General features: G+C 41.1%; 1 protein-coding gene and 1 pseudogene across 1 annotated transcript; one reads left to right on the forward strand and one right to left on the reverse strand.

Moving 5' to 3' along the window:
* The first annotated feature begins 1723 nt into the window (after nt 1-1723).
* tgfb2 (transforming growth factor, beta 2) lies at nt 1724-47061 on the forward strand. Its single transcript, XM_018680725.2, has 7 exons — nt 1724-3092; nt 37773-37936; nt 41617-41749; nt 41837-41947; nt 42735-42915; nt 43807-43960; nt 44063-47061. The coding sequence occupies exons 1-7, from the start codon at nt 2747-2749 to the stop codon at nt 44219-44221; spliced, it is 1248 nt and encodes a 415-aa protein (XP_018536241.1). The 5' UTR covers nt 1724-2746; the 3' UTR covers nt 44222-47061.
* Nucleotides 47062-71396: 24335 nt separating this feature from the next.
* Nucleotides 71397-72089, reverse strand: part of LOC127143346 (uncharacterized) — a 726-nt pseudogene continuing 33 nt past the window's right edge.

Genomic DNA, 72089 nt, shown 5'->3' on the forward strand with positions numbered 1-72089 from the left:
AAACCAGCTGATCCTGCTGCTCTGTTGACTCCCCTCTAGTGAACTGATGGACAGCAGCCTCCTGCTCTGGCAGTGATGTGGTGCTGACACTTCCGCTGACTCCTCTCTCTCTCTCATTTGGGGCTTCCTTTGCCTGGCCCTTGCCAGAGGTATAACCCATAAAGATGTTTGTGCAGGATGTTGATGGATGCTCCTCTGTCATGACAGCACTTTGGCTTGCCTCTCTGACAAGTGGCCTTATATTGTGGTCCTGTAGACACATTAGCACACACCAAGCCTCCAACTCTGACCTTCGGATTAAACTGTAACTGTCACATGAAAAATCAAAGCTGAACAATCCAGTTCAATGTTAAACAAGGCTTCACTAGAAGGGCCTGCAAGAATATAATGGCTGATCTAATCCTAACATATGGTCGCATTAGCCTTTTGTTCAGTTTTAATAGTTGTCTTTGAAAATTGTGTATGTATGTAATCTGTATGTTCTACACAGCTCCTGTATGTGGAACAGGTGTTGGAAGGGACATTCAGTCTGAGACACTCCACACACCCCTTGCCTTGCCTCACATCTGTCAGTGTGGGTAGGCTACTGATTTAGTGACACCATCTGGTTTGCAGCAGCCTTTGAGTGCAGACAGTCGGAGTGGCTGTCAGGCCTGATGAATGGCTGGCTTTGGTCAGGCAGAGCATGGGGGGCTGGCACCAGGTTTTGGCAAATAATGATAAAAGTTGGATTTCCTGAGGGATGTGAATGTACATCAAACTGGCACACAGCAGGCTCAGTGTGTGTGGAGGAGAACAGAGGAGACCACATGGTGGGCCTGGTAACATCTGACGCCATCCAATCAGCTGACAGGTGAACAGGGCAGACATCCTGATCCGTAGATTTCACTGATTTGCCACTGCGGCACAGTGTGGACCTGTGTCAAATACCCTGTTCCTCTTCATAGACCATGTCAGGTCTGCCTGGGAGGTCCGATTGTGCTCCACATGTTACAGCCAATCAGCATTCATCCAGATGTTCAACACCCAATATGCTACAGACACTATGAAATTTTCAGTTGAAGGGCTTTCATGATCAAAACCTTTTTTAAAGGACATGATTCTCTTAGAAGAAATGTCTGTGGGAGGAAATTTCGACCCCTTGTTTTTAAATCTGAATAGTTAAAAAGGTAGAGTGAATGGTAAAGGCTGGATAACCCAGGAAGTGGGTGACTGTTTTGGGACCCCAGAATTCCAGAGGCCCTTGAAAACTCCAGGATTTCTGTTCACCACCTCGCAACCGAAGTTCCTAATAAACCTTTAGAATCACAATACTTTATTGATCCCTTGTGGAAAATTTTTGAAACTGTTATTGTTATGTCAGTAACCTCACAAACTTGCAGTAGCAGTATCCCTTTCTATTTAGCCTGTAACAGAACACATATTTCTAATTATAAAAACTGAATCCACAGATAAATAAGCTCACATTAAAATAAAGAGCTTTACAGTGGGCAGAACGACCAACTAAAAATCAATAACAAATAGATTCTTCAGTGTTCTGTATTTTACCTGCATCATGAGGGAATTCTGTATAATGGGATCATTACAGTGACGTGGTTGACAACAGGGTCTGAATTTTATTTGAAGAGGTGAACTTGTGTCTAATGGAAGTCCAACATTAAGGATGATTCTTAGACGGTGTCTGACTGGCTTTAGGACCCTGCGTCACGACGCGCCTAAGGCCAATGGGCCATTATCCGTTGCAGCGCTGTCCCAATGGGCACAGTGAACACTCGTATTTACAATAAATCGTCTCTTAACGTGGAATTGAGGGGGTCCCCTGCTCCGACAGTGATGACCACAACCACGGTTTGAAGCGGACGGAGGGGGGAGCACGTGGTAACTTTAGTCCCCTATAAATCTCCTACAGGCGGCCACTGCGATGTCTGCTTGGCACGCGTAAAAGACGAGCCGTTCCCCCTACTAGATGGGGTGAGGGAAGAAGCGTAAAAGCGCTCTGTAGCCACACCAAAGACAAACTGAGCTGTTGTTTCACCTGAACACTTTCAAAGGAAGACGTTTTTATGCTAAAATCACAGCTTTGTGGGGATTTCTTATTTCTGCCGGAAGCCTGAACGCTATAGCTGAAGCTGGAAATTCGCACCTTGCCTCGCCACTGAAAGCCAGGACCGCGGTTACGGTTTTGTAATTTTTAAACAACTTTTTGATCTGTGTGGAGAAAAGAAGCAATGACTCGCACATCAAGACGCTGACGCTACACAGGCAGATACCTCGGAGCCCGGTGAATGTTGGAAAGCTGCGAGCCGAGCGCTCTGATGCGGTGGTGTGCTCAGCTCCGCAGGCTACACGGCTGTGCGTCCGGCTGACCAGAACCCCTCAGCTGCTTTCAATCCTCCCGTTTTCATTCAGATACTTCAGTTCCGCGCGTCCAGCTCCGTTAACACTCCGCAGCACCTTTACGCGCTCTCGCTGTGCGCTCAGCGAGGAACAGATCCGCTCGACCCCCGAATAAGGGGTCTACTTTTCTCTAGACACAGTTGAATGGCGTTTCAGGTCCACTTTGTACAAACTGGGGAATCAGAACCATACGGTTTTCCCAGCCACTTGGCTAGTGTGCGTAAATGCTCTCCACTTTGATTTTTGCCGAAGAAATGCGTCTGCCTGGTGAGATTTAAATCGCCTCGGTAGCCGAATTATTGAATCAGATTTTTTGTTTGTTTTTTGAGATTTGAAGACACTGGAGAAGATGAACCTGTGTATCGTCAGTCTTTTCCTCACTTTGGATTTAGCCACCGTGGCGCTCAGTTTGTCCACATGCAGCACGCTGGACATGGATCAGTTCAAGAAGAAGCGCATCGAGGCCATCCGGGGGCAGATCCTGAGCAAACTAAAGCTCACTAGCCCTCCGGAGGACTTCCCCGAGCCCGAGGAGGTGTCTCGGGACATTGTCGCCATATACAACAGCACCCGGGACCTGCTGCAGGAGAAGGCGAACGAGCGGGCGGCGACGTGCGAGCGGCAGCGGAGCGAGGAGGAGTATTACGCCAAAGAGGTGCACAAGATTGACATGCAGCCCTTCTACCCGTCAGAGAGTAAGTGTGTGTGTGTGTGTGTGTGTGTGTGTGTGTGTGTGTGCGTGCGTGCGTGCATATATGCCTCCCACTGATAGCACTTGAGTGTGAAGTGTAAACATCGTAAAAGTCTCAAATAGCATTTGTGCGTGGTCACATGGGCTTGCGATTGTTTTGGAAAACCCGTCCCATCATGCTCTGCTGCAGCTGAACTGTAGCTCTCTGACAACAACTTCTCCTCCCCCGGCAGAGTCCGAAGCCATCAACAGAGCCCAGTAAACCCAGTTTAACAATTCCCTGACCCCTCTAATACCCCCCACCCCCCACCAACTGTAATGGCAACACGACCTCCACTGTACAAAAATAAGGTGCGTAATGGGAGCTTTCCCTTTACCATGACAAGCTTAATCTGGGTCCCCAGAAAGTTTTGCTGGGGCCCTACGCCCACACATAGACACAGAGAGCTCCTTGTTCGCTTCACCTTTTCGCTTCACTTGACTTATCTATGTTGTTGTTTTTTATATGAATATGAAACAGAGCTCAGTGATTTTACTACCCTCTGGTGGTGTCGTGTACACAGTGTTCATTTTGTCAATGAAAACTATGATTAAAAATATTCGAAAACAAGGCCGTCACTTGGTGGTAGTGGGGTCATAAAGGCTCAGGTAAAACAAAACAAAAAAAAAAACAAAAAAAAACCACACAACAACATATGCGATTTTAGACAATGTAATGGTGGAGGGGGCAGTATTATATTACACAACAGAGCATGAAAAGGGCACAACCTAGGCGAACGTACATCTACCACACAGGAAACACTCATCTATATTCATCACATCCACAAAAACAACATGTCAGTGGACAGTGCTACTGTCACATCTACTGTAGAAAGCACCAGCTGTCATTCAGCACAGTGATGACAGTATCCAGTAGGGATAACGTTAACAACGTTAGCTTAGCTAAAGATAATAAATCAACCTGAACCTCGGGTGTTAAGTTGAACTGCCTTGTTGATTCAGTGCTGCTACTTTTTCAGTGTTAAAGCAAAAGGGTTCACAAGAGTTCAGGACTCAAATCAACCAATCATGACTCACTCTAAGTGTAAGGTTTAATGTCCATATGTAAGAAGACTGTTACGTTTTCCGTTGTAATGACCTTGAGCTGTAGATGGGGGTCAACTACTTTCTCTAGACTAATCTAGCCCAGCTTGTTGCTGGATACTATCCACAGCGGTCTGGTCCTGGTGGCCTGATGGTGTTAATAAACAGGAACTTTGTCTTTTGCAGCAGCAAACACAAAACGTCTGATTAGGGCTGCATGATATTAGAAAAACTTGCTATATGTGATATTATTGTTCAATATTGCGATAACGACATGACTTGTAATTAACAAAAACCTCAGTATACAGTGTTAATGTCTTTCTGCTTTGAAATGAATTGAACAGTGAGTAGGCTTTGCTGACACTGAAAAAATGAAATGCATTACAGGGGATGACTTTAAGTTATATCCTTTCAAGATCACTGGCCCCTCCACTGTAACCACTGGCCTGGGAACATTACTTTTAATTTGGCTAATACCAATAAAAAAATTGAAACTCTTAATGAAGAAAATGGTTCTTTTGCTGCTCTCTGCCTCTTTGCACACAACTTGTGTGAGGCACTGTTCTCATGGGGGTCAAAGCCTGTGCAGCACTCTGCTATCTGACCCTTGAAGAGTGGAAAATCCCAACAATAAACAAGTGCTTATGAGAATAATTATTATGCACTTTCTGCTTGCCTACCACTGTAAGCAGACAGCATGTTTGGTAAACTGTTAGCCCACCCAGCATTGTGATTGTGTTACCATAGCTACAGTACTATCAGACTGATGTGCACGTCAGAAAAGATAACATGCCATTCCTACACTGTGTTAGCATTTTGCTGTGACACCTTGCTAGCAAAACAACACATTAGCTGGCATATGCCGGCCTTTGGCTGGTATCATGTGTTGTTGACTGGCAGGTGAAAACATCACCGGCCAAAATGTCAAATTAATAGTGTGTTGTGTGACATATAAAATATGTTGACAACTGAAAGGATAACTTATTTTGGACTTACTTTGATGCAGACAAGTGCATCGTTTGTTTTTGTTGCAGCAGCTACTGACGGTGTCTGGGTTCACTGTTGATCAATACTACACCGATCCCAAAGACATTACTTCTGATGCTGTTATCCTGTAACCTGAGCTTATCTGGACATTACTGTATATGCAGATTATATGCCAGTATCTTTCCATGTTGATTAGGTTAAAATTGCTGGGTTTGGGCAGTGACCTGAATAGAATAGGCACTAAAATTCCTGATGTGACAGTAAAAATGGCTGGCTTCTGGTCTCAGGCTATTAGTCATCCACCCACCCACCACCTCCTAATAAGCCAAAAATCACCCTCTAAAATGAAAACAAAGTGAAGCATCCTCTGAAATATGTCACAAGGATGTGGGAATTATTGCCACATCATCTGCATGCACACCTGGACTTTGGTGTATGAACTGCCCGTTGTGAAGTTGTGTTATATGTGAGTAGATTGAAGAAAATGGACTATTAGAACTACCTATGACAAATCTTTCTCAAAGTGTTCTCCTTTGTTAGTCAGCATTTCCTGTTTAACAAAATATGCTTTTAAAAAGTGACAGGCACATAGCCCTAACTTCTCCAGTTTAAATGACATATATGGTTGACAATATTTTTCTTATGATGAAAATGAGATATAAAGTAACCCCTGAAAACAAAAACTATGACAAAATGTTTTTCAACAATGGATAAGAACTTAACAATAATGTGAAACACAGACAAATGCAGAAATGAACTAATTTCTAGTTTTAAAGCTTATTCAGTGGCGTGGATGCATCTGTGGCATCTGTGACCCTGTAGCTCCTGATTAGTAAAACCTGTTTAGATTAATAAATTTATCTGTCTATCCTGCTGCACCACAGTTAACAAGACAACTAACAGTAATGTTCTCTCATGTTAGTGGTTCTCTGAAGAAACAGATTTATGGACTAAATTCATCTTCAACCACTGAGAATTAGACAAGAGGCAGCAACAAAATAGCTTGGTATACTGAAAACATGCAGGCAGCTAACAACAGTTTTAACCAGGTAAGCTCACATGATGTTATTCAGGGCTGTGGGTGTGGATATAAGTTTGATGTTACAATCAGATCAGATACCTGTCATGTTGCTATCAAGGAAGGAGTATATTCCAGGATTAATGTTGACAGTAAACCATCTAAAAGAGAAATATCAGAGAAATATCACTATATTAATATATTAAGGTTTTAGCCAAACCCACACAGTGAACAGTGTGAACAGGTGAGTGACTCAGGCTCTGAGTGAGTCTGAGCTCTACAGATTAGCTAATTTAGCATTAGCTAAATGATAAACATAGAAGTTGAAAGCTGGAAACAATAGCTGAAGTATTAATTTGAATAGCAAAACTGCAGAAAAAGATGAACCCTCTATGGCATAAATTGTAATTTTTTGGAGAAAAAAATAAATCACCGCAATTTTTGGGAGCTTGAGGGTCTCAGTTAATATATCAATCATAAAATTCAAGGCAACAACGTTCCACAAGGGTACTAAAATGTCATGGTTTTCTGTATATAGACATGTAGTGGAATGAGGAGAAAACAAACAATTTATGCAAAAGATTCATTCTTATTTTAACAAACATCAAGTTAATTAATATACATATAAGCATTTAAGCTAGTCTGTATATGCATTTGTATGTGTGTTTGTGCATCTGAATGTGATTTTGTTGGGAATTGTTTCAATCCCAGTGTCTCTCTTTTTGCAAAAGCACATTGATGACTATTCTGTGTGGAACCTCAGGAAGCAGTTGTTGGTGGTTGTGAAACAGAGGTGGATATCACATTTCCAGCACTTGACTATACAGGACCATTTAGTCCTCTTCACCTTCCCAACACACACACACCCACTAACATGCACACACATTGTCACCTACACACGTACATATGCACACACACATAGACACACACACACACACACATATCACATATGGCACTTGACTGGCTGACCCTTAACCTCTGACCTCCTAACTGTCCCTGAAACCCGACTCTGGGGTCCACTCTCATCACTTTCATCAAGCTTACTGTCCTCACTGTTGGAAGGAATGACCCAAACTGCTTCATCATGTTCCTTCCTCCCATAAATAAATTTTAAATATTAGTGCATGGTTTGAGTATGAGGTTAATTATACACCCCATCATTCAAAGCTCTCAAAACGTTAACATAGCGGTTCTCAATCCTGGTCTTGGGGACCCCCTGTCCCTGCTCCAACAAACCTGATTCATATGATCAGCTGGGTATTATTTGCTGCAGGTGCTTGTTAACAAGCTGATCATTTGAATCATGAGGTTAAAAAGTTAAACATTTTGATAGCTGAATGGTTTGACACTGGGGTAATCAGTAAAATATCACATTAGTTCATGGACCAGAGGAGCCAGGGATCAAATTGCCAACCTTCTGATCAGGAAGCACCTGTTCTACTGGGTGAGCCACTTAAGCCCACACTACTGAGACCATGGAAAATGAGCTTATATATGGATTTCTCCAGTACATGGACTTGAAAATAAAGCTTTTTTGTTGAGATGTTAGTATTTTCTGGTACTGTTTGAGTAGCTGACCATGAAAATATACAGCATGTGTCCACACTCCAAACACAACAGGAGATATAGAGAGTTAAAGATTTGGGAAGCAGAGAAGAGACAGAACAGACTCTAGCTAGTCATGTGACACATTAATAAATCCTCCAAGAAGCTGTAACAACCTTCACTAAAATGCCACAATTCTCCTAAACTAAACATTTTTAGCAGATGAAAAGGTACAACATTAAAAAATCAAAAGTCTTGGGAAAATTTTAAGCCAAAAATGGAGTCTGTGGCTGCACGTATGCCAGACTGGTAAGCATGCAAAGTTGAGTTGGTTTGAGGAAAGTTGAGCTGAGCTGCCATAGGATCCCATTCATTTTTTAATTGATAATAAATAATATAAAATTGCCTGTAAATAGCAGAGTGAATTAGATATCTCTTAGATTTCTGCCACCACCGCACTCTTTGGAACTACCCAATAATAATCTGTAAACAGCTGGCAGTGAGATCTGTGGATTATCCAGAATAACAGGGGCACTGATTAATCCTTTCAGGCAAATTTATCCTCCCTTACTCCCCTCAGGTGATCAAATTCCATACTGAAAGCTCTTGCTCATCTGAAAGTCTGCGGTGTAACATCACCATATGGCTGCAGATAGAACTCAGTACACTAGCATCCCAGCTGTTAACAGTAAACTGGACGAACTGGCCCACAATGTGTTGCTCTCTTCTGTAGAGCAAATTTAGAACACAAGCACCAGTCTGTCTCTTTTCTCTTTCTAATATATTTTCATGTGTCAGCAGCTGCAGGATGCTGCTTTTAACAGTAGGAAGGAGTGAAGCAAACACACCAAGACTGGACCGTCTCATGTCAGAATGGTGGCATCATGACACTTATGGCTACCACAGTATGTTTGGTTTTCCCAGAAGGCACTTTCAGCACTGGTTGATGGTACAATGTTGCAATAAACTTTGACGTTACTAGAATTTGTCTGTGTGTAAAACTGGTGGACAACCATCCATCCATCCGTCCATTATTTATACCACTTATCCTTAAGGGTTGTGAGGGGGCTGGAGCCTATCAGAGCTGACATTGGGTGAAAGATTGGGTAGATCCTGGACAGATCACCAGTTGGTGGAGTACACCTTTATTTATTTACATCATTGTCAGCCCTAAAAGATAAGTAAAGTGTATTGCAGGAGTTTGCCAATACACACTGGAGTTTGCACAACAAAGTTCAGCCTGGTGGATTCCCAGCATTCCCACAGACTGAAGTATAGTGCATGCTGCCACTACAGAGGATGTGCTAGAAGAAACTGACAGTGTGAGGTGTGTTGATTAGCTACAGTTTCCCTAATTCATTAGAAACAACAGTTTGTGAACATTTGCAGAGATGCCGTGTGTAAGAATCCTTCAAGCAGAAGGCTCTCTGCTGACAGCTTCATTGGAGCTGTTCTGTATCTGACCCTGACCTTTGATGTAGATGTATTTCTCCCTCATTAGATCAAAAAAACATCAGAGGAAAGGCATGGCTGTAGAAAACTAAATAATCATAACAAATGAAACTGCAGAGCCATTAACCCCAATATGGTTTTCCCCTTCACATCAGAAATGTGAGCACACCAACTGAAGCAAAAATAAATTAGCATGACGCTTTGTATGCCCTGAGGTGTATTTTGCATTAAATGTTATCCTTGGCCCTGCCTTCTGTGTAAATACCTTAAATATGAATAGATCGGGCCTGATGCCAAGTGCAGTCAGGAAAGCATTCACAGGGTATAAATAATATTGAGTCAACATGCAGGGAGGAAAGAGGCCAGAACTGATTCACATTCATGTGAACTGGTGACACTGGCCAGGTCCTCACATCTGGAGACAGATGCAGACAGGAGAGAGATCAAGCAGTTAACCCTTCAGCTGATAGGCTCTGTTTACTTAGTCTCTTTGACTGGACATGTGAGTTGCTGTGAAAAGTGAATAACACACACACACACACACGGTATCAGCCTTATTAGGTTGGGCGCCAGGAAGTCCTCTGAGGCAGCAATGTGTGGCACAACGGCCCGGGAAGCCTTACAAAAATGCTGGGCAGCAGGGTGGGAAGGGTGAGGGGGTGACAGGGTGAGGTGGTGAGGGGGTGTATAGGGAAGGAGTTGGAGACACTGTCCCAGGTCTCATAGCCATCTATTTAAACCCAGTTAGCTGTGTGGCATTGTGTGTATACCTTGCCTGCCACTTGCTCCATGGAAAATTCCAGCAAGAGAAATGCTCTGTTGCTGGGCTTTGGACGGGTGGAAGGAAGACCCCTCCAGACATCCACCAACTCCCCCACCCTGATCCTGTTCCCTCCCACCCTACTTCTTTGTCAGTCTTTTGGCATTTATCTGTAGCCATGGTTGCTTTGAACTTTTGAGTTCTGTTCTAGAGAAAGTTAAAGGGGAATTCAACCAATTTTACACACACATCATGTCTAGTCGGCCTGTGGAAACAGCTGTATAATATCCTCTGATGATGTCAGAGTGATGTCATCATGCTATGTCAGTTGGGAGATTTTGAAAATCATGGGTGTTTACCAGGCAGACTAAGATAATATACAAGACTAACAAAGGCAATGTGAACATTTAATTTTTTTAGATGAAGTTGTGATGCTCTGACTGTTTATACAACAGAGAGTCAGTGGACGAGTTGTTACACTTTTTTTTAGCTGCCTCACAGTTCATACACAGAGTGACAGGCTGTAAACTTTACAACCAGATCTTGTCTTAAAATGACCAAACCACAAAACTAACTGTTAGAGTTAGATACTTGATGAAAACAGAGGGCAGGTTCTACCTGCTGAGAGCTGTATGCTAGTTGCGAGAACGGATATAGCTAAAGCTGAAACTACGGTGATATGATGAGTTAAAAGTGGCTGACAGTCCCAACAGGCTGGCAAGAGACTGAGCTGTGATATATTTTGTAGTGGCAGCCCGCTGCGGGAAAGTATCATTCAGGAACCAGTATCGAAGTCAAGGTATTGGTTTCGGTATTGGTACCGGTATCGAAAATTTTTGAACGATACCCAGCCCTAGCTGTGTCTGTCTCTTTCAGCTCTCTGTGTGCCTGTCAGTCTCCTGTCATTCCCCCTCAGTGTATCAGCATTTGAAAAATCATCACCAATGTAAAGTTGCTGCAAAGAAGGCAAGAGAACGTAGTGCTACTGTTTGTTCTGTGAGAATTGATCTATGGTTCATTACTTGTATGTTTATACCATTTATTGTTAGAATAAATACATTTTGGATTAATGTTTCAATGATATCTTAAATGGTAATCCACCATCACATATTTTTTAGTGAATCCTGGACTGAAGCTTGACTTTCAAAATTATATTACAAATCAAATCACAATATCTGTTGGAAAAAAACGCAATTAGATTTTTTCCTCCAGATCATTTGCTGTTCTCTGTCTGCGGGTGTGTGTTTGACTCTCCACAGCGTGGTCAGTGTGTGTCACTCACATTAGTTGAAAATAGCTGTTTATCAGTTTGCAAGAAGCATCAAATTGTTAATGCAGTTAAACCGTACTCAGAGAGAGTTTTCAGTCTGTACAATCAATGTGTGAATGCGTTGAACTGTAAGACCCTGCACAACCTGCTGCCTGTGTGTGTGTTTGTGATAGGTGATGGTGGACACAGTGTTTCCCTGTTTCTGTGTCTGTAGTGGAGCTGAGTGGACTGTATGTCTCTGGAGTGTTATAGAGTTCGAGCTTTGCCACAGCAGGCTGTGAACACACTGACCCCACTGTGTCACACTAGACGTCTACACAATACTGTCTGCACAAGTCACCAGTTTTCTATTCATACTGACAGTGTATTTTATTTAGTGTATTTTTATTTATAATAAGAAAGACAGCAGACGTTTAGTGACTTGCAGGAGTTTGAATGGAACAGCTCACGGTTTGTGGTCAGGCTGCTTCATATTTAGTAACCCAGTCTGATATGGGAGTTACTGAGTGACACAAAGTATATATATATATATATATATATATACACACACATATATTATATATATTTTTTTAAACCTGAACACACTCCCCCTCAGTCACTGATAAAACCTGCTCTTTCACAGCCAGTGTTTGTCTTTAATGATGTAGCATCTGATTTACTCCGCTGTTTGCTTTGGAGGTGCCCTGGAAACATGCACACACACACACACACACACACACACACACACACACACACATGCACCCATTACAGCACAGATCCAGCATCGGTTCATCTGACAGTGACACAGTGCCCACTGCTATAAATCTCCTGTCAGAGGACTAATAAGCTTGGCCAACATTTCAAACAGCATTTAAAGAGCTGTTTGCTGTTTGTTACAGGGCTTGAACATGGTGAACCAAAGATTTACTGCTTATTTACAAAGTAAATGTGGACCACATGTTGCTCTCTGCTTTTATTTAGTGAGCTGAATTCAAGGGCAGTAATTAGCCTCCCATCAGGTAACAATTCACCACATGAAGCAGTTTTTAACAGCATTTGTGTTGGCAAAATCACATTCAAAACATTATGCAAGATCTTTCTAAGAGTTCAACATAAAGCAAATGAAGGGAAAAGGAATAATAGATGTACTTGAACAATGAAGAGACTTAGAGCTAGTAATCTCATAGCAGAGTGAAGTGTTATTTGTTCAGGTATTAGCAGTATGAAGAGACATTCCTGTGGTGTGTAATTTGCCAAAGGAAGCAGGACAGAAAGTGCTGTTTGTTGCTGGTTTCAGATCAGCCTCTAATCAGGCCTTTAAAGACTGTGCAGGAAGGATGTGTCAGTTTAATAGGAAGCAGAAAGACTGAGAGGAGTAGCCCAGTTTATATGGAGAGTTAATGGCATGTGTGTCCAGCAGTGGCAGACTGTGAGCACTGGACTAAAGCCCTCTGTCCTGCCTCCACCCCGAGCAAAAAACATGACTGGATAAATCAGGGATACAGTGATCCCACGTTTTCCCTCCCAGCACTGATTCTGATTCCTCAGCTCAGATTTTCTGTTGATGCTGTTCTGTTTGAGTTGATGCCATTGCCCCCTTTTCCCCAGCTTCAAATCTGTACACTATTATTTTCATGTCAACAGCCCACTGTGACTGAACGTAACTGTGACAATTCAGTTCAATTCAATTCAATTCAGTTGCATAGCTATGCATGTGTTGCAGTTGTGTTGTTGTTTTATGTGGTGTATGAAATGTGCTGCAAAAAATCAAACTTGACTGGACTTAAAGTTGTTGTCTGAGTTGAGCTGGTTTTATTGTGTGTGGTGCGTCAGAGGACAACTGACACAGTATATACGCATATTTAACAGTATTACCAACAAGCTAGCTACATGACCTCCTCTGTCTTCACTCACAGCAGCCCCACCAGACCCTGAAGACTTCTACCTGCTGGCAGATATCAGTATTTTATTTCTGAAAGGGTTTAGTTTATTTTTCATATCTCCATGTGTAGTATCTTTGAATTGTAAGAGCAAAAATGACTCACGTCTTTCCACAGAAAATAGAGGATGTGTGTGTTTTGAAGTGAAAGTGAAGGTATAGACATGTGGCTCTTTGTTATTTTGGCCTTCTAGCACTTGTTTTTGTGTATTGTGATGTGTAGAGCCCAGTCTGTGTGTTGTTTAGCCTGTGTGATGGATGGTGTTAGTCAGAGTGAAACCTCTGGCTAATCTCTTCTGCACTTCTCTAAATAAACCCAGTCGTGCCGCGGCTGTTGGTTTGTGGAGGGAGGCTTGTAAAAACAGCCAAACACATGAACACAAACACACACAGAGATCAGGCACTGTTCAGCTTTGAGAGGAGGTCCAGACCTGACTGATAAACCAAGATACATAGGGTTTTCATAATTTCTATCAGTGTACCTGTAGCAGTATGTAACTGCCATGAACCTCTCTACAGCTAATGTTCACATCATTGCCCCATGTGCTGCTTTACCATGACCAAACCAAACTCTTGATATGTATGAGAGAAACTTGTTTTAGCAGTGGTAAAGGCTCAGGACTAAGATATATTCACTGAATGCGATCAAAGCTCTTGGATTACTTGCTGATACTGTGGTTCCCAAAAAGCTTAACATACAATCAACGAAAAGAAGACAGTGTATGAGTAAAACCAGAGTGATGTGCTTGCTTGCTCTCTCACTCTCTGTATATACTGTAAATGCCAGGAATCTAGCAGCAGGGCTGGGGGTAGGTAGTATCCTGTCACGGCTTTATGAAGGTTCAGCAGAGGCCAGAATCTCTCTGTGATTGATGTAAGATTTAATGATGCTAGTGTAGAAGTTTAAAAGAAATTTTGATGTATCAGCTGAGTCAGTGTAAGAGAGTGATATGTGTGGCAGACATCAGTGTCTGCTCTTGGGTTCTTAGCTTCAGTCTGTAGATCTGAATAAGTTGTGGTCACTGGTAGAGGACAGATTGTAGAAGGACAGATGTGCAGTTTGGTGCCAACACTGTATATTTATAGTGTGAGTCGTGACCCCAGGAGCCGAACCCTCAACCCTGCCAGGGTTAATGCTTTGCTGTAGCTGTACAGGCCCATGTATTTGTACCATCATACGGATTCCTCTTCTGTGTCCTGATTTCTTTAAGAAGCTCCTCCTGAGAGAAAAGCCTATGACAGCTCACCTGAAGTTTAAATGACTTCAGACATTCTCCTGTGTGGTGAGACAACATCCAGCTGAACCTGGGTCTTGCCTCTGTCTGTACTTTTATCATTGTCATTGTCAAGAAAAACCACATGGCAGTCTCAACAGCTTTTAAACCTCTATTCACAGGTGACATCAGTGCATTTTAAAACACCATCAGAAAACAGAAGGCCACAAAGGAAAAAAAAAAAAGGCTTTGTTTTATGAATTCTGTCATCAGTGTTTGTTAGAGGATTGTGTGTCTAAAAGACTTTTTATCAGCACACTCTAAATAATGTCCTAAATATTTCTCAAGAACCTGTAATACTTTGATTAGATCCTGTAAAGACCTTCAGTGTTTTCAGGGTGGTGTTAATATTAGTCAATGTAGGTCATGTAGAGCACACTGAAACCAGGTTACCAATCAACATATGACCCAACTCATTTACTGTAGCAAATCCTGTGTATAGTTGTAGGACATGCATAAACATTACAGTGTTCACACAGAACGTATCTGCAAAAGTGATGAGACCAGATCTGTTTACCTTTTCAGTATTTGAATAAAACCAACATCTCTCTCCAGCAGTGCACACTGTAAGACATTCATATTATTACACCATATGTTTTTTTACATTAAAAAGTGAAACATGAACAAACATGAAAAGTGATGACAGTATTTGTGAAGACTGAAAAAAGAGCTGAGAGAGAAGTTCAAACCCTGTCTAATCTCCACACAGCTGACCAGTGACTGAATCAGTGGCTGTGATTGAAAGGTTTTTTTTCCCAAAAAGGAACTTAGTTTGAAATCATCCTGAGGCCTTAAGGTTGGTCCATGACTGGCCAGATTGCTGTTAAATTTGGAAGCATACTGAAGCCTTAGCAAAGTGTTGAGTGTGTATTCAGTCCAGTTCTTTCTTCACATTTTGTACCATTTCCATCATATCCAAGCAGACTGGAACACAGTGTCCTCTGCTCTCTGGGAGCTGAAGCTCTCTCTGAGCCTCCTGTTTTCTTCAGCTTATGTCATTGTCACTATGATGGATCCTGTAGCTTTTAGAACAGTAATAGAACTTGCAGTCATAGTGTTATTGCTGCGTTGCTGAAAACAGACTGCATGGTAACTGACCATCATTTTTCATTTCTGTGAAGTGCCAGCATTCAGCTGTGATGACTGCAGTCCAGGCTTGTTGTTTTTGTCTCTGAATCTTAATCAGGATTCTCCACATTCAGTTGAAATCCTCTTTTCCCGTGATAGAGTGGTCAGAGAGAGAGAAAGCAGCTGCAGGGAGAGCTGAAAACTTTAAGACCTCAGGGTATTTGCCTGAGTGACGGACCTCACCACAGGGTTGTTGTTGAGAGCCCGCTTTCTGCTCACTTACGCAAGACCTGGCCGCTGCTGCCATTTGAACTGCTCAGCCACTGTGGCCAAACAGCATTGCGTAACAGAAGGGAGAGAAAGAAAGCGATTGAGTGAGAGAGTTAAAAGAATAACAAGTTCTCCTCCAGCACTTTCTGTATTGTTTACAGCAACGGCACAAGTCCTGCGTAAAATGATAGTCTTAACAGGAGTGTAGAAGGAAGGGGAGGAGGATGTTTGGTGCTCGGGCTGAGGCTAGACTGTGGCACGGCTCACACGCTGGTTGGGAGTTTAGACGGTGTTTGTGACTGCTCAATCTCAGGTTATGCAACAGGCTGCTGGAGCTGTGGACACGACTGTGTGTGTCATTCACTGAGTGATGAGGCAACGTTTGTCTGCCCTGCTGCCATTCTGCATGTGCACACTCCACTGTGTGTGTGTGTGTTTGTGTGTATGTGTGTCTGCCATGATTTCTAATAGCCTTGTTGCCATATAGCAACAGTGGTCATGAGTCATTCCAGCTAGCCTGTGACAGTTTTGATGGTGCAGGGAGAGGCCAAGTTTAGCGTCAGTCCAAATGAGTACCAAACTTTGACAGTGGGCTGTTACAGTCAGTCATGAGCTCATATCAGAAAGATCATTCAGTATAGATTTACAAAATAGTGCAGGAAGCAGCTTTAGATTTTTAGATTTTTAATATCAGCAGCTGTTCTTCATGGCTGTAGATACTAGGTACCTCATTATTCAAAGTATATGACAATCTTTACAATCTAATCTATAGAAAATGAAGCAGTAGTATATAGACTCCTAGAGAAAGACTGTGACTCCATGTGTTGCTGACTTCAGTTGCTCTCTGCAGAGCACACTGACATACAAATTCAAACATTTACCAAAAAATTCTGGCTTTGTGTCTCTTTTTCTAATTCTTCATAAAACCAGCTCAAAACATATTTGCAATTGGTTTTGTTGAGCCTGTGCACTGGACAGCTGAGTAAAAAGCTTGTAAACACGAAGGAAACTTAAAAAATGAGTAGTTGCATTATTGTTATATACTGCTCCTGAATTAATGTGTACTATCATCTGTAAATAGGTTTCACATGAGGTATACAGTCATCTTAACAGAGGTGGGAGTCAGTGAAGTCATACAAAGTTCAAACCAAGTAGACTCAAGTTGAGTATTTTATCAGTGTTAGTCAAGTCAAGTCTCAAGTCCTCATATTTGCGACTGGAGTCTGTGTTGGTGCAGGTTATCTGAGCAGATGGCAGGCGCTCCAAACTATGGTCCCCTGTGTGCACATGCTTTATGTAATCTACATCACTTCGTTTCACTGTGTGTGTGTGTGTGTGTGTGTGTGTGTGCGCTTCTTTAAAGTCTTGTGTTTGCCTTGTGTATGTGTGTTTATCTGTTGCTGGGAATTGGGCCTGTGGAGACTGACAGGCTGTGGTGGATGGGCCTTCAAAGTGCTGGGTATTTTTAGTTCCCAGGGATTATGTGTGGAGTTGTTTTCAATTTTCTATTGGCAGGTGAGCGGCTGGGTGGAGGCGTCTGCAGGGAACCAGACAGGCGAGAGCTCACATTCCCTCTTTGCAGAGCCTTTTCTTTTCCTCTCCCACTCTTAGTCTCTCTTCTTATTCTCAGACTTTTCTTTTATTCTCTTGCTCCCTACGCCTCCCTTCCCTCCTCCCTTCCCCCATTCCTCGTGTTGTTTCCTTCATTTCCTCCTGGCTGCTGTGTGTCTGTAGCCGTCTGCTCCTATCTCCTGCACTCTTTATCATTCTTTCATTCCTCTTCCTCTGCTTTGTCACCGTCACTCTGTCCATTTTTTCAATTTTCTTTTCCAGAAATCACCTGTATACGACGAGGATGAACTGTGAAAACATTTACTAGACAGTTTATCTTATTATTGGTGTTTCCATGCTGAGTATTCTTTATCATCTCATTGCTGCCAATGGCCTTATTTCCACTGGAAAGGATGAGGATACATTTTGAAATGCCATTTCTGTCACCTTCACTTCAATTGTCTGACATTTATTATCTCTCTGAAATTTGCCTTTTTACTGCCCAGCTGTCAAACAGCAGATGGGAGAAAAGAGTAGCTGAACAAAATGTTGACAGCTTGTTTGATGTAACTGAAATGATTATTTGCTGCTTAGAACAGAGAGCGGATCAAGCAGCAGCAAGTGGTGTGGCAAGTGACTTGAGGACTCTTTTTGACCTCATTTCCGCCTCTCAGGCTGCATTCAGTCTGCAGGTTGCTAGTGCTGGATGGAGCCTGAAGGAACACCTGCAGACACTGAAGGGTAGAAAATGATTAAGCTCTATTTTTAGTTACAGTTAATATTCTCCTCAGTCAATGCTGGTGTCAGTGGTAATTCACTCTCCTTGTTTCATTCATACTGGATCAGCAGGACACACTTTGATAGTCACCTCAGGATGCATTGCTTTTTTCATTTTACATGCTCCCACTTGGCAACATCCTCTGCACACTGAATGCAAATGTCTATGCTTATCCCAATGATATGATTTATATGGAGATCCTGACTGCTCTAAATCTGGATCACTGTTTAGCTACAGTTTGATCTTGGCTGTGTGAGAACCTCCTGCACCAAATAAAGATCAGACAGAAACACTGATCTTTGGGCCTCTCTCAGTCATGATGTCAGTGTAATTATTCCAGTAGTCAGAAATTTGGGTGAAGTTTAACACTTAACTACTTTGTGCACCATGGGTGGGGTGCGTAGAGTGGGCAAAGATTCAGGGCAGCACGGTGGTGCAGTGGTTAGCATTGTTGTGTCAAGCCCCATTTCACCTGGGGCTTTTCTGTGTGGAGTTTACATATTCTCCCTGTTCTTTGTGGGTTCTCTCCAGGTTCTCCAGCTTCCTCCCACAGTCCAAAGACATGCTGGTTAATTGGTGACTCTAAATTGTCCGTACGTATGAATGTGAATGTGAATGGTTGCTTGTCTCTATATGTCAGCCCTGTAATAGACTGGTGATCTGTCCAGGATGTGCCCTGCCTCTCAAACCCTGTCAGCTGGGATTGGCTCCAGTTCCCCTGTGACCTTCAGAATATAGGCAGTATAGATAATGGATGGATGGATGTTGAAATCACTTGTTGGTTTGAGACACTTTGTAGTTAAAATATTGACGATGTTGAGGGGGAGGGAGAGTGTGTGAGAACCCTTAAAGACACAAATGATTGATTCACTCATAGTCCATCCATTGGACTCATCCATATGTTTGTGTCAGTTTGTGGATAGTTCATAACTAGCTACTCAAACTGATATTGTTGTAATTAGCCCTCTAAATAGCATAATTTATCATTCTTCAGGTACATTACCACTACCCTCAGGACTGAAGTAGGACTGACCTTTGATAGCATGGGAAATTAAGGAAAGGGATGCAGTCAGATTTGGCAGAGACAGAGACATGTTAAACATCTGCATGTTTATATGGATATAAAACATTTGAAATGAAAAACAAAAGTAGTCTAAAATCCTGTGATCAGAATTCTTGATAGAAAAAAATGTGACCATATAACATAGATTCTGTCCTCAGTTGATCCGGGTCAGACAACAAACTGCTACTGTGCCTATAAAACTCATCCTGACCTAGCGGAAGTCTTCAGACCTTCCCCATGTATAGTCAGATGACAGGACACAGACTCATTATTCCAGAGAGTAAAAAGCACAACAGTTTCATACTATATCATTTTCTGTGGAATAAATTATCATCTTCAATAGGACAACTCTTTATTTTTCTCTCATAAACAAACACTGGAAAACAATGTGTTTCATTATCTTACAGTTAAATTGATTAATTGAATTAATTGCCACCAGCTTAATTTTGTGACCTTGTTGTTCTGTATTTCAGATTTTATGTACTTTGCATTATTCAATTTCATAGATTTTTGTTCTCTAAATAAAACAAGTTTCTTACATTCTTCTCTTCCCCTGTGCATGTCTCAGAGAAGTTAGAAATAAGTAGGTCAAATAGTTTTCCCTCAAGTCAGTCCCAGCATTTCAACCCTGTAGACCAGTATTTAGTCCCTGTTTCCATTCTCAAATGGTAAAAGTGATTCTGAGGTAGTAAACAGTTGCATCCGGTAATAAATCTGAGTTTGGGGGATTTTGCACAAACAGAAATAATCACTGCACCATGCCTACCCCCAGAAAAAAAGCAATATCTCTTCATAAAAACAATGTAATGTAATGTTTTATTAAATCTACATGTTTTGCAGTAAAAGTCTCCATGGTAACTGAAATGTTTAAAATAGTGTAATAATAGCATGTGTGTGTGAGCAGAGAGAGATGATAATGATGATGATGTCTGAGCCAGAACCCACTACCAGTGCTCAGGAGACACATGTGCACATGTGGATTTCTTCATGCCAATACATCTGCAAAAGCAGTCACAGCTGAATTCCTAACAGCCCGGGATCACAGCATAATTATTTCACAGCAAATGTTTTCATTTATGTATTCCCACACTTTGAATCTGTTATTATTAAGCTCATGGACAGAGCTGAACAATATGGCTGCCACCTGTTCAGGTCATGAAAGAGAACTAAGGTTTGGAAAATAAAATTGGAAATGGTAAAAACCCTTTCATGACTTAGAATTAGTAAAAAAGAGCTGAGCTGGACAATTGAAGCTGCCTAAATCCTCATGAACCCCTCCAAATCAAACAGCTCAGATTGTTTCTTCCTGTCTTCAAGGTCAGATGTTTGCCCACTGCAGGTGTCCTGCTCAGCCCCAGCCAATACTATAATGACCCTTTCATGTTGCAGCCTCCAACTCCCTGACAGTGTGTAAAGTAGCCCTGTAAAGTTGAGGCCAGCTGCAACTGAATCATTACATCTTTTCCTCAGAAACCATGGAGTCCGGCTCAGTGTGGATAGAGCAGAGAGTTTGGTCAGCTGCAACCTGTAACCATTTCTGCGGTTAGCTGAGGTAAGGAGGCTGCAGGGAGGGACCGTTCTGCCTAACAGCAGCTCTCATTAGGTTGTGACCTCAGTCCCACAAACCTGCTGGATTCAACAATTCTCTCAGTTCTGACCTTAAGACATGAAGTACACAACCAGAGCTGGCTGAAATGATGCACACAGATTCAGTAACGGGGCAGACCCAGGTATTAGTACATGTCAGAGGTCCTGGAACATGTTTTACATTAGATACAGTTTTCACAGGCCTCATCCAGAAGAACGACCAGGTCACTCAACCAATAGTGAAATATCATCACCCCCAACTTCTACTTCAGATCAAAGCTCACTTGCCCAAATGCATTACATGTCTGTATGATCAGAACTCGCACAGCACATCAAAGTTTTCCTGCTCCTGGGTTTGCTTCCACAAAATTATGGTTATTAAAGATTTTAGAAGCTGAAACTACACCATATTTTTAATCAAAAGAAATCTGTCTTTTATTTGAAAAATTACAAAACATCTGATATAAAATACATAATAATAACTCTAATGTGGGAAACAGCTGACAGACCGTTTTGTTGTACACCTATCAGCCATAACATTAAAACAACAGGTTAAGTGAATAACATTCGTCATCTTGTTACAATACAATGTTCTGCTGAGGAACCATAGGTCCTTCATTCATCTGGATGTTACTTTGACATGTACCACCTACCTATATATTGTCACAGACCAAGCATACTCCCCTCCAACGGCCTTGCTCAAGGGCACCTGAATGGTGGCAACAACACTCCCCAATGTCAGGGGCTTCGCCCAGCAGTTCCCACCACACCACAAAAAACTGCTCAGAAATGTCTCAAGGTCAGAGGTCAGGTCAGAGCTGTTTTGCGAGTATGAGGGGGACCTATACAATATTAGGAAGGTCCCACAGGTACTGAATCAGATTGGGATCTGGGGAGTCTGGAGCCCAGGTCAACAACTTTGGCTCTTTGTTGTGTTCCTTGAGACATTTCTGAGCAGTTTTTGTGGTGTGGTGGGAACTGCTGGGGGAGGCACCTGGGGGAGGCACCTGACACTGAGTGTTGTTGCCATTGGAGGGGACTATGCTTGGTCTGTAACAATATCTAGGTGGGTGGTTCGTGACAAAGTAATGTCCAGACAAATGTCAGGACCATGGGTTCCTCAGGAGAACATTGTGTTATAACAAGATGATCAATGTTATTCACTTCATCCACAAGTGGTCATAAGGTTAAGGCTGTGTATAGTGCTTGTTGATGATCTTTGCAGGGGGTTTTTCTACCAGAGATATCAGTTGGTCAGAGTAGCACTCACAGAACAAACAGTGACAGTTATCAGAGTTAGGGACTAAAAAAAGGATGTAAGGGGCTGTACTTTATATTCAGATGTAACTGAACATCAGGCACCCGTTTACAGACACACACAGGACTGCTCAGTGTCATGGCTGCTAAAGAAGCATTAGGGCCCAGGTAATAATCTGTGACTCACTGTTAAACCTCATTTTCCTGTTGAAAAAATCACAAAAATCACTCATTACAACTGAAGTATTAGTATCTTTAAGAGATCTTTATACTTCACACACTCTTTTTAGGTACTTTGTATTTCTATAATACTGAATAATGTTTTTTTTTTTTTTTAAATAATATGTGTATGTTCATTTACTTTGGGTTATTTGCCTTTTCACTTTCTTTCTGAGAGTCAGATGAGAAGATCAATATCAGTCAGTGTTGGAGTCAGACTGTGGTTAACCTAGCTTAGCATAATAACCTTCTCATTCATTTACTGGTTCCACTCTCAGAATACTTAATAAAGAATATGGGGACATAAACCATAAGCCACCCCTGCTGGTCTCTGACCTCACTGCACCACCAGCAGATTCTCTGGTAAGCCCACTCTGCTCGTGGTCCCCTCCTCCTCTCTCAAATGGGACTAACCCCTACCTTAACCCATAAAAACTTTGTAACAGAGATAGCCACTGACAATGAATTGTAGTTGAATGCCAAAATATATCAATCCTATAAAACAGCACTTTGTTTTAACTGTTTGTAGTATACCTGTATAGTGTGGATGAAGCTGAAGCTGCTGCTTGGATACAGATTCCTTCAACTGGTGTCTGGGGACACTCAGGGGTCTCTGGTGTCCTTCCACACATCTAGAATGATGAATAGTTTAATATACTGTAATTCTATTTACTAGAAATGACCACAATTAGAGATTATTTCAGAATGACTGCTCTAATCATAGGTTTCACTCTCACCAGTATCATCTCCCCATGTGCTGTGCAGCCTAATGCTGTTTTCACATTGCACGTCATATGGAAAAGATGTAGTAATAACAGATTAGCCAGACGTCCAGCACTCAGAGTGGTACTAACTCTGTCATTGCAGAGCAGAAGAGGTCTGTGAAGTCAGTGGTTTGTGCTGACAAAGCCACCAGTCAGAGAGTCTGTAGGCCAGGGGAGGAGAGAGCAGCCAAGCACAGCATTCTCAGCCCTCTCCCCTCAGGAAGGAAGCCTGCATTTGATGGATCCTCACACAGGTTTCCTATGAACCCTGAGGTCCTTCAGTCAGGAAAATGTTCTGAATTTTATTATTTGAAATAGAGTGGTCAGTGACAGATGGCCCTGCTTTGCCTCAGCCTTCCTATTTAAACTGTACGTGTGGGATTTCTGTCTATTATTATTCTGTGTCCACATCATGTGAAGAATTCCTAAATACATAAAACACATTAGACCTTGTGAGAAAATATCTGAAGTTAGATATTTCCTGACACAGAATTACATAGCATCTTGATGGAGCATTCAAATAGACTCTGTTGTCTTGTGTGTTATTGGAGTAAGTATCAGATGTCAACCTAAAACTAACATCTCATTCACCACCACTTTGATTGCTTATGTTAAAGAAAATGACAAAAGCAAAAGGTCAAGTCTAAACTCTGATCCAGGCACACTCAGAGTCACTACTATGACTCTGGCGCCACAGATGAGACTCATTGTTCATCATTTTCTGATACAGAAATAATAGAATTCAAATGCACATATTGTTCATTTTGACTACATACAGTAGCCAGTGTAAAGACATGTGTCACCCTCACTGAGCTGAAGTAACAGGATGTCTACACCAGGAGACAGTTTCCATTCATCCATCTGACAGAAGAGATAAACTCCAACTGAAATGATGCAGCTGATTAAACCAGCCACATAACTGGACATGCTTATGTTTCTGAACCAGCATGGAGTGATGGGATCTTATATATACACCAGAATCTACTACAGTTAGACAGGTTGGCAGAGTTCTATATTTCTTATCCTGGCTAAAAATAACCTTAACACATTTTTTCACTGATACATTTCTGGGTTTGATAGGTGCAGTGTTTCGAACTGTCATTGGATTCTTCTTTATTTTGTCATGAATATTCAGTGCCATTCAGAAATAAGTTATTCATTTTAGAGGCTTTAAAACCCCAAATGAGACATCTTTGCTGTTTTTATTTTGAATTAATGGGTAATGCTTTATTAGACTGAACAAGCCGGGGCACAAACTGTCACTATTCACATTATCAAACAACTAATCTCACGGACTAAGGACAATCACTCAGAAACTCTCTGCACTTCTTTAACTTGTGTTTTGTCCACGCAGCACATGCTTTAGTGCTTTGCCAGTGGTATGTGAGGTAATGGGAGTGATGAGTAATGAAGTGACTGATTACAGGAATGAGGGGCCCAATGTCGGCTCCATGTGACAGCTCTCATGTGACATCAGCTTTTCTCTCAGAGGGAGGAACTGCATGAAACAACAGCATCCATGTGTGTGTGTGTGTGTGTGTGTGTGTGCGCGATGGGACTCCTGTCTTAGTCCCATCAATATAATGGAGCAATGCACATGGACACACACATACACACGCACAGACCACAGCGGCGCCAGTTGTGGTGGATCATTTTCATGTCAAGTTTGGATAAATCAGTGGTAATGTGGGCTGACTCTGCTGTATACCACTGCCTGCAGGCAGTCATGGCAGTGATTTGCTTATGCCCCACACCCTCAACCAACCCCTGGAATTCCCCTGCGGATCTTGCTTTACTCGAATACCCAAGTGTATTTCAACTGGCTGCCCACTTGCTACGCTGTCTGTGAGGATTTAACTACATTTACTGAGCATTATTTGTGTGTGTGTGTGTGTGTGTGTGTGATAACTAATACACCGACTATTCAAACTCAGTGGTGGGCTGTGCATTTCACACCTAGGCCTTCCAACCTGAATTAACCCATCTCTTAACACCTCATTGTGAAGTCATGGCTATAGAAACCATCAACAATATGCGGAAACGCAGTAAAACAGAAATTTGCATCACAGACAGGCATGTCACGTAGCCAGAATAACTAAAGCAATGCTATAAAAACCCAATTAACACAATAGGTCTCCAAACACTGCAACCACAGCTGCTCCACACACATCATCTCCAGCAGAAACATCAATATTAACTAATAAATGACAGAGAAGTGAACAATAAAATATATGTAAAATGCATTTTACTCACACAAACTGCTAATTAATTGTAGACAAATTTAAAAAAAAACTGCTTCTATTGAGCAGACATTATCAGCCCTAAAGCAAATTAAAACTTATGAGAGAAATATGACTGGGCAGAGTCGACTTTCAGTCTTAGCCCCCATGGCAATAGAAATGGACTTATTGTTGGAACTGAGACACACAGATACCAGACCTCTACAACAGAGTCACTGAACTATTCATCCTCCTTCAACCATTGTGGGAAACAGCTATTAAACCTATAAGATAAGATAAGATAATCCTTTATTAGTCCCACAATGTGGAAATTTACTGACATGTTTTAGCTTGCACCGGTAACTATAGATGTGGTTTATGCTCTCTGGCCATCCAATCAAATGACATGAAAATGTTGATGTTAGTGTAGGCCTGTTAGATGGCCCCTGGTCTCACCAACTCAAAATCTGATTAGTTAAGGATCTGCAAGGTGAGTTTTATTGCCATTTATTTAGAATTACAGGGGCCTGCACTATTGATTGTGAAGGCCTCAAGGCAGATTTCTTTTAATTTGCCAACACAGGTCTGAAATCTGATTGGATAAAAGCTCTAACATAAACCGACTGTATCGGAAGCAATGCAACCAAGAGTAAAACTATGAGATAAAGAGAACAGACGAAGAGACCATTGGGAACAATTTGATACATATAGAATTAATGGAAAAAAACATATGTAAAAATAGAATTCAGTGGTTGTTTGGACCAGCAGAGAAGGCCTTGCTGGCGCTGACAGATAACCACTGCTCAAACTACAAAGAATAGACCATTAAAATCAAGGAGCAAATCAAGGAGTTAATCACAACTGATCAAGATCTGAAAATGCTGCCAGGGATTGGCTGTAACGTTACATGCGGTAGAGGCATGCATTAAAAATACTTACGTGGTTATGCCCACAGTTCACGTGTATCTGTGTTGTGAACTACTGTGTGTGTGTGTGTCAAAGCAGTTAAAAAAATGTGACCGACGTCAAAAGTGTAGCTTCATTTTAGCAAGATTGATGCCAACAGTGCGCGATGCAATATTTGCAAAAAGGATATCGTTGCTAAGGCCGGCAACACGACCAATTTGATGAAGCATTTGAACGTGCACAGAATCAATTTGAGAGCAGAAAGTTGTTCCGTGTTCAACTGCACAAAGATTTAAAGGTCCTTAGTTTGCAGCAGTGAGCATTAGACACTGACTTATCACTTGTTTGCAACAGTTCTTTGTCGTATATTTTTTGTTGTATTTGTTGTATATTTTCTTATGTTAGGAAATTGCTTTGAGTGGAAAAATGCCAAAGCTGAAAAATAAAACTCAAGATTTGTGCCATAATATGTAATATAATTTTCTTTGTTAGAATTTGTATATAAAATTGGTAATGAAAAATAGCATTGTTCAGGAACTGGTATCAAAGTCAAAGTATCATTCAGGAACCAGTATCGAAGTCAAGTATCGTATCGGTACAGATATCTAAAATTTAACGATACCCAGCCCTAAAAATGAGAGGATTTCATGTCTGTGTGTTCAGAACAGAGCTGGAGTCAGGATGTGGTTAGCCTAGCTTAGCATAAATACCGGGAGCAAGGGGAAACAGCTAACCTGACCATCCTACACCAATAAAGCTCACTGATCAACATGTCCTCTCTCATTTGTTTAAACCACTCAAAAACAAAAATTATGTTTTGTAGCTATTTCTTGACAAATAAAAGAGTTTATCTATTCATCCAGTTCTTCTCTGCAGTGTCTCTGGCTACAGTAGCAGTTAACCAGATATAGTTGTGATGCTCACTGACCATATCTGGTTTTGTTTTTGGACCATGGTACCAGACTTGGTAACTTCACTGTGACTTCAGGAAGCTGCACACAGTCACAGCACCAATGTTGTTCATCAAGAAAAGGTTTCAGCATGTAACACCCCCTAAAACCACAAAATCTCATTCCTACAGTTCCTACAGGAAATGGTGTGGGGTCATTAAAATCAACAGGGTTTATCCCCTTTAAAACGTGAACACACTCAGCTAATTTTATAGCAATTGTGAGAGCAAAGCTCAAGGAGGACTAACAGAGACTGACCTACCTGTGATTGGCTATTTCATGCTAATTAGACAGACAGATTTTAATATTTGCTGCACAGAAATTATCAGTGTAGCTCATTCACCAGGGACCATAGATATACCACATATGGCTTATGAATGGCTCATACCTTTGGTGTGCTCAGTAGCAAAACAAGCAAAGTCTAACAATGTCTGCAGCTCCATTTATGATGGCACAGCTGTACAATGGCACAGTTTCTGTAGCTTTGCAAAGCAGAATCACATCCAGTTCACCAGGGGCGATTCTAGGATCAGAGGTTTAGGGTGCTGAGCACCCAGAGAGCTGCCAGCCAGGCAAGATAAATTTCACTGTTTTTCACATTTTAACACAATTTCATTCCCACATTTGTGAAAGAAAAGCATAACACTTTTTGGGAAAGTCTGTGACTAAACCATCAAATCTGATAGAGGTTATTTAAATGCTGAGCCACAGCAAAAGAAGAATGGATGGAATCGTAAAAGAAACATATCATAATCCTAATTTATGGGGGAAGACAATTCATTTTGATACAGCAGCTCCTCAACATACACATAAACAGTATGTATGTTTCTGGAGTAAACCAGCCTCCTATAGTGAGTACCAAACATTCAAACTTATTTAGACTTATTTTTTGGACTGTTATTTTAATTGCAATGCACAACATGTGAAACACTAACAGAAATTGACTGCCTTTTTCCTTTTTGTCTGTATTATATAATACAAATACATAAATAAAAATACACTTAAAAATAGTACATAATAATAATAAAATAATAAAAGAGAGGCAACTACGCCTATGATACAATGTATGTAATCATCTTTGGATACTGGATTGTGTGTGTGTGTGTATGTGTGTGCTCATTACAGATGTTCTGCCAGCCCCACTATGAGAATGCATGAATACAGGCCAAGATACAATACAAGATATTTTTGTTGCCACCGAGCCGAAGTTAGTCGAGCCGTCTCTTATCATTCTGTGATCGATATTGGCAGATTTATGAACGATCCCTGTGATCGGTGATCGGATCAAAGTTAACAATTGCGCCATATATATCCTGGTTTAAGCCACTTACACCACTTAGGTAAAGGCAGCGTATCGCTCTGTGCAGATAGAGCGCTCAGAGCCCTGGAAAGGTGGCCCGCATGGGGTGGATCAAACCATTTTTGAGGGGGGGGGTGCTGCTGGTGTAAATATTGTGTTTCAACCAAGTACTATATGGTTTCAACGCTTTTCTAGCTTGTTAAAAAAAAGGATATACAGTAATGAAAACATAAATTCAAATTCAATTTGGGATTCAATTTTTATTAACCCAAAAATGGGCTAGAAACGCCTATGCAGTTCACGATTGGTCAGGTGTGTGGAGGTGTGAAGGAGACAGGGTTTGAACTTCTCTCTCAAGCTTTACTCTGAACTACTTCTGTTGCTTTTCATGTGAGAACCAAGAGGCAGCTGAATGCCTTTTGAGGAGAGACTGTCTGAAAGTGTGCTCTGTTATCCCCATGTGTACAATTCAGAATACACAGAGACACAGAGTTCTTAGAGAGAACAGATATAATCACTTTCTCATCAGTCATGGTTGAATGACACGTTGTACAACCTAATTTGCTTGAAGCACACTGTGGTTGTTTGATGCTGCTGTTAGCATGGAAAAAATCTGATAATAGTGCAATAGACCTGGTCAGTATATTCATGCTGGGTGAGTGAACTGAAACATGTCTCACTCTACGACCCAAAAAGATTTTCATTTCATTCACTGTCTGTGTGATTCATAATGTTCTCAGGATGAAAAGTAAGTATAAAAATATTGGTATCTTCTTTCTTGAAGGGTGATACCAATATTTTCATACTCACTTTTCATCCTGAGAACATTATGAATCACACAGACAGTGAATGAAATGAGAAAGCAGATATCAGTCCAATCCAAAGACTGAGCACTCTTTGTCAAAGTCCATCAGGACTTAGTGGATGTGTGTGTGCCTGTGTGTGTGTGTGTGTCTGCCATCCCCAGCATGTGTCAGCTTGGCTGTAGCCCTCCCCTGAACCTCTGCTCAATGCGTCCAGTGTTGTGTTGAAGCACAGCAGACTCATTCATGACACTGTGCAGCTTGTAGTTTGTGTAAACAGTCCACCTTCAGCTGGTCCTGCAGGACATGGAAGTGTGACTTTCTCTGCTGACGAATGGGAAGGAAATGAGAAAAAGCATCATTAGTCTTGGCTCATCTGCCTCAGCTGCTCACACTGCACACTGTTCTTGTCCATTGATTAGGAGCACAGGGATTAAACATGCTGATGTGGAAGTGTGATGGTTGTTTTTTTTTTTTTTAGTCAAAGGATTCCCATTGAGTAGCAGAGGTAGTTTGATCAGGTTTTGTGCTGTTTGTGAGTCTTTCCATTTCACATTTGGCAACATTTCAAGTGTTGATTAACTATTACACAATTCATTTCTTCTCTGTTGTGATGGGTTGACGTCCAAGGTCCCCAGAGGATGAATTATAATAACTTTGATCCCCTGACCACTCATCCAGCACATTTAACATTTAAATATGTCTACAAACATGCAGAGCTAATAACATTCCCATCACGCTCAACTGTCCTTTGTGTTTTTTGCAAATTATCAAATGTTAGAATGCCAAGACACTAAACTGAAATGAAACAGTACAGTAAACACTGTACCTGTTGAACATCAGCATGTTAGCAATGTCATTGTGACATGCCGTGATGTTACTCCTAATACACTGGGCACCACTTTAGCATCATATTGAACATGCAGGTGTGACGTAATCTTTGAATGAACAAAGTGTTACATTCCTTAACACCAGCAGAGTTGCCAGAAGGTGTCTGAGGTGGATGGCAGGTGTACAAAGTGCATGACTATCACACCAGAGACCAGGGTTTGAGTTCCATCTGTGGTTTAAGCAACAAAAGTGCATTGGTTTAGGTTAGGGAGAGATGGTGGCTTAATACAGTAAAAGTTCACTGTTAATTCAAAAGCAAAATGCACTCTTGTCCCCGTTTACATCAACAGAGTGCAGTCTGACTGTGGGTGACTCATGTCTCAACTTTCAACACCACAGAGAACAAAAAGTCTATTAGACAACCCTGGATGTTGAAAATTACTCTACAGGGGTACCCAGGGCATTAAAGAGCGTATTCCTCTCTCCTCTTTTTTTCAGCGAGCCAGGTAAATGATGTTAATGATGGTTGCACATCACTATTATTGAAGCTATTTGTGTTCCAGTTAGTGATGTCAGTTTATGGTTTTAGGATGTGGAGCAGTATCCACTATACTAGCAGCTCCTGGATGGAGCAAAGGTGGTGCAGCATATCAAAGAACCCATTCCTCTTTGTGGTGTTGCCAGAACCAGGTGAGTCATGGATGTGCGGCTGTGGCACGCTAGTAAACACAATACTACAGCTAAATCTAGACTATTGGAGTCATTAGAAAGGGTGGATTTTTTTCTTTTTTAAAAAATGGCCAATATATTTATCTAAATCCTAGTGCCTGTTGGTAAGTGGAAACTATAAGTATGGATTGGCTATAGACTATAAAGAGAGAGATACCCAGCCATGTTGAAACACCACAGCAGAGGTATTTCACAGGTGGCTGTGAGAATCCTGAGAGTTGGCTGGACAAACAGCCAGTAGCTGAATCAGACAGTAAATCCTTCTGTAGACTTTTTTCTTCTGCTGCAGTGTGTTTCCTCCATCTAGTCACTTACACAGATACTCCAAATCCACTCAGGATGTAACTTTTTCTCATGAAGAAAAAAGAATAATTCCCACTGGTTTGGTCAGAGCTTAAACATGTTAATGACATATGGTACGGACAGGTGACAAGAGAGCATCTGATAAATCATGTGGCCTTCACATGCACCACATCTCAGCTCAGGACTCCATATACAATCTACAGGTATTTGACCCATTCATGTTAGATTGTAGCGGCCACATGTCAGGAGAACTGAGTATGTTATAGAAATATGATTGCCCTTTCATGTGTATACTGTATGTGGTGCAGGCAAGGATAGATTAAATAGTTAGTTCATAAGTTAATGAGTTTTGAAAATATAAAACTAAATGAGTTAAGTCACCTGAAAATGAGAAAAGCTCAGTAAACCTGAAAGATTAAGTTGAAGAGACTGTGTAGTCACATGGAGAGTCATCACAGGCTCAGACAGACTTTTACATTTCTCACTATATTCACTTCTTCAGTAGATGGGAAGCCACATTGCACCAGAGTCAGTGCAAACACAACAAGCCATTTACATTAGGTTAATGAGAAAAGATGAGTTGATTCCACTAAATTCCTGTATGATTTTTTAGTGTTTCTGTGCCCATCGAGGATAAATGTCCATAATCCATTTAGTAATCCACTAGAGGACCATCATCAGATTTGGACTTTTTCTTCTGTATTAACAGTAATTGTGTTGATTACTATCTGTTTATCCATAGTGGAAACTGGAACAGGTTAATGAAGGTTAATGACTTTTTCCACGGTGCACATTGGCCAAAATGTCAACCAATATAGGCTCAACAAGAGAAACACAGGTCTAAATACGTTACAGTTTAATCAGTTGAAGCTAATGTAGATGTCAAAGCTCTGCTAAGATACTGCTCACACTATGCCATCCATGTCAGCAACTTTGTAATAAAAATATTAGTCATCACTTTTCACCTGATTGTTATGCAGTGCTGCATACGGTGGTCAACGTGCCCCCACTTTAGAAAAGCAGAGAGTTGGAAATTGGAAGTTACACTGCTAATTGTATCACTGTGTCCTTGCCACCAGACTCCTTTTTTGGTGGCTAAAATATATTTTGCTGCTGACCCTGTCCACAGCAGTACATTGCTCAGTTCTCCTGCTGCTTCTCCAAATTGGGGTGTGCCACCCACCACCTACTGTAGGCAATACACTGACTATGGGTAAGTACATCATACCACCTCACTTCAAAGAACCCAAATTATCTTTCACGGGGATGCCCCATAACTTCTATCTTAACACACAACATACAACACACAGTGCTTGTCCAGTGCAGGTGACTGATTGTTTGGTAATTTGTATAAAGTAGGGGCTGTGTTGTATTGATGTTTACTGATGCTAGAGTCACAGAGAAACATAGGAACTTGAAGAAAGCCTGATAGAACTTTGGTGTTTTAACATCTTTATTCGATTGATTTAGTGTTTCTCACCTCTCCTCAAGACTGCACTTTGTTATCCTCTGGTTTGGACTCAAGTGCCAAACCAGTCTCTTCCCATTTGGAATCCTTTTATGGTCAAAGTCCCTTGGAATGTGCCAAATGTGGTATAAATGAGGGAGGAGGTTGGGGGAGGATAATATAGTCAGGCAGTTTAGTAATGTTTTCACTATTAATTTATATAAATAGTTATTTATTGGGTAATGGATAAAAACACTGCTATAAGTTAATTACTTAACTATTATTTCCTGGAGAAGCTATGGACTATGGGAGTTGGAGCTTCTCCCAAGTTTTTTTTCTGTTCAGTCAGAAAGTGTGAGCAGGCTGTCTACTGCTAGAAGCCCAAACTAAAGATGGGGCAAAGACCGATGCCAAGTTGTTTTCTTCTTGGTTTCCCTTAACTATTTTTCCAATTGTTAAGAGGGAAGATCCAGTTATCTTTTTCTTCTGTTCCAAGCTGAACTACACTGTCTACACTGTCTATAAACTGCACTGCTGTTGAAAAGAAAAGGGGAAAATAGAGAACTTGGCCTAATGCTAACCCAAAATTAAAGGCCCCCCTCTTTTGCCTTCAAAATTATTTAACTTTTGTGTGTGTGTGTGTGTGTGTGTGTGTGTATGTGTGTGTGTGTGTGTGTACAGCTAGTGATTCAAAATAAAAGCAACAGTGGTTACGTTTTCGTTCTGTTTAATCATACTACTGCAGTTAGTGGTGAAAGTAACATTTACACAATACTAACACTGGTGTAATCAGCTACTCTATATTCTAATTTTGAAAAATGATTTATCACAAATCAAAGTAACTAGTAATACGAAATATAGGGAACTGCATTTGGAAGGTTTCCCAACACTGTCAACAAGTAACTTGATTGTAAATTAATGGTGCAGTTTTCTTTCTTCATTAGATAGTCTAGAAGTTAGCATACTTTGATCACCCAGCCAACATTAGCTAGTGTGACTAACCTTATGGTAACTGTCTAACACTACTCTTAGCATTACCAAAAATATGCAACATAGACTGACCATTAATGTTACTCTGCACTCAAGCTAACTTAGATTTGGTACTAGGGATAGACCGCCAGGCCGATATTTGGCATTGTGATGCATATCGGCATCGGCCGTTTTTTTTAATCCGCCGGCCGATAGGAGATCAATTTAAAACTGGGTTATTTTGGCTCTGATGCAGCCTCTCTGCCTGCAGTCACTACTCTGTCTCCAGCATTGTCCTGCCCACAGCACCATCTGACTGCTTACACACAGAGCCACAGCAACATCCAATCAGCAGTGAAAGCTGTGCATGCACAGTGCTCACACACAACTCTGTTTTTTGCACCACAATCTGGTGCTGCTCAGTTGGGACTATTAATTGATTTGAGACTCATATTTCTTTCAAATTTTATTTAACTTTGTTTTATTTACTTTATAAAACTTCAGGAAGCTGTTTATTTATTTATTTAAAATTTCAATTGAGAGATGCTGCTGACCCTGGGAACTCCCTGCACTTTTTGTTTTTGTTTGAACTTAAAACAAAGATAAGTGAAAGATAAAATTACATTTCAGTTATATTGAAATTTTGGAAAACTTTATTAACTATAGAAAACTTTAGGGAGCTATTTATTTGTTTAAGTTTTCATTTAACTTTACTTAAGACATGCTGCTGAGCCTGGGAGCTCCCTGCACTTTTTGTTAGAATTTTAAAACAAAGATGTCTATTGTCTAAGATAAAAAAAAACTTGCAAATCTGAAAAGCATTGGAGTTTGTATTATTCAAAATTTTGACACCAATATTTTCACTTTTGCTGCAAATGAATATTGGCTCCAAATATCGGCCTCCTTGACTACTAATAATTGGTATCGGTATTGGCCCTGAAAAAAACATAACGGTCTATCGCTTTGGGTACTACCAGCCGGTTAGAGTCATTAGAGTCATTATCTTATGGAGCTCCAGGCATGACGTGTCTCAGTTTGTTTACACCACCCCATATATATATATATATATATATATATATATATATATATATATATTATATGTACATATATATATTCAATCCCCAGCTCCTCCAGCTCCTCCAGCCTGTGCTGAAGTATCCTTGGGCAAGATATTGAACCCCACGTTGCCCCTGATGTTTGTAACATCGGTGTATGAATGTGTGTGTGAATGGGTGAATGTGACACGTAGCGTAAAGTGCTTTGAGTGGTCGATACGACTTGAAAAGTGCTATATAAGTACAAGTCCATTTGCCATATATATTTATATTTATATTTATATTTATATTTATATTTATATTTATATTTATATTTATATCTGTTGCGGGTCTCCTTGTTCTTCTGGTCTCTGAGGATAGTTCTTTGTGACGCTGACTGTGTGTTTGGACTAGTTGTCCTGCTGTGTAAATAATCTGGGACTGATCAGACACCTCCCTGATGGTACTGATAAAGGATAAAATCTACAGTTACTCTACATCTACAGTTCCTAAAACTTTTGCACAGTACTGTATATATATACAATATGTACAGTGCAACAAATTTATTAGACCACCACCCAATATTTATGTCACAGCTGCCCTAAATTAACAGCACTGGTGATTACCAAAATCATTTTCTATGTTTCTGTATGTATGTATGTTATTTCTTGATTAAGATGTCAAATTATAGTGATTTACTTGTATTCCTGAACAGAAACAATTGTTTTAGTGATTGAATGTTATGCTGGATTATATTTTGTATTCTCGCTCACTGAAAGTGAAACAGTCTGCATTAAAGCACTTCATTATGCTGGATGGTCTCTGAGACATATAGGGAAAGACATAAAGTGTTCTCACAGTGTGGTCAAGTATGCTTTGGAGTCAATTGTTGAGACTGGTACTTATAAAATGCACCAAGGAAGAGGCAGGAAACAAAAGTTAGCTGAAGCAGATGACAGACACCTCAAGATTTTAAGTACTAGAGACAGAAGGAAGACCACTGCTGATTTGCAGGCAGAGAAAAGCTGGAGATGGTATGGGGTTCCATTTGTGGAAAACAGTGTGGGCAAATTAGTTAAAATCGACTGTATCATCAACGTCTACCACAACATCTTAGTGCATCATGGAATCCCTTCTGAACTGAATCTGATTGGTCATGGGTTCATATACCAACAAGACAATGATCCCAAGCATACTTCACAGCTGTGCAGAGAGTATTTGACCAAGGAAAAGGAATCTGCAGTACTGGAACTGATGGACTGGTCAAGTCAAAGTCTGGATTTGAATCCTATTGAACAAATTTAGGGTTTAGTAGATTCAAAGAGTGATCGCACAAATGTTTCAGCTAAAGCAAGTCTGTGGGAACAGCTCGAAACTATTTGGAAGTCAATAACAAAATCTTTTATCCATCTACAGTGGCAGCAGACTGGACCTTCATCACCATGGTTGGTTAGGTTTAAGAAAAGATTGTGGTTTGGATTAAAATATGTACCTCCTTAAGGTTAGAGGACCTTTGTTGTCATGGTTACAATAATTAAAATGTGATTAAGGCTGTGGAAAATGCATAATAGAAACAGAGACTATTGGTTTCATATGGGAAACAAACATCCACCTCAGTCTCTTCCTAGTGTGGAGTTGATCTTTAAACTGCATCACCCGCTTTTTTCCTCCAGTCATTATTTCTACAGCCACTAGAGGTAACCTAAAATTAAAACCTAACTATAGGTCATAATAAGCTGCTGCACAGACGATCTTTGGGCTGTTTTTCACAGAGGACAGACTTGAATATTTTGTAATAGTAAACTTTGTTTCTCTGTGAATCTGAATTAAGAAAAGAAAGGCTCAGTGGACCACAGAGCAAATGTCCTGACCTCTGTTCAAGACTGAGCAAATGTCTGTAAGAATCCAGTTGTCCTGCAGTCAGCTGGCTCGCTCATTTCTCAAAGACTCCATCTGAATAAATGTACTTCAATTTAGTGTATTGTGTTTTATTACTTGAATACCATTGTCATCGTTTTGGTGGTGGTGGTGCTGTGTGTGTGTGTGTGTGTGTGTGTGTGTGTGTGTGTGTGTGTCAGCTGGTTCCAGTCCACGTGTCTGGCTGGTTGCTGTGGTTGTATACTCTGTCTAAACAAACCACAGTGTCTTGCTAATCCCAGGCTTCTGCCTTACGTTTTAGCCATCAGTTTTAGACCTCTGGGCCTCCTAATTTACCGTGCTGTGGGACACTGTCAAACACTCCTCCACCACACACATGGTTTCCAGTATTACGCCATACATGTGTGTGTGCTGTCAGACATAGCAACACATATGGCTGTCAGGGCTGCGCGTGTCACCCCCGTCCTGTGTAAGTGTCTGTCAAACACTCCCACACACGTGTCTAAGTAGTATATGAAGGGGATTGTGCTGCTGCTACTGTGCATGGCTGCTTTAGTTATGTGTAACTGTGTGCTAATCTGTTGTTAAATCTGCTGTTACATAGTGTGTATATACTGGTGGATATATTTTGTATTTTATTTATCCTATTTTATTCTATTCTTATTGTTTCATGTTTATTTAACGGCTTTGTTTTTTTTACTGCTTATTAGAGCTTTGTCTGGCGCAACAATTTCCTTTGGGATTAATAAAGTTCTTATCTTAGCTTATCTTATCGCACTGAGGGAGTGTGCTATTTGGCTGTGGGTGTTCTGGGTCAACTGGATTTTAAAAGTCTAATACCAGAAGGAACAATAAGCCTTTAAATTGATCTTTAAAGGGGCACTCCACTCCACAATGTTTACACATCTAGATCACTTTGTTGGTCACAGGGAGCACTGTAATGTCTTCCATGGCTCAAACCTGACAGAGTAATGTCAATGTCATAGTGATGTCATTGGGGTAATCTTGGTCTGGACTCCAAGACTGATTTTGAACAGAAAGCCTGCATTACAAACTGGAGGTATAGAGCACTGACCATGCAGGGACTGCTCTGTCTCTTGTGAGTCCCCAAACTTCATGGAAGCACTACACTACATTCTCAGAGTATCCCTTAATCTTTTAAGACTGTTCAACTTAACCAACAGTGCTTCATCAACTTATTGGTAATTGTATATTTAAAAAGGTCAGACTGGAGCCAAAGCCCTGTTGGCTTCTGAAACACGAGCTAGGATGAACCTTTACTTCACTCCATATAATGAAATGAGTGTTTGAGTCCTCAGTGAGAGTTATAGGTAACCAGCTTTGTCTCTCCTATGGTCACTGTGAGGTGTCCACAGAGGTGACCCCCTCCCTGTCCACCACATGTGTTTGCCGTGCACACCTCAGTCTTTCATTCTCTCTCCTTTTTGTAGATGTCATCTCTCCCACACACTTCAACCCTTACTTCAGGCGGCTGACGTTTGACGTGTCCTCCATGGAAAAGAACGCATCCAACCTGGTGAAGGCTGAGCTCAGGATCTTCCGTCTTCAAAACCCTGTGGCCCGAGTGTCAGAGCAGCGCATCGAGCTCTACCAGGTACACACTCTTTCCTCTGGACTGACAACTGCAGCTGGGTTTTTGAGATTCATTATTTGTTATTCAGGCTAGGAAGATTTATTGTTTGCTATAAATTTATAATGAAATCAAAATATGGCATCCTGGCAGTTACTATATGTGTTTATATTACATGCTTTTGTTCTGGAAATGCTAACATTACTGTTCACATGTTCCCTCTGTGTCTGTTAGTCAGGTCTCTCTCAGATGTTAATACTAACCTAACATTAGAGATGCGGTCAGTGTCTGACGTTTGCTGCTGTCAGTAATACCTGTCACATGACTGATGAGGATGTGTACAGGCTGTTTTTTACTCATCATATCTCACTGGCTGCTTTCATGTGTTGTTTTGTGTAATTACTGTGCATGAATTCACTGACCAGCTACAGGAGTTCTGACAATGGAACTTTCACTTTAAGTCCATAGATAAGGTCCTAAATTATATGTTGCTGTTTGTTATGAGAGAAAAGAGTGAAAATTAGTCTTTTATTTTGAAATTATAGTAAAACTCTACCTTTAAATAGAAAACAGTATCTAACAACAGGACAATAGTGTTCCAACAAAATCCAGTCAAAGCTGTTAGATAAGCAGTTTTCTGGTGGTTATTTAGTTATTTCAGGCTGCAGATATACACATTGTAGGGGAGGTGGAATATGCCCAACACTCTCCTGCTTCTTCAGGGCAGCAATTGTGTAAGAAACTAATTATATGTCACTTTCTAAAAAGGGAGCATTGTTTATAAGTTATTAATGGTTTGTGACTCATTTGCTAGTGCTGTATAGAGCCATTATGAGATTTTAGCCCTATAATTCATCAGGAGACTAAAGAGACAGACCAATCTGCAGCTTAAATCTGATTCAGATCGCAATTTGGCAGCTGTGTGTTGTTTCAGTCGCACCTCTGATGCTTTTATGGTTTCAAACCTTCATCACTCACTTATAACATGGCATTGCACTTGTTCATACACTCAGAAAGTGACAGACGAGTAAAGAATGAACAGAGGAGTTCAAACCCTTATTCTGACTTAAGAGAGCTGTGTGAGGACAGACTGTCTGACTGAAATAGTGACAGCCTCCTACAGTCAAGTAGTAAATCCAGGGAAAGGCTGCAGATTTTAGAAAGGCCAGAGCATTAATAAGACAGTTATGAGCACTAGAGATGGAGACAAAAGGAGAAAAAGAAAAGAGCAGGGCAACAAACTCTTGTTAAACCCCTGATGCTGTAAACCCCTGCCCCCCAACAACCATAACACTCACTCTAAACTTCAGGCTGCTACTGTTGAGCAGGGTTCAGTGGTCATAGGCCTGTAACACATTGTCTGTCAGCCTGTCTGCACCAGCCAGTTCCCATGCTGTGTTTACATCCAGATGAGGAGACGACAGCTGAGCTAAACACAGCTCGAAACAGGGAGAGTTTCTCACACAAACCACAGGCCTGGAAATGTGTGAGGGAGGAAGGAACAGGCCGGTACAAAGAGGGAGACCTGATAACATCCACCTCATTCACATTCATCAGACACACACACACACTCATTCATGTCTATATATAACTAAACTTAACACCTGATGTAGAAATGTTTGGAAGTATTTCAGCCTGTGATGTGGCGTTTGGACTGTGATAAATATCCTGCACATGTTTCTATAGCTCACACACTCAGATCACTCCAGAGAGCAAAAGGGAGCTCTACAAGATTTCTTTCCTTCCTACACCAGTGTCACTGATTAAAGCAGCATTTCTTATACACACAATGAGTCTCAATCAATTAAAACTATGACATGGCCAAATTTATTTGAAGCAGGTTTTCAGTAAACATTGTGTCTGTCCCTGTTATCACCAGCTTGTTCTCTGTGTTATGACATTAATCATACACACTGACAGACTCAGAGGGTGATGCTGAAATGTTTCTATCAAAAAAGGTCCTGTTTTCTCCTATTGTCAGGCAGAACAAAATACACAAACAGAACACCACAGGCCCTCACACACTCATACAACACTCATACAACATTCACAAATATTTTAGAAATATCAAGAAGTAAACTTTAGAACAAATTAACAACTGACTTCAGTATTGTTGGTGGAAACCACTCTGTCCCAGTTCAGAGTTAGTATGAGGAACTTTTAAAGGGTGGACTCACAATTTTAAAGTCTGTCTTAAAGTAATATTCATATGCCCATATGAACATTGAAACAGTGTTTGTGGTTGTTCCTCCTGTTCATACTGAAGTGAAGAGGACAAAGTTAATATAAGACTTCAGCTGTTACTGACACTGTAGATTCCTATCACACTCCTGAGTAAAAACATTGCCGTCACAATAAAAAGGGGGGACACATGCACCACAAAGTTAGTGTTAGATTTTAGATGTAACTAATACTTTTTCTCTGTCCAACACTTCATCTTGTGCATTATAATAAGTAGGTCTTATCAAGAATTTTAAAAAGGCAGTAAGTCTGCTGTTTGTCAGAAACAGTGGTGAAAATTAAACATCCATCTTGACATCTTAAAGGATCATGTAAAAATTTACAGTAACACTGTTTGGTAAAATATCTGCATCTTTGCATGTGAAGTGCTAATCAAATTATTATTATTATTAAACAATAATAATCAGAAACTTGTCCATCTGATTATCTTCAGTCTAAAGTTTGTGTGTGAGCTCCAGTGTCTCCTCCGTCAGGTTTCCCACAGCAGCTCTAACAGGAGATGTGAGTGAAAGCAGCAATGTGTGTTACACATTAGGCAGAGATGAGCCAACATAAACACATGGTTCTGAAGGACAGCAGAATAACAGAGGTCTGTCCAGCATCTGGTTACACTCTCACTGCTCCTCCCAGACCTGGCCAATCAATCAGCGAGAAAAGAACAGGCTGCTAGACCTCAACCACCTGTCCTCCAAGACTACTGTTGCTGCCTGTGTGTCTTCTCTGTTGATGGATTTTCTATTATGACTGCTCTGATAAATCATGTATGGCTGAAATATTGTCCATGCTTCATTCAGGAGGCTAGTTATCAGTCATTAAGTTAATCTAATGGGAGTCTTTCCTCATTTACATGAATTCAGACAACAACGTCTCCACAAAGGTTTCATTCAGTTACATCCATCTACTGCTGCCTGAATCTACACCTGCAGTGCCACCATAACTTGCAGCCATTTTCCTCTCCAAATCAGAGGAAAACTGTCTTCTGTCTGTTCCATACTATGCTGCGTGTGTGTAGATTGTGAATCAGACAACATTTTGATAAGTCAGTCTATCAAGATAGAGATTACGATGGTGGGGGCTCCATCATCAGGTTTCACATTCATTTTGTGGTGCAGCCTGAATCATGTTGGGTAGCTGACACCCCTTATACTGACAGACACTATGGCAGAGTGACAGGACCAGATGAAAGGAAGAACCAGCAGAGATAATACTGTCAGTTGACCCACCACTTCAGTCCAGACTGACACATACCTCCACAGCTATGAAATCTATTGAAATGAACTGTAGTCCAGACTGTGGTGTGTTGAACTCTGACTATTTCTCTTTAACTGCTGAGATGATTACAGTGCAGTTATTTGGTGCCACCTGACTGTGCGGCATCATTTTTTCTGTCCACCTGAATCAAACTATAAAGCCTGATTTTGGTTTCACAGCTCTGACCTGTCATGCCTCTGGTTTGTCCACAGATTTTAGGACACAAAGACCTGACATCCCCAACACAGCGGTATATTGACAGCAAGGTGGTACGAACACAGACGGAGGGAGAGTGGCTGTCCTTTGACGTCACAGAGGCAGTGAGTGAATGGCTGAACCACAGAGGTGGGTCCATACTCTCCACATCACTCATCACTTACTACATGAGTTACACTGTGACATCACCTTGTCATGACTTTTGTTCCTCCACAGACAGAAACAGTGGATTCAAGATCAGCCTGCACTGCCCATGCTGCACATTTGTACCATCAAATAACTACATTATTCCCAACAAGAGTGAGGAGCTGGAGGCACGGTTTGCAGGTTATTTGATTCAAAAAACCATTAAGGAATATAAAAGTCTGAGTCTGGTGATTGGTGGTGCTTTATTTTATTGTTTTATTTAATTTATTTTTGCCATTAATGGTCTGAAAACAACAATTATAAACAGTTATAGACATTTTTCATTCACCTCCTGTATTGGATGAGGGGCAGCACAGTGGAAGATTCCAAGTTCCAACCTCTCTAACCCTGTGATACCCTGCTTCTCAGCCAGTGTCAGCAGAGATTGCCCCACCGCACCCCACCCCACCCCCATGACCCTCAGAGGATAAGTGGTACAGATAATAAATGTAGGTCTGTCATATACAACAGCCAGAAAGGAAAGAACTCCAGAGAATCCAGAGAGATGGAAGCCCAGTCTGAGAGATAAAAAGAGCCAATATGTGTTCTGTGCACTATATACATATACATGGGCTAATTCCAGGCTAACAGGCCTGAAGAAAACAGAGGGACTGTGGAGCTGGGTCATCATTATCCCAGGGCCTTCAGTCCAACAACACAGACCAGTTACTCTACATATAGGTCTACTGCCACCAGATCTTCAGCAGATCCCAAAATCACATTTGCATATTGCCTTTTTATCTCTTACCAGCAGCTGCCAACTTGAAGCTTTTCTGATTAGAAACAAACAAAAATCTGTAACATTGTGGAGAGGCTTTCGACCAGGCACTCTGACACTCCACACACACCACATCAGATATTTTCATCTGTTAATTAACACTTTCTTACAGTGAGGTGCATCTTATTAATCTCTCTTTTACATTTCCAGGTATTGATGACAGCTTCATCCATGGTGGTGACCTGAAGGGGTTTAAGAGGCGGCGGCACAGTGCTCGGGCTCCACACCTCCTCCTCATGCTGCTGCCTTCATACCGGCTGGAGTCCCAGTCCCAGTCCCCGCACAAGAACCATCGATCCAAGAGAGCCCTGGATGCCGCCTACTGCTCCAAGTACAAACCTGGAATTCACACTTTTACACACTCATCAGACACATCAGGAGAAATTTTTACATATATTAAATCTGCCTCAGGTTTCAGGAATCATGGTGAAATCCTCCTGTGTTTAGTGTTAAGCAGCCAAATGCTCCTGTGTCACAAGTGCTGATACTTTATTCCATGGCACCAGCTTGTTTGAATTCTCTGGATAGTGGATATTTGCATTAAATTGATGTCAGTTGTACTGACACAACACAGGTACACATTGTGTGTCTATAGATAGAGAACACCACTGACAGTAATTCCTCTTCCTGAGGCAGGCTCCAGTACATTAGTAGAATGAGTAAAAACTTGGTACTGGAAGAATTTCTCTGGTCAGAAATCAAACCATGTTCTGCTTGTCATACAACCAGCTCATAACCTATTTGTAGATGTGTTTGGATTAGTTGTAGTCAAGTAGGAACAGGTCAGAAAACATGAGCTGTAAAAGCCAAGCAGTAAAAATATTACCCAAACTGTGCAGCTTAAACATCCACCACAATCTAGGAAGCAAAACTCTGTGCTTTGACCCAGAGCTCAACTACCTGACCTGAACTTGACCACCCCCCTCCTGTATCAGGTTTAAGTCAGGTTCAGTCAGGCCCAGGCTGGGTTCTAGTTTGGTTGTTCTGTCAGTCGTTTGCACACATATAAGACGTGTTTGAGGTAGATCTGCAGCCACTGAGACATACAGAAAAACACCCCCACAAACACTGATCTCATAAGACAATTACCAGAATCATACAGCCCATCACTGTGTGCGGTGTCACTGTGTTCCCTGGTCCCAGCAGTTAGCCTAAGTCCAGTTCAGATAGGAGTAATTACCTAACTGCACCATGACTCAGCTCTGCCTTTCATCTGTTGTAGAAATGTTCAGGACAACTGCTGCTTACGCTCCCTCTACATCGATTTTAAGAAGGACCTGGGCTGGAGGTGGATCCATGAGCCAAAGGGATACGAGGCAAACTTCTGTGCCGGGGCGTGTCCATATCTGTGGAGTGCCGACACCCAGCATTCAAAGGTAGTGTATGAGGGATGGGGTCAAAGGTTAAACAGTCTAAGGTCAATAATTTGAGTGTGTTTTTAGTTACATCATGGTATGGCTGTAATTCTTGTGTTCCAGGTGTTAGGTCTGTATAACACCATAAACCCTGAAGCATCAGCATCTCCCTGCTGCGTCTCCCAGGACCTGGAGCCCCTCACCATTCTCTATTACATCGGCAAGACCCCTAAAATAGAGCAGCTCTCCAATATGAAGGTCAAGTCCTGCAAGTGCAGCTAGAAGCCAACACAAACAACACACACACATGCATACAGTGGACATACATTCAGTCAAACCACAACTGTACTTTTTCCTGCACTACTATAATTGCAGCAGTGTTTTCACACAGGCACAGTCAGCAGTGGTGTGTTAGAGAACAGAGGTACAGAACAGTTCAGTGCACGCACAACATACACAACCAGTGCTGTCATGACACCAAAAACTTGACTTTGATACCAGTGCTAAGTGGCAGAAGTACAGTGTTGGACTGCAATATTTGGTGTAGGTTCACTCTTTCTTATATTGAGACTTTGATGATGAACACGAGTCCATGTCACAGTCTATTGTGTAATGCTTGATTTTCTAAGCATCAGGAGCTGTTGGTGATCTCACATCAACAGGTAGCTTTTTATACCCATTACAGCTTCTTTTCCTGGTGGAGAACCAGTGTTGTTTGGTGCTGCACAAGTGTGAATGACACTGAGAACAAACAAAATAAACTGTAGGTTGCAAAAAGGAGTGCTCCTGCATTGACAATCATGCAATAATACATATTTCCCCGTATGACATTTATGTGTAACAGAGGGTTTTAGATGTTAATCATTGCTGTGTTTGAGTGAAATAATTCATCCTGATAACTTCATGACATTATCAGCCAGTTAACATAATCAACCAAGCAACACCCAGTGCCAGTCCAATGCCTTAAGATGCAGTACCATTACTGGCCACTAGATACTGTTTTAAAAACATCTGACTGGTTTGAAATTTATACTAACGGTAGATCTCAACTGATGAATCTGACAGTTTGAGTACAGTGCAGTCATCAGCTGAACTAACCAAAAAAAACTGGTGACTTAGAGAAAGTTTTCTGTTTGTTTGTGATATAGGATTTTAAAGTTGATAGAGTTTTAAAGTTGGTGACAGCTCTGGTTATTGTTTGAGTTTCCTGCAGATTCCAGTGCACATGTTTGCACTGAGGTGAAATTTGAGCTAGCAGAAGATATTAGAAAATGATTGTAAATAAATCTAGCAGTGGTATCAAAGCCATGCCAAAAGGTGGATTATTGTGACCCCACTTCACATATACAGTATGCTTTACATACATACAGCACATACACATGCAATCACACAGATATGGCTTTGTACAGGTAGACTATATCTTTTGGCATTTTGAAGGCCCTGTCAACATGCACCACCTCACACACTTGTCACACCGAGACACGAGAGTAAGGCAAACACTGGAAGTATAAGTGATAAGTGTCTATATGTGAAATAAGTCATGAAAATAACACAGCCCCACCCCAACACCCACCCACCACTTTACTGCTCTCTCCCCTGCCTCACCCTTCCCTCCAGTCTTCACAGTCGCACCATGTCCTCCTTTCTGTCTTTGTCTTTGTTTTGTATCCTTTGTCATTTTCTTAATATTTCCATTCCACTCTATTTAACACAGTCATGGTTATGGTTTAGCCCCCCCACCCCCCAGATTTGGACCCAGGTAGAGAAGTGGATAACATCAATCTCATACTGTGATATGTTGAAAAATTATAATGCATGAAAAAGCCACAAAAAGAGAAAACTAATGCATCACATGGAAGCTCCTTAAAGGATCCTTCTGGTTTATTGTGACAATGCTCTTATTTTTGTAGAATGCCATCAATGCTGTTTAATATTAGAAAGAGAGAACTCATTCTGAATCACAAGAATCCATATTTACTTAAAATCCAACTGTGGGACATAAAGTACAACAGTTGTGAGCTTCACTCCATTTGTCCTGTTTAAAAAAGCTAAAAGTAAAATCATCACATTTATATGTTTAGCAGCATTTAACAAACCTCATTTCCCATAAGCACGAGGAATCTGCTGGTTAAACATGCTGCTGGTCAGAAAACAAGTCAGCTGTACCTTTATCAGCCACCATCAAATAATTTAGTGTCAGGATTATGTGTTCAGCGTGAACAAGGACCAGTCAACTGATCGCTTCAGATTGAATACTGAAATCTGAGCCAAATTCAAACAATAGTGAAAAAAGTGACTGAATAGTCCAGTGTTGTTGGAACCGGGAGAAAACTACAAACATTAGACTAATTTTGTAATAAACCAGAATAATCCCCTTAATGTTATGAAGATACAGATTCTCACTGTGAAGAGACGCGTCCTTCATGTCACATTTACTGTGCACTGGCTGATGAGCGGTGTCATTTCCTGCACTCAGCACAGCCACAGATTCAGTCCACAGCAGCTGAGAGGTGTGTGTTCAGAGGGAGGAGATGTGCCCTGTTGGTAAGTGATGATGGAGCTATGCTTGGGGGAGACACTGTTGGAGGTTAGTGTGATGAAAGATTACAAATGGTATTAATGAAGAGTAGATAAGCGCTTTAGTAAATTTATCCAACCAGCAGCCGCAACCAGCTGTAGCTCTGTAGCAGTGTTCAGTAGACTCATCAGTGTGTCGTCTTGCTGCCAACAGAAAACTTTGATTTCATCTGCAAACCTGCAAAAGCTGTCTGTCAGTCATTATCTTTTGTTTCTTTCATAAAAACAAATTGCACTGATGCTGTTTGAAATTTTCTATTTTAAAATACTTAGTTTTCTTAGTTAGTCTGAACCCCCACTTTATTAAAGTGTTGATGTAGGTGACCTGATCCCAGCCCCTGTGGGCGTTTAGTGCCAGTGGACTTACTGAATAGCAGGAAATAAAGAGAGCTAGGCACCAACTCTGTCATGATAGAGCTGTTATTTTTTATGTGTATTTGTTGTTGTTTTGATGATGATGATGATGTTATTGTGACTGACTATGCTGTATTGTAACGCAGTATTGTTATGGTGCTCTAGTGGTAAATAAATTATTTAAGTTTCAAGGGAACTGAGTGTGTGTCTGTCTGCAGTGTCTGCAGCGTGTCTTCCTGTCCTCTCTGGAAATTTTAAGTCCTCCTACACTTGTTGTGTCCTGACTGTGGAAAACCACAAAGACAAATAAGAGGCTCATGTTTCCATCATTTGTGTAATGCAATCATTCCTCATAACACGATCCATGATCAAAGGAGGATACTTCAGAAACACAAAACAACACATCACAACACATCACAACAACAGCACAAAACACACAACACAATGCAACACTACACTACACAACAACACAGCACAACAACACATAACATAACACAACAACACAACACTACACGTTGCAATCCAACACAACAACACCTAACACAACACATCGCAACCCAACAAAACACAACATACAACGCAACCCAACAAAACACAACACACAACGCAACACAACACAACACACACAACATATTGCAACACAAGATGGTTTGCATTCTCATACTAGCCCTAGCTTGATTTTCAGAATTTGCCTAAAGCTTTAAGAGACCCCCTCCTAATGTGTTCTCAGTGGAAGTGATGGAGGACAGAATCCACAGTCCTCCGTCTATGCAACTACAAATTCCACAGTTTAGTTAATGAGACTTCCGTGTTCTGAATTAGACATATCAGTCTAACTCATCAGAATCAGAATCGGTTTTATTGGCCATGTATGTTGTTTGTTTCTGGCTGTTGGTGTCTCTCTAACAGAAATACGTATAAAAGTAAAAAAATAAAATAGAATAAAATAAATATACAATATACATGCTATATACAACATAGATGTAATGTACAGTGTGTATCACAATGATTTCAGCTATTAGTGAAGGTAGTGGCTTGGGGAAAGAAGCTGCTCATCCTCATCAGCTGTGGCAGGGGATACTAACACACGTTGATTGGTGGTTTCCAGTTTATTTCCACCTGAAATTACTCCACATACGGGTCAGGCTCAAGCAGCTTACATCAAGACGAACTGATGAAGCCAGACAGGACAATAATGGTTACAAGAAAACATGATTTATACACCATATATCCATTGAAAATCTCCACACTAGTTTGTGTCCCCACCACCTGTGAAACTGAACCTCTTCTCCTTTAAGATGACTCACTGGAACTCCACAGAACCTAAATAATCTAAAAATTTAAAGGCAGATAAATCATGTTGGGGGGCTTTTACTGCTAACGATACCATGATACAGACAGTATGAGAGAGATACGATGCGTGGTGTCAGGAGAAATGGGAGTGAGAGCAGCATTAACAGCATGTGGGAGGTTTTTGTCAGCTCTGGAATGAGGCTTTCCACCAGAAAATCTGTGTGGCGATAAATGAAGACCGTGTGGTCCCAGTTCTGTGTGGTTTCTGTCCAGGGGAGATGACCAGAGGAGAGCCTGGCGCTGGCTCCCAGTCATAATCTGGACCTCCACAAATTCTAATTCAGCATCTCAGTTGAAAAGTATTGAAGTGTGTCATTATCTGGGTCATTGGCGATTTGGTTGAGCAGAGCAGAGCTGGAATACACACTGATGATATATCACCCTTTTACCAGTCAGTCAGTCACATGACCAAATGTTTTAACTTTTCTTCTGTAAGAAATATGACTCCAGCCTACAGTTATATTAGATGTTAGATATTGTACATACAGTCATAGCCCATGCTAACTTTGTGTACTTATTGTTTTCATTCAGTTAGAGCTGCTTTCATTATTAATATGTTTTTTTAAATGTTAACAAGAGATCAGGCAGAAAGGAATAGTTTGAATTTACTGAAGAAAACTGATGCAGGCTACAGAAGTGAGTCATGCAGTGACACTATCAGTGGTCATCACAACATGAGAGTCAGTGAAGTGTGTGCAGTTCCCCTCCTCTGGATCCTGCTCCAATTATCTGCAGGAAACAAGATGGCATCTTAAACGCTTCAAGGAAGTCTTTCATCTGAGAACAACAGGGGCTCACACAACTGCAGAACTCATTGACTGAAGGCACCAGGCCACTTGCTTATTTCAGGGTTAAATATTGTGCTTAAGATTTGGATAATTTAGAATATAGTTATATAATAATCTGCATTTAATGATAAATTTGAAAGCCAGGCAATTTCCAGAGGTTTGAGGATAAAACACTGACAGGACAAGGCAGTTAAAAGGTGTAAATGAAATATGAAAAGTCAAACTCATAACAAAAGAAAACCATCTTACAAAGATCTGCTTTTAATAGATCATATTGTGTGTATAATGGATTAGAAGGAAATCCCTCTGGTTAAGGTGAGAGTGACAGTGATGCCAGAAGCTAACATTAACCTCAACACCTCTGTTACAGGGGAACTTCACCAATCTGACACCTTGGCATGTGTCTCCAGGTGTTGGGGAGAACTACTGCACATGTGAACACAGTGCCACACAACCTTTAGTTTGTCCTTTTGTCTGCAAGTGATGTCCCTTGAGTCAGCATTGGTTTGGTCTGCAAGCTAAAAGTTTAAAAGCCATTTCACTGAATCAACAGAGGGAAGCATAATTTTATTCAGTGTTATTGGTGTAGCATTGAAGTGTGGGACTCATCAAACTCATTCATATGATTTGTATTAAAAGATAATGAACAAAAATCATGTGTGTATAAATGAGGATAAACTGAACAGTACATGTTTCATGCTGTGATGTGTTAATCTGTTTCTCCTGAGCAGCTTGTAATGTACATACTCCAGACTTCCTTCTGGATTTCAGCTGGGTTGAAAACCATCCAAAGTGAGCTGATGAATATTTAGACTTTTGGGGCACTGGTTACTAAAATATCAGGGAATATAGTTTTAATGTGCTGTCATGGTTTCACTTACTTAAAGACACACTCCCTAATTTTATTCTGACCAAATTCCTAAATGTGCCCTCAGCTCTCTGATGTGGTACAGAGAAGTGGAGGTCTGTGGCAGACAGAGATGAGCTGCCACAGGACAACTGGAACTGATCACGGAATCTAACTGGTTGACTTTGGCTTGAATCTTGAATACAATCAGATTCCTGACGCTGGTGGAACATTTCTTCAGTATCTGTCCTGCACATATAGGTACCACAAGTGTGAAGTAAGAGGGTGAGGTAAAGTGCTGTTGAATGTTGCTCAGAGGCTGTGAAGGGCCCTCTGTCCTGGGCCCCGCAGCAGCCAGTTCCTGTGAGAGGCCTGGGAGTCTGCAGCAGGGGAGAGTGTAGATTTTCAGGGTGAAAGAGCTCACTGGAGACTCATTGGAGATTTCAGTTACTCAGCTGCAGCTGCCGGCGCACAATAACACAAAATCAGAAAGAGGTACTCAAACTGTGACATCAGCAGTCAGCAACGCACTGGCTCCTATCAGCAGAGAAAATCTCAGAGGCTGGGTCACTGACAGAAAGTACATGTCTAACCACGTAATGTGTGTTTGTGTGTTTGGATGCTCACAGCCAAAGCATTCCTCTGACAGCAATTTGACCGAACTTGATACCATCTCGGTCTGGTTCAGTGTGCCTGCCCACCCTACCTCTGACTTCCCCCGCCCCGTGCGGCAGCAGTAATAGCCCACAAGACAGAGTGTCGTATTGCGTCTGTAATTACACAGGAAAGCGAGCTCTCTTTGAGCTCTGGATTAGCAACTCTCTTTGTATTTCACTCAGGGGTGGGGGTGGGGGTGTATTGCAACAAGCTCAGTACAAAGTGAGTTTTTTCCCTCTTCTTTCTCTTCTCAGCTGCCTTCCTCTAAAGTCTTGGAGATACACGCTAGAGAAAAAGACAGGAAGGCAGCCCCAGAGCCCCAGACATTCGATCCCTCCAGTGCCTGCCCGTCTGTCTGTCTGACATTTAAGTCAAGCTCACTTTATTGTATTGAGTCTCAACACAAACACACTTTGAGATTAAGTACCCTTATAGTTAAGAGAAAAAGAGAACAGAAGAATAAGAATCAACGGCATGTAAATGTCTGCTTCTGGGTGACACTAAAAATAGATCTGTGACATGGAGTGAAAATGGTCCATCCATCCACTATCTATACCTGCTTGTCTTTAAGGGTGGAGAGGGGCTGGAGCCCTGGGGTACACACAGAGACAGACAAACCACTCACAATCACACTCACCAGTTAACCTAACTTGCATTTCTGTCTGGCTCTGGACTGTGAGGAAACCAGAGCAACCTGTGGGGAGAACTCCACACAGAAAGAACCCTACTGGCTGGCAGCATTGGGTGGCTTCATTGTGAAGCAGCCATTGGAAATGTCTTTGTGCCACAAACATTAGTGCTGCTATTGTTCAGGAAAAAACACACCTGAACACCACGAATGAATATCTTGGGCACTTTTGTCTGTGTATGCAGAAGGGACACAACTTGCAACAGAGGTCTGTGACAGGAAGCTCACCTTGGTAAAAGTGTATCATGTGTCAGTGGATGAGGTTCAAATCTGACCTGGCCCCTTTGCTGTATGTCATCCCCTCTCTGCCTTTCCGGTCTATCACTCAGTCTATCACTGGGCACTAATGCCCCAAAATACATTATATGAGAAAGACAGTATTGTGTCTTGTGTTTAAACTTCAGAATGAAAAATGCTCCCAGGAGGGCAGCATCTTTGTTCACCTTGAATGCTACACTATAGGAAGCCATGCAGAACCTCTTCATTCATCCATGAACCCTCTGCACTGTAGCTGTTCCAACATTCAGTATAATTTAGTGTAGGTAAACACTATCTTACTCGTTTTACTTATTAAATCTATTCAGGGTTTACAAAAGTACGCAGGGAGTACAGCTCTGGTCCTCAGTTCTCTGTTTACATGAACTTAATGAAGAGAAGAGATGGACAGTTAAGAATATAAATATAAAAATAAATATAAATAATATAAATAAGAAAACGCTTCTCTTTTTTTAAATGTTATTTGTAATCATATTTTCATTACTGGTGTTTTATTATTTTATTTTTTACCTCATGCCAAGATGAATAAACTTCTAAGCAGGCATCACATGTCAGAGTGTACAGATAGGTGGTTATACATGGCTGTATAGGTGATCCTGTACATGACCATATACACTCAGTGTCTAACTGATTAAACTTTGTAGTTTGTGGTACTATTGAACTGCACTATATCATACATGGGTCTTTCTCATTATTGTTTGACTTCGACTGGACATCTGCATTCATCACAGTGACTGTGAAGTAACAAGGTGACTGCTCCATGTGTCTGCACGTTCTGAGGTTCTCTGTCATGGGAAAACATCAGTATCGGAAATACTATGTCAGTACTCAGTGCTCTGCACTATAATGATGTTTATAGTGACCTGATCAAGGCATGGGCATGTGTTTGTTTAAAGCACGGATATCTATAGAAAACTGTATTATGAGCCAGGCTCCTCTCTCAAATCTGAGCTTATCTTAACCATATACATTTCTCAGAGCTCCAGGTCTGCAGTTCTTGTGCCAGTGCATGAGAGGGCGTGCATGTGCATGTGCATCTGATAGTGCTTCTGCTTGAGGTTATCTCACATCATCTGCCCACCCAGCCTCCACCTCTCCCTCCAACCCCTGATCTTTTATGAACACCCTATACTCATTAGTCAAATACGCATAAGCTCTTGACAGTGGGTAAACCTTATATGAATATGTGACTGTAGAAATAATATGGTCAATAATCCCTTACTGAAAAAACTATGTGGTCACTGTGGCAATAAAAATTAGCTATGCAATGACAAATGAATGTTCTTACTCAAAGCCTTGCATAGCTGCACATTTTGTCCACCAGCCTACCATAAGCGCACCAGAGGCCTATCCTCACCCTCCAGCCTCTGCCATCCCATTCCTGCGCCTCTGCTAGATAAGCCTTACATCACATCAGCAAACGTTTCACCCCGTACGAACACCCTGCAAACAATATTAAAGTTTTCAGTGGCAACATTCCATGTTTCTCTGTCAATCTTCATGTTTGTGGGGTTTCACCAGTAGTTAGTCTTTTGTTTAATCTGCGGCAGTTTAGATCAGATACCTCTGCCTCAGTTGCCTTTTTGCCTGATCCCTCTCACTCTTCTCCCCTTTCGAGTCTTCCCCACCAGTCTGCTATGGGGAATACTCAAGCATATTATTGAAGTGCGATTGTGTTCTTCATGAGGTGCCTCATCTGGGTGGTTTTTAGGCAATACTTCATCTTCACCGATCGCACATGCCTGGTAAATTCCATATATCTGACCCTTATCCCGTTTAATTTTCAGGTCTACTGGAGTCACTGCCAGCCCAATCCCAATGTCCGTCTTCTCGAGGGGCTAGCTGCTTTAGTTAGGAAACTATTATTATATTGAGATTCAACCAGATCTGTACATAGAAGGTTTCACTTCTTCACTTAAATCATTTGATTTTTGGGTCATTTAAGGAACGTTTCACGCTTCACTAATATTTCCCCAGAAACCTGTCCAGATACGTCCTTTCTTAATTATCGCATTATGTCTGCCATTTCAAGCCTCACTATGGTTGTGCCATGCTTGCTGGGATCCAATTTATGTTAAATGTTTTGATACCTTTATCCTAGCCTTTACTAACCCAATTTCAGTGCTATTAAAAGGAATCTCAATATACTCCACTTCAGCACCTATAGGCACCCATCCACACTCTGCATAATATGACATCTGTTCTAAAGAGGATCTGTTTTCCCCATAACAATGTATTTTAGAATAGGTGTTGCAACCTCAGCTGCAATCCAAAGAATATTTCAGCCTCTCTCCAGCTGCTGGTCCTTTTCAGCTTATGGTTCCTGCATATGGCTAGATTTTGCCTCAGTTCCAGCTGCTTAGCGTTCTCCAAACTTCATGTAAGTCATGCATACACTGGTGACTGTGTTACAGACTTACTGATTTCTGCTCATGTTTTCATTTTCCCTGCATCATTACTGGCAATTCCCCTGCACTAAAGGCTAGTGATTCCCTCTGCTCCAAGTAACTGACGCCCTATTACACTCCAAATTTTTCATCTATCCTGCTTAAAGAGGGTCTGTTTTTTCCTATATTGTTCTATGCAGTGTATTCCTTTTAGCGTTCTATGGCTTTTTTGAATCCGTAATTTTACTTCTTCAAATTCTTTCAGTCCTGACAGAGGTATCTCCTTTCTTAGCATTTCACTTCAATCACTTAGTTTTATATGAAACATTCTAAAGCACATCCAGACTCCACCTCAGTTTTGGCTGCTCAGCTAGCTTTGTAGGCTGATCACATGTGAGTCTTGCATATACTGGTGGTGGTGGTGGTGTCACAAATATTCTCCCTGCTCCATTGCATGCTCTCCATCTCACTGTTGTATTTCCCGCATTATGGCCTTTTCCCTGCATTAGTGCATTTTCCTGCGTTCCTGTTGCATTTCCCACATTATGGCTTTCTCCCTGCTTTTTCCCGCATCACTCCTGCATTCCCTGCACAAGTTCTCATTGCATTTCTCCCGCATCACTCCTGTATTTCCGGCATCCCTGTTGCATTCCCACATTATGGGCCTTCTTCCGGCATTATTGCATTTTCCTGCATCCCTGTTACATTCCTGCATTATGACACTCTCCCTTTTGCTTTCTTTCCTATGATTTAGGCTGCACATCAGGTACAGTACACGTTGCTTTGGGAGGGGGGGTCTCTGTGCATCAAGAGCACAGGCCACGCCTTACTGCTCTCTGTTGCAATCTTTTTCCTGAGTCTATTCTTCTGGCATCAGTTTATTCCTCTTCATTCCTCTTCCTTCTCACTCTCTTTTGTTCTCCTATTACTGATTGAAATGATACTTCAGTCAGGGAGACTATCCCCCCAGTACACGTCATCTGAGTTTCCCATTATTGCTAAGCTTCCCCTACTCACTTCAATCACCACCCATTCAATCACCACCTTTCACAATCACTTGCACGCATCAGGTACCATTCCCCACTCTCATGACCTTTGACCTCTTTATTTTCACTAGCTCCATTTCCCTAATAGCTGGCCTTTCTTCCTAGTGTTGCTACCACTCCTTCCTCTTTACCCTACCATGGTAACTGCTTTATATGTGCAGATCTAAATTTTTGCTCTTCCCCCCATTTAGCACAATGTGTCAGGTATGGTTTACCTTTATTTTTGGGGGGTAGTTTCCTATATATCGGAAGCACCACTTACATTTGAATGCTTCCCATGGTGATCTACTCCCTGGGTCTAAGCACCATTCATAAATACTCATAAATACTCTCTGTCACTGTCCACCACCAGAAAACATCTGTACCACTACATCACATTTTACACACATTTACATAATCTGTTAACTCTCAGTTTAAAACTAACAGTTCAGATTGATGTGTATATGCTGCGTGTTGACAGACAAATGAAGCTTTACTCTTGAAATAAGATTAATTATTCTGATTTCAGCATTTTTGTTTGTTTGTTTGCCTTGTTATGGTCTGTACAACAGTGGTCATACTGTTACTGCTGTATATTTACTATCAAAACACCTGGCTGTTATTTCAACTGATAGCCTCACCAGTTTTTTTTTTTTTTTTTTTTTTTGGTTTTGATTGTAATGTATTGTGTATTTGTTTCTTATGCTAAAACAATATAAGAACAGTAAAACATTAATTTAAAGCTGACTGTAAATAAACCAGGGTTAGGGTTAGGTTCATATTTGTGGATGCAAAGACAGATGATAGATGCATTTTGAAATGCTCCAAGTTGTTAGTATTTTTTTTGTTTATTGTACAGTGAGCAACTAGTGCATTTAGTGCAAAGAGAGAACTGTGTAGATGTGGTGTGGGTGGGCCATGGGAGAGAGGTTTAGCCCGGGGCTGAATATAATCAACAATATGTCTGTGTGTGCGTGTGTATGAGAGAGAGCAAGCGAGAGAGTGTGTGTGTATGTGTGAGGACAGGGATGAGAACATGTAGATTGAGTAACCACTATTCCAAGTTGTTTCAGTGACCCTGTACAGCATTAGAGCTGTGTGTGTAAAATCCCATGATGAGACCGGAATATAATGCACTGGGGGGGGGGCAGTTACACTGGGCATTATATACTATTAACTCTGATAATAGTGATCTGGTATTGTCATTATGTGGAGGGGGCCAGCACATTCACAGCCAACCACCATATGCTTTTAACTCTTAGTTTACACCAAGCTGCACTGAGCAACAGCTCTGCTCAAATTAGAAACACATTTTCAGTTTGTGGTCAGACCACATCAGTACACAGGTTCAGATAAGCCAGCCAAGCTGTCTGCACATGGAGAGTGCACACACGCACAGCAGGTTAGCTGTTGTTTCCACACCGAGGAGGTAACCTCTGAGGATGAGCTGCAGAAACCTGTGGGCTTTTATAGGATGGCAACATGCAAAATGTGCTCCCCAACACATTTGGATGCATATATATGACAAAATGATATAGGCTCAAAGGTTGACTCACCAGGTGAGTTTAACCACATCGTCACCACTTTTAAAAGAAGAAAAACACAGTCTTCCTCCCTCAAATGAAAAATTATATTCATAAGGAATAAAAGACAGTCTTAGTCAATTCAACACTCAGAGGTTCTACAGATACAGCCTTACTTGGTCTGGTATGGTTTACGGACACTAATGTTAGCTAGTCTGGCAAACTTCACATGATTAGATACCCTGTTAATGTGTGACTGTCATGACTGAGTCAGTTTGCCTTGATAGCACAGTGTGTTAGAGTCACAAACAGCCATTTAGAGGGTTTGACGACAAGAAAAGACAGCAGAGACGTGTTCGCTGTCAGTCAGTCCTGTAAAAGTTACAATGCCTCCCTTTAAACAAACCATTTTACTCTCAGTTGATGTTACTATAGCTTTATGTTATAGCCATTTGTTTGAATTCTTTCAGTTTACAGTGAGAGAGTGTATGGTGATTTATCAGTTTGGCATATTGCATAGCTCTAAAATATAAAACTCAGTTAAGTTGTTACTGAACCTTGACAGAGTTAAAACACTTTTCCACTGGAACTGGACTTTAAACAGTTACAGCATTCATCTAACACTGATTCAAATCATTAGGTTTTTATAGAGTGTCATCTTTAACTTTCCCTTGCTGTTCTGGACATACCAGAATTTTAAGCTCAGTAATTGGGTTTCCTGATATGTATCTTGGGAATTGTTGTCAGCCTCGTACACTTTCACGTCCACGGATGTGCCTTAATTCTGATGCTGTTGTTCATCTTGTGTACTGACTACACTGACAGAGGTTCATGTCTATTCAAGCCTTAAAGTGCTCTAATTGTCATTTAACATTGTCTTTGTAGAAAATGAACTGGAATTTTCCCCCCACACCCAAAAGAATTCAGCTGGCTTCAGATGCTACACAAAAACCTGAAGGAATAACCAACTGTAACACACTGGATGTGGACATTCTGCCTGACATATTGAAGACAATTGTTTTCCAGGTGGTATTATTTTGTTGCAGAACTGCCACATTTTGCTAAGGCTAAGCAGTCATGTATGAAGAAATTTGACAGCAGATCAGTTTTACAAAGTAAAGTTGGGAGTGTAGCTGTAGCTCAGAGGACAGAGAGAGCAGGGTGAGGAGCAGCAGTCAGTGAGACAGGAGCTGTGGAAAGACAGTGTGCTGGGGAATATGACATGGCTGAATGGAAACTCCACGAAGCTGCTGTCTCTCCTGCTCACGTGCTTCTACTTCACCAACACACACTGCAGCTCTGCTCTGCTGCTCTCTGCCTGGCCCCCCTCTCTCTTACTCTCACACACGTTTGTACTTCTGCTTTTGTGAGGACACTCACCAACATAATGCATCCCCTTAGCACCCAATGCTGGTCCTCACAAAGATAGTCATACAAGAACATACACCTTTTCAAGCAAATGACTTTGCCAGGGTTCCTGGATGCCTGTGCAAACATCTGGGGCTGTAGTAACTCAGGACTCAGAACACAGTCATAGTCCTACACATAGTATTATGTTTTACACAGTCACATTACAGGGCTGGGAATTTCCCAGAGTTTTATGGATTTTTTTATTTTTTATTTATTTTTTATTTTTTTGGTGGGGTGGTTGACAGGGAGACAGGGTACGGAGAAGAGAGGCGGTGCTCTGCCTGGTCAGCAGCAGTGGAGAACTTTCTCAGGGTCCATGTCTTGCTCAACTGCGTTTGGAGGGCTGATTCTGATTTTTTTTTTCTTCTACTTCTTTTTTAGATTAATTATCTGTTTGTGAGCATAAGATATCAGCTGGGGATGTTAGGGGATGCTTCAGTGACCCCTGGGCCACCAGACACCCAGAAGGTGTTATGTATTTAGAAGTGGTCTGCAAAGTGCTGACCTGCATAGACTGCACATTTATAGAAAAGAAATTAATATTTGCGTTGAATTAAGGGCCCTATGGTGTAGTTAGCATCTGGGCACAGAGTAACATTGTTCCTCTACACTGTAAACCCAGATTTTGATTCTAATTAAACTTCAGAGTGATCATTACTTAAACTTTTATGTTTTGTAAAAAACGTTTAAACAACATTAGTTGATTGTACTATTGAAAGATTCATTGCAATAATCATGTTTAGTAGAGATAACTTGCTATGTTAAGTTTTATAAGAAAGGGGGGGGGCCTAATTCAAAAACGTCGCTGGTCACATCACAAGGCCAGCGCAACGGTCGGTAGCAGTGCTTGCACGGAGGTTAACACTGACTCGACGGAAAGAGCACAAGAAGCTACAGCAGACAGCAGCTTTACTGGAGGCCTTGAACGGTTAGTATGTAAATAAGTTGTATAAGGCTGCACTTTGCCGAATTGTTTTGTAAATTTGTCAAAAAAACAGTATGTAAAATAAGTAGCCTAGTTATCTTTGTGGGAACTTTTAACAGATAATTTGTTGGCGCTGTTTTTTCTGTCGCATTTTAATATACTATTTGAACCTGTGCATGGTGTTAATACATGCTTATTGCTAGCTAATGTCTAGCTAATAGTGTCAGCTGAATGTTAAAGTTAGCTTAGTGTTAACAGTCTGAGGACAGCTCGAATACTGGCGATTTTGCGCGGCTATAATTTATATTTCCGACATTTCATGCGGTAGAAAAGCGGTTCAACCGCTGTCGGGGGCTAAAGGATTGTAGCAGGCGCTGTCTGTGGAGGTGTTTATGTTGTGGAGGCCGTGAGCTGCACGCATTGATCCACTGACCTCTCCGTGCGCACTCTGTTTCCCCCTTTCACTCTCTCTCCACACACGCTTGTTTAGATGCCAGTTTTATGTGTAACACACGTCATTTCGGTTCTATTACCATTTTGTTTTTTTACAGCGACATTGTTGAGCTGAGTTGTTGAGCTGAAAGTTTTCTTGTTTTCTTGTTTTGAGGCCCGCAAAGACTTGGTTGATGAAATGCAGAAGAGAACACCAAGTGGACCTCTTGTGAAACAGAAGATGGATCAGACGTTTGCTCTGAGAAGAAAAGAGGTAGTAAATGGACTGTACTTATATAGCGCTTTTCTAGTCTTTTCGACCACTCAAAGCGCTTTACACTACAGATCACATTCACCCCATTCACACACATTCACACACCGATGTGACACACACATCGGAGGCAATTTGGGGTTCAGTATCTTGCCCAAGGATACTTCGGCATGCAGACTGGAGGAGCCGGGAATCGAACCACCGACCTTCTGATTGGTGGACAACTGCTCTACCTCCTAAGCCACAGCCGCCCCTCAAGTTGGAACTCGCCATAAGCACGATGGTGAAACGCTGGCCTGCCCTCTTCAAGTCAAGTCAAGTCAAATTTTATTTATATAGCGCCAATTCACAACAGAAGTTATCTCGAGACGCTGTATCTCTTCACTGAAGATCAGGCATGTTCACGAAAGAGAAGATAACTAATGACTATCTTTCTACTATATAATGTGTCTAGATGTATATTTCTCTTGTGCTCTTTAAGGAAAACATTGATATTTTTAATTTGGGGCATGCTGTTACACATTTAAACATCAGCATTTCAAATCATACAAAAAGGACATTAATGGGTGTTTTTCCAGCTCTACTTTGCAGATGGCTTGCCTTGTATAGCTCAGTTGATCTCAGTTGTTTGGTTTTTTTACTCTCTGTATTTTTCAGGTGTTCATGGAGTTCAGCAGGATTGTGGGAAAGAACTTCAAACAGGAATTCTATGAGAGCATCGAGTACAGTCCAGCACAGTCCTTGTCTCCTTGAGTCATTTCGTTCCAAGAGAGGGAATGTTGGACAGTTGTTAACACAGATTTCACAACAGGTCCATACACATTATGTGTTTGGCATTGTTCTTTACAGGTTCTCTGTTGGCTGTGTAATTCAGTTCCTTATAGATCATTAGCTTTCTTATTATAGGTCATTATTTGTTTTTTTATTTTAGCTATCTAACTTGTTATTCTGTTTAATTCCCAAAAGACTACAAACCCAACTGTGATCCGGACACAGGTGTTCAGAGGGCTTCCAATCATCCTGGGGGACAACCCCACAAACTTCTTCAAAGCAGGCTTTGTAAGTAAGCTCTTGCTTTCTTTTAATTTTGACACTCTTACAGTATATTGATTAAAGTTTTTTTTTTTTTCAAATGAGAAGTCTAATGTAATGATTGTTCTCTTCTGCTATTCTTTAGCAAGGAATCTGATGATGATGATTCTTTCCGTGACCTTGACATCGGGATACTTCTCATTGAGCGTGAAGGTGCTGTGCTCACATCTTCCCAGCATCTCAGTCCAGCCGTGTTGAAAATCATCATTGAGGGAGAAGTCGTGATGGGAAACATTCAAGATCTGCCAAAAGCAATGTGCATTCTGTTTGGACTCACATATGCACTCCATCTTAACTATCCCAAGACTATGAAGCTCACATTTCAGTTCATCCAACAGGTATTGCTCTCGTTAGGCCACACTGACCTAAAACCAAAGCTACAGACTTTGAAAAATCAGCTCACAATGTAAAGAGATGTCAGCTCTACTGTAACAAGCTTTTGACTACTTTTTTTTGCCACACCACTTAAAACACTTTCTGACCAGTGGGGTAAACCTTTTTAATTTCTGTAAAACAGGCCGACAAACAGGCACACGTCAAACGCAGACACACACACAAACAACAGACACATTCAACACCCACTCACAACACAGTCCCACACAACACCCACACACAAAAAACAGACACATACACACCTACACACACTTAAATGCTGAAATGCTGAAAATTGAGACAAGTTGTAGCAAAAAGACATAAGACATTATTTTGTAGATGGAGTTAGATATTGTTCTGATATGATTGTCTCTGTTGGTTCATGTGCTGGCCTCCCTTCATTTAGGCAGATGAAGCAGATACATTTGAGCAGAGGTTTCTTGTGAATTCTGTTTTTTTTTAATAGATTTACCACTGTAATCTCAGGGCACATCCATGTTTTTTCTTGTAAATTTGTGATGCATTCAACACCCCTACACACAACCAGCACAGACAATACCAACACCAACAACCACACAAGCAGCACAGACAGCACCCACACACAGACACATTCAACAACCACACACATAATTGTTTCATTGATTTAAAATGACCTTTTTCAGATTAATCATTTGGATGTGTTGATGTTGACCTGATGATAAGTTTGTAATAATAATATTGGCTTGGATTGTGTTTTGCCTTTTTCCTTAAAAATAAAATGCATTGGAGCATTTAAAGGTGTTTTTTCCATTCAGTTTAATTGAAACAATGTTTTCTACATTTTTTTTTTTAAATGTAATTTAATTAGAGGAAAATACAGCAATTGTAATAAACAAAGTAGCGATAACAAGTAATAATAGCTAGTTATATTTAATAATTAATAAAATTAAAAGTCAACATATTTAGTTTCAGCTTGTGTAAAAACTAAAGTGGTATAGGGCAACGGGTTTCCACGCAATTTGCGAGTAAAGTCAACTAATTCGGGTTAAGAGTGTAGTGGATATGATTAAAGGGACAGTTAGTATTTTTCAGGCCCTGGGGCAGTTGCACTCTTTGAACAAGTGGTAATTTGTATAGAGTTACATACTTTGATTGTGTGGCAGTAGCATGAAAGGTTATGCTTTTTAGTTTTTGTGGTAAGAGGTGTGGTTCAAATATGTTTAACCGAATAATCAACAATTTCTCTATCTTGAGAAACAGTAGGGGTAAATATAAGACTAGCCAAAAGAAGTGGATGGAAATGCATTTATATTGTCCTCAAAAGTCAGCGTCACCTTAAGACATTAGCAAATGTTTCAAAAAATGTCAGAGCCCATGGAAAATAAAATTTTAAAATCTATTTAAATACCTTTGTCTTATTCATTGTGAGTTTTTTAAATGCACATTGACACTACTAATATTTAACACTAATCACAACATGTAGTCGACTTGAAATACAACCCTATGAGATCCACTGGTACACAGATGTAGGCACAACACCTGACCTGGTGGGTGAAGCAGTTCTCTGATTAACCCCTTTGACATCTATACTATACTATGTAAGGAAACAATTACCCACCAGCTGCAGCTGCTGATGAATGCTCAGTGTTTTAGATGTGTGACCCACAGACCAGCTCAGCAAGGGGTCTCAGGGAACAGTACTTCCTGTACCCCCTCCATCTCCCCTTCAGCTGCTTTGCCCCACAGTCAGGGGGCAGAGATTAATGATACCTAATGACTCATACCACACTAATGTGAGGCGAATGGCCACATTGACTTGCACCAGCCCGCAAGATTAATAGTGCTTAATGGTTTATAATGTTGTCTGTAATCGAGCTGTTACAGGTCCTGGTTGAGGAAAAGCAGCTCCCAGCATCACTCCTTATGTGTTGTTACTTTGTTGAACACACTGCCCTGTACCAAAGCTCTCAGTGGAGCATTCATTCTTATATGCTTAGGTTGATTTTGGCCCTTTATTGCCAGCAAGTGTGGCATACTGACAAAATGGGAAGTCCTGAATCTGACCATTTGATTGTGACAAACTTTATCGACCAAGTGATAAATTAGATTTCATTATCAGAAATGGTGAGGTCTCCTCTGTTCTGATCAGATTACAATATTATATTGTACTGAGCGCAGTGATTGCTGAGATCTTGGATTATTATTCAAACACTTCATGTTTGTCCCCATTTGTCCATTTGTTCCGCATCTGTTTGTTGTTAATGAAAATTGCCATGATGCAGTGGGACTTTAAAGTTCAGTGCTTTCTGATTAGTGAGATGCTGCTATTCCTAAAATAATGATATTATGTCATAGCTCTTTCACAGTGTTGAGGTGTTGAACAGCGAGGTTTCTCTCAGCTCTCCAGTAGTGACACCACAGCTCCTGAGATGGACACAGAACAGCCTCAGTTTATTGTAGTTTGGACTTGACATCTGACTCACTGTCTATTATCAAAAAAACATGACATTGTTGGCCTCCTGTTGATTATTGCATAGGTCTGGCACAAGCCAAATGACAGTAATGCAAAAAGTATTTCTCCGTGAAATTTGCCTTAAATGAGATGATTGCATCATTATGCAGATAAATGGCTGCTACCAGAGCAAATGGAATATTTGTGGAACTGAGAGGATGTGTATCTTCCTCAGTGAACCCAACCTAGCTGCTGTTTATTATTTTAGGATTCTGATATTCAGCTAAATGACGGAAAACTCAGACCATGTTTACATATGATATCTTTGTAGCCCAGCCAACTTTTATTGTACTTAATCTGGATCTGTGTGTACTGTGCGGTACTGTATGCCTCTGTATGAAAGTGTAAGTGAGTTTCTCCCTCTCCCTGTTTCTGTGTGTGTGTTGTTCGCATCAGGCTGTGTGAGAGAGGCAGCAGTGGATTGAATAACTCTTAGATATCCCCTGTGGAATGAACCCCCTTATTGAATGGAGCGTTGTCTCTCAGGCCGAGTGCTGGCCTTGATTTGGTGCCAGGAAACCCAACTGTCCCTGTCCATCAGCATGACGAGCAGAGCCAGGGATAAACCCAACGACCTGATGGAGGGGGGCACACAAATGTGGCCCTAGGGCTGGGGTAGTTATGGACTGGACAGAGGGTACTGATGTATGGCAGGCAGGAGAGAGGGGCGAGGACTGGGGCACTGCATAGAATACAAAGGCCTGCTTCTGGTTCAGATTCTGGTACATTTTGACGTAAAACCACAGGATCGATGATGACACACACTATACATGCACTATATATAGCAAGGAAAATATTATTATCATTAATATCAGATCCACATGAGAAACTGACATGAAAAAATATCTTACTAACCTATTATTATTATTATAAAGACAATGTCCTGACAGGAATGACAGGAAGCATATGAATATCAACAATAAAAAATATACCAGTATCTCAGCATATCTTACAGCATAACATCTTCTATATAAACAGACAGAAAGGAGAGTTATGTGCTGAAAATATCTCCTGATAACAAGGTTGCAATGGTCAGGGTTTTTTGTTGTTGTTGTTGTCGTCAGGGAATACCATGAAATGACCAAAAACAACAACATGTAGTCCAGGAGAGATGTTCAGTGATTTGTGGACTCAGGAACCTGAAAACAGGGACCCTCTCCACACAGCCCCTGTGGAAGTAGAATGGATCTGGGTCTTTTACTTGCTGCAGTGAAATGAGTTCTTTTGTTTTTGATGAGTTGAGGATTAGATTATTTTCTGAACACCACCCTGCCAACCTTTCATCTCCTCCTGAGATGAGTCCAACCGTGGTTGTATCATCTATGAACAAGATGTTGGTGGAGTGTAAGGGTGGATGATTGCTGGGGGCCCAGTCTGACAGTCAGCAGGCTACAGATAGGCTTTAAATGATACAATGCTCTGTGACAGAGAGGAAGGAAAACATGGATTTATTCCAGGTGAGAAAGATGGCGTGAATAAATGTGAAAATTTTGTTCAAAGGACCAATCAGCAGAGAGGAGGTAAGAGGCAGCAGGTCGGTGTGTGAGTGTGGGACTGAGTCACGATATACTACAGTGTGTGTGTGTGTGTGTTGATGGTGATGAAGGAACATGTCACCCTATGTAACAGTAATGTGTTTTTAATAGTTGTTTGGAAACAATGGAGAGATGTCAGGCTGTAGATAAACAGAAACACACACACACAGTACTGGTTAGTATGACACATTCACTGTTGGTTTGACTCTACACATGAAATTTGTTGACCAGGACTTCACATACATACACTATGTATCACCTACTAGTAAAGTGGTGTTTGATCACTGGGATTACTAACTACTATATTTGTTGGGCAGAAAAAAAACATTGAACTACAACAAATTATGTCTTCAGTGTTTGCATAATGTTTTGACCTTTATTTACTGTTATCTGTTTTAAAAAGCACAGCTTGAGGTTACTATCTGTGAAACCATGTTGTAAAATCACAGAAGTTGAGTTTTTGTTTAAATAAGAAGTGGAACCAAGAAGGTTGTGTTTCAACTTGGGTGGGGATGAAATATTTTGCTCAAAATGATTGATTTACTGTCCAATCACTGTTTCATCTCAGAGAATGGACCTCTTCAGTGAAACAATAAACAAACCCTTACATCACTGGAAGTGAACTGCTGGTTCCCACAGTGTATGTTAGCTTTCTGACTATCTGGATCTTGTATGTGAACAGTCTGGCTTCACAAAGATAATACTAACACTACATTTTTTTCCTCTTACAGTTTGGAGCTGATTCAATCAGATTTCTGGGTTTAATGAATAGTAGCTGAGCTTGGCAAGTGTAAAATGGATGACAAGTTCATTCCAGACATTTAAAGCCTCCCAGGTTTCTTCTATTTATATTTGAAGGTTTAGAGAAATTAACATCACATGAACAATGTCTAGATAATGGTGGTATCTGTCGTTATTGACATTCTCATTATCATTACTTTTGATGAGTATTAGCTGACAATGGATTCAGATGACCAATTATACAAAGTCAAACTTGTGTTCATATTGTGGAGACAGCAGAGCCAAGGGACATTCCACTGCATTAGCTTCACTCTATGATTTAAGTCCAGTGGCAAATAGAAAGGAGTCACCAAACTTCTTTAGTTGGCCCGGGGACACTTGTCGGTATTTTGTGCTGAGGAAAGACTCAGACTGTCAGAGTGATTCTTCCACTACCTGTTGTTATCTGCAGCAGGACACATGTTAAATTTGCAGCAGCAGAGTTCAATGACATTACACACACACACTGTCTATTGTGTTTAACAGCAGGCTGCTACACAATAACCACACACACCTCTACATACATCACACTGCTCTGTTATCACTCTGTATTCTGACATCAGATTATCATTCATCCTGCACATATTTGACTTTTTTGATGAAACAAGGCATATATAGGCATATATACAGTATATAATGTTGTTTTTTTTAAATGAAACAAAGTACACAGGGCGACATGGTGCACACACAACATAACACAATTTCTTATATATTTTTATTCTACATATAGAGCAATTATGAGATTATAGAACAGATCTGTGGTCCTCCCATAGTAATTGCCCCATTAGTAGCAAGTGACAATTCAATTCAATTCAATTCAATTTTATTTATATAGCGCCATATCACAACAACAGTCATCTCAAGGCACTTTTCATATAGAGCAGGTCTAGACCATACTCTTTAAAATAGGTATTTACAGAGAGAGACCCAACAAATCCCACCAAGAGCAAGCACTAGGCGACAGTGGCAAGGAAAAACTTCCTTTTAAGAGGCAGAAACCTCGAGCAGAACCGGACTCAGGGTGGGCGGCCATCTGCCTCGACCGGTTGGGTTAAGAAGGAGAGAGAGGGGGAGAGGAGGGAGAGGGGGTAGGGAATAGCGAAAGAAGAACATAGCATAACACAGGTTCCATATCAGATGTAAGATGAGGCCAGTAATACAACAGTAGTAGTGATAGTAGTGATAATTAAAGTATTAACTGCTAACACAGCAATACAACTAATAGCAGTATAAGTAATTTCTAATTCTAGCAGCAGGTGTTGAGTGGAGTTGTAGGAGCAGCAGGGGACTTGTCATCACAGATCAGACTCTACAGCTCCAGAGGAAGAAATACCTGCAGAGAGAGACAGAAGAGGAGAGAGAGACGGAAGAGCACAATACTACAGGAAAGGGGAGATACTGAGTTAGTAACATGTAACATGGGATATGAATCCATATTGAGTGGAGAGAGGTGGAGAGAGAGAGAGAGAGAGAGAGAGAGAGAGAGAGAGAGAGAGAGAGGAGCTCAGTGCATCATGGGAGATCTCCCGGCAGTCTAGGCCTATAGCAGCATAACTAAGGGATGGTTCAAGCCTGAGCCAACCCTAACTATAAGCTTTATCAAAGAGGAAAGTTTTAAGCCTACTCTTAAAGGTACAGAGGGTGTCTGCCTCCCGGACCGAAACTGGGAGAAGGTTCCACAGTAGAGGAGCCTGATAACTGAAGGCTCTGCCTCCCATTCTACTCTTGGAAACTCTGGGAACCACCAGTAAACCAGCATTTTGGGAGCGCAGAGTCCTGGTGGGATTGTAGGGGACTATGAGATCTTTAAGGTAAGATGGAGCCTGACCATTAAGGGCTTTGTATGTGAGGAGGAGGATTTTGAATTCTACTCTAGATTTGACTGGGAGCCAATGTAGAGAGGCTAACACAGGAGAAATGTGATCTCTTTTCCTAGTTCCTGTCAGTAGTCGTGCTGCAGCATTTTGAATCAGCTGCAGAGTCTTTAGAGACTTGTTGGGGCAGCCTGATAATAATGAATTACAGTAGTCCAGCCTAGAAGTAACAAATGCATAGACTAGTTTTTCTGCATCTTTTTGGGACAGAAAATGTCTTTGGAGATTTGGAGATGTTACGCAGATGAAAAAAGGCAGTCCTAGAAGTTTGTTTTATGTGTAAGTTAAAGGACAAATCCTGATCAAAGGTGACTCCCAGATTCTTTACAGTGGAGCTGGGAGCCAGGGCAATGCCGTCTAGTGGAGCTACATCATTAGAAAGTTTGTTTCTGATGTGTTCAGGACCAATTATAATGATTTCAGTTTTATCTGAGTTTAGTAGTAAGAAGTTGCTTGTCATCCAGATTTTAATGTCCCTAAGACAAGCTTGGAGTTTGGCTAGATGATTGGTTTCATTAGGTTCCATTGACAGATAAAGCTGTGTATCATCTGCATAACAATGGAAATTTATGGAGTGTTTCCTGATAATATTGCCCAAGGGAAGCATATACAGAGTGAAGAGGATTGGTCCAAGCACTGACCCTTGTGGAACTCCAAGTCTAACTTTTGTGTACATGGAGGAGTAGTTGTTAACATGTACAAACTGAAGCCTATCAGATAGATAGGACTTAAACCAGTTTAGTGCCGTTCCTTTAATGCCAATAAAGTGCTCCAGTCTCTGTAAAAGGATGTGATGGTCAATTGTATCAAAAGCAGCACTGAGATCTAACAAGACAAGTACAGAAACAAGTCCGTTGTCTGATGCTATCAGAAGGTCGTTCGTAACTTTTACAAGTGCCGTCTCTGTGCTGTGATACAACCTAAATCCTGACTGAAAAACCTCAAATAAACTATTGTCCTGTAGAAAGTCGCACAACTGTTTTGCAACTGCTTTCTCCAGGATCTTAGAAAGAAAGGGGAGGTTAGATATAGGTCTGTAGTTGGTTAATACATCTGGATCTAGAGTGGGCTTTTTTAGAAGAGGTTTGATTACAGCTGTTTTATACAACTGCGGAACATAACCTGTTAACAAGGACAGATTTAACATATCTAATACAGGACTGCAAATTAAGGGCAGAGCTTCCTTAAGCAGCCTAGTTGGGATGGGGTCTAAGAGACAGGTTGAAGGTTTAGATGCTGAGATAATTGATGTGAGCTGGGCTAAGTCGATGGTAGAAAAGGAGTCAAGGTTAGGTTTTGCAGCTGACTCTATGGATCCTGTGTTATGGCATAAATCTGTACTGATTGAAGGCAGGATGTGATTAATTTTACCTCTAATGGTAGAGATTTTATCATTAAAAAAGTTCATAAAATCATTGCTACTGAGGGTTATAGGGATGTGTGGATCTATAGAGCTGTGACTCTCTGTCAGCCTGGCTACAGTGCTGAAGAGAAACCTGGGGTTGTTCTTATTATCCTCTATTAATGATGAGTAATAGGCACTTCTTGCATTACAGAGGGCCTTTTTATATCTTTTGACACTATCCTGCCAAGCTAAGTGGGATTCTTCCAGTTTGGTGGAACGCCACACTCTTTCAAGCCTACGTGCTGTTTGTTTCAGTGTACGGGTTTGGGAGTTGAACCATGGAGCTTGCCTCTTTCTCTTTATTGTTTTCATTTTTAGGGGGACGATGGAATCTAAAGTGGTACGTAATGAGTCTGCAACACTGTCTACAAGATGATCAAGTTGGGAGGGAGTAGCTTCTGGAAAATTAAGATGAGGCACTGGACCTAAGTTAGTGGGAATCATTTCCTTGAATTTAACTACTGCATTATCGGAAATATTTCTAGTCAGGATGTTTTTTGCTGATAATACATAATCCAGCAATATGAAGTCGAAAGTGATTAAGAAGTGGTCTGATAGAATGGGATTCTGTGGGAAGACTGTTACATGTTCAATGTCAATACCATAAGCTAAAACAAGGTCGAGAGTGTGACTGAAACAGTGAGTGGGTTTATTTACACACTGAGAGAAGCCAATACAGTCTAGTAAAGAGGAAAAAGCAGAGCTAAGGCTGTCATTGTTGACATCAACATGAATATTGAAGTTGCCTACAATAATAACTTTATCTGTTTTAAGAACCAAACTCGACAGGAACTCTGAAAATTCAGATAAGAAATCAGAGTATGGACCAGGAGGACGGTACACTACAACAAATAGAATTGGCTTTAATGTTTTCCACCTTGGGTGGGACAGACTAAGAACAAGACTTTCAAATGAATTATAACTGAGTTTAGGTTTAGGGTTAATTAATAAAGTGGAGTTGAAAATGGCTGCGACTCCACCTCCACGGCCAGTGTCTCTGGGAATGTGAGTATTAATATGACTGGGGGGGGTTGATTCATTCAGGCTAACATACTCATCCTGACACAGCCAGGTTTCAGTCAGACACCATGTGAATGGTGTTTATTTCTTTGGCTTTTCGGCAATTCACAACAGCCTCACAAATATCCTCTTCCCATGTTTGGCCTTTTAGTGGTATCAACTAAATCAGTTCCTCCTGCGGCCCATCAGAGTTCACATATCTGCATAACAGTGCTGTCTGGTCAATACTGTTTACATCATTTGACTGATCACTGGTGATTGAATATGCTTGAGCTGAACTGTCATTTTACTGACTGGTGATGTTTGTTGCCATTTTATTTGGCCCTGTCCTTGATGGTCTTTGCAGAGAGAGGCATATCCCAAATTTTCTGAACAATTTTGTTTTTGAAGTCTGAGAATAGATGCTCTGATATTTTAATGAACAATTCTTTCATGTATTCTCCATCTGTGAACGGCTTTGCACGTCTTATGATCTCCTGAGATTTTTTGTCAAAGTCAGAGGGAGTCATTGCAGAGGGGCTGAAGAGCAGCATGCAGCTCCAGAACCACAGGTTGCAGACCTCTGATCTAAACCATCAACCTGTCTCTTAGACCCCATCAAAACTCTCTACTAGATATAATCAATCTGTCCTTACTGACAGGCTATGTGCCACAGTCTTATGAAGTAGCTGTATTTAAACCTCTTCTGAAAAACCCCACTCTTGATTCAGGCACATTAGCCAACTCTAGACCTATATCTAATCTCCCCTTTCCTTCTAACATCCTCGAGAAAGCGGTTGTAACTCCTCCATGTACACAAATGTTAGACATGGAGTTCCACAAGGCTCTGGTCTTGGACCAATTCTACTCACCTTGTGCTCCCTTTGGGTGACATTATCAGGAATCACATAGAGAATGGCAAGAGAAGACCATCATCAACTGCTAACATAGCAATACAACTAATAGCAGTATAAGTCATTTCTAATTCTAGCAGCAGGTGTTGAGTGGAGTTGCAGGAGACTTGTCATCACAGATCAGAATCTACAGCTCCAGAGGCAGAAATACCTGCAGAAAGAGACAGAAGAGGAGAGAGAGACGGAAGAGCACAATACTACAGGAAAGGGAAGATATTGAGTTAGCAACATGTTTATGGGATATGAATCCATACTGTGGAGAGAGAGAGAGAGAGATGTACATGTGTCATTTTATGCTTTGGCAACATGTTTTATGTAAAACGTCATGCCAAAAAAGCCAAATTGAATTGAATTGAATTGAACTGAATTGAGAGAGAGAGAGAGAGAGAGAGGCTTAGCGCATCATGGGAGATCTCCCGGCAGTCTAGGCCTATTGCAGCATAACTAAGGGATGGTTCAAGCCTGAGCCAACCCTCACTATAAGCTTTATCAAAGAGGAAAGTCTTAAGCCGACTCTTAAAGGTACAGAGGGTGTCTGCCTCCCAGACCGAAACTGGGAGAAAGTTCCACAGTAGAGGAGCCTGATAACTGAAGGCTCTGCCTCTCATTCAATTCATTTAACATGTAGAGAGGCTAGCACAGGAGAAATATGGTCTCTTTTCCTAGTTCCTGTCAGTAATCGTGCTGCAGCATTTTGAATCAGTTGCAGTCTTTAGAGACTTGTTGGGGCAGCCTGATAATAATGAATTACAGTAGTCCAGCCTAGAAGTAACAAATGCATGGACTAGTTTTTCTGCATCCTTTTGAGACAGAAAATATCTAATTTTGGAGATGTTACGCAGATGAAAAAAGGCAGTCCTAGAAGTTTGTTTTATATGTGAGTTAAAGGACATATCCTGATCAAAGATGACTCCCAGATTCTTTACAGTGGAGCTGGGAGCCAGGGCAATGCCGTCTAGTGGAACTACATCATTAGAAAATGTATTTCTGATGTGTTCAGGACCAATTATAATGACTTCAGTTTTATCTGAGTTCAGTAGTAAAAAATTGCTTGTCATCCAGATTTTAATGTCCCTAAGACAAGCCTGGAGTTTGGCTAGATGATTGGTTTCGTTAGGCTCCACTGACAGATAAAGCTGTGTATCATCTGCATAACAATGGAAATTTATGGAGTG

This window comes from Lates calcarifer, linkage group LG15, assembly GCF_001640805.2.
Source record: "Lates calcarifer isolate ASB-BC8 linkage group LG15, TLL_Latcal_v3, whole genome shotgun sequence".
NCBI classification, from domain to species: domain Eukaryota; kingdom Metazoa; phylum Chordata; class Actinopteri; family Centropomidae; genus Lates; species Lates calcarifer.

Bases quoted from the DNA above. Each gene is read 5' to 3' on its own strand.
- tgfb2 (XM_018680725.2), top strand. From the start codon at position 2,747: ATGAACCTGTGTATCGTCAGTCTTTTCCTCACTTTGGATTTAGCCACC. The intron at 37,937-41,616 runs GTACACACTCTT...GTTTGTCCACAG, and splicing joins AGCGCATCGAGCTCTACCAG to ATTTTAGGACACAAAGACCT. The intron at 41,750-41,836 runs GTGGGTCCATAC...GTTCCTCCACAG, and splicing joins TGAATGGCTGAACCACAGAG to ACAGAAACAGTGGATTCAAG.